Below are 66,520 nucleotides of genomic sequence, written 5' to 3'. Positions count from 1 at the left end.
CGTCAAGGGAGAGCTTGATGGGAAGGACGTGTCCATGTCCATCCTTCCAACCTATTTAAGCCAGGTCTGCTCCTGCTCCTGTAGTGGATGTGGTTGATGTAGTGGAAGACCCATCCTTGGACCATTCATGGTCAGATTCTGAGCAACTGATGGAGCTGTAGGTATCTGTGTTCACTGCTGGGGAGTTGGACCAAATGGCCTCTAACCTTCCAACTCAAATGATTCTGTGGTTCCATGATTCGAGCAGGGTGAGACACGGGACACCTCTGTGCGGGTTGAGATACCAGGGATCCCTGCACCAGCACGTAGACAACAGATCTCCCTTCTGGGACTGTTTTTCCTCCTCTTCATCTGCTGGGGTTTCTGGAAGAGGATAACTCTATGCTCTTGGTGCTTCCTGTGAAGATCTGGAAGGTCTTCAAGCTTCTCAGGTGGTGCTGCCTGGGACTTGGCCCTGTCACATCTTGCATAGATCATCAAAATGGTAATGGGTTACGGCTCCCCACAGAAGGACCTCAGCAAAGCAACCCTACGTTCAGTTCATTTGCCACTGCTGCCATTGGGGAATTTCATCTCGGTCCTGCAACATGTCCAGAGAAGGGCAATGGAGCTGGGAAGGGTATGGAGCACAAGTCTATAGGGAGTGGCTGAAGGAATTGGGATGGTTCAGTTTGGAGAAGAGGAGGCCACAACTAGAAAGGAGGTGGTAGAGAGGTGGAGGTCGGCCTCTTCACCCACATGACAGTGACAGGATGAGGGGTAATGGCGTCAGGTTGCACATGAGGAGGTTCAAGTTGGGTATTAGGAATGAATGAGTGGCAATGCCCATGGAGGTGCTGGGGTCACCGTCCCTGGAGGTGTTCCAGAGCCCTAGAGATGTGGCACTGAGGGATGTGGGCAGCAGGCCTGGTGGGGTGGGTTGGGGTGGACTTGGGGATCTCAGAGATCTTTTCCAGTCTTAATGATTCTATGATTCCATGGATGGGCAGAGAAGCCCTAGAGATAAGGGTAGGTGAGGAGCAAAAGCAGGAAGGCCCTGGTGATACAGGAGGGGGGTGAGTATCATAAAAGGGCCATATCCTGCAGATCTCACTCTTCTTTTTAATCCTTGGGCTGTGAGACAGCAACCAAGCCAATGCTCACAGCAGGTCTTAACTGAAGGACTTGGCCATGTCACAGCAATATGGGGGCCGACAATTATTCATGGGAACCAGGAGAGCTTCGCATTGCCCTGATTTAACCAATCCCTGATGTTTCACATTGTCTTCCCATAGCTTTAGTCCTCTAGGGAATCACCTGTCCCTCTGCTCCCCTGTGTGGAGCTGTAGAGCCATGAGGGGCGGCAAGGCCATGAGGGGCTGCATGGCCATGAGGGGTTGCAGGGCCATGAGAGTCTGTAGGGCCATGAGGGGCTACAGAGCCATGAGAGTCTGCAAGGCCACGAGGGTCTCTGTAGGGCCATGAGGGGCTGTAGGGCCATGAGGAGCTGTATGGCCATGAGGGGCTGTAGGGCCATGAGGAGCTGTATGGCCATGAGGGGCTGTAGGGCCATGAGGAGCTGTATGGCCATGAGGGGCTGTAGGGCCATGAGGGGCTATATGGCCATGAGGAGCTGTAGGGCCATGGAGGGTTGTAGGGCCATGAGGTGCTGTATGACCATGAGGGGCTGTATGGCCATGAGGAGTTGCAGGGCCATGAGGGGCTGTATGGCCATGAGGGGCTGTATGGCCATGAGGGGCTACAGGGCCATGAGGGTCTCTGCAGGGCCATGAGGGTCTCTGTAGGGCCATGAGAGGCTGTAGGGCCATGAGGGTCTGTAGGGCCATGAAGGGCTGCAGGGCCATGAGGGGCTGCAGGGCCATGAGGGGCTTTATGGCCATGAGAGTCTGCAAGGCCATGAGAGTATGTAGGGCCATGAGGGGCTGTATGGCCATGAGGGGCTGCAAACCTCCCCCATCCTCCTCTGCTCTGGGCCCAACAAACACAGGGCGCTCATCTCTCCTCACACCCCTTGCCCTGCAGACCTTTCCCTATCTCCGCAGCCCTCCTTTGGACGCTCCATAACAGCTCTGCGTCCTTCTGGGATGGCAGCACCCAACCATTCCGCAGAACGGAGCGGAGCAGGAGGTGGAAGAGCCCTGCAGACAGACAGGGCTTCACCTGCAGGATGAGGGGCACAGGATGGAGGGGCACAGCCAACCCTTTGGGGATGTACTGCTGGTCCAGCAACCGGTTTTCACCCCGCAGCTGATTTTCTGGGCAGGCACAGGGAGTATGGAAAAGCAGGGATCACATCAGGCCAAGAGACTGAGAGAGAGAGAGAAAAAAAAAAGAGGGAAAGCAAGAAACATTCCTGGAGGCTCTCTGGCCTCAATCCCTGCAGCCTCCAGAGAGGAGGAGAGAGACAAAACAAAAGGCGTGAAAGAAGAGCGAGCCAAAGGCGAGGAGGTTGGAAGCAGCAGCGCAGGGATGCAGCCGACCAGGCCGGGAGGGCTTGGGGTCGCACCGAAATCGCTGCCCTTTTATGGCCGGGCGAGAAGGGCCGCGGCACAGAGCCTGTCCTACTAAGGGAAAGCGTCTTGTGTTCAGCGTGTGCAATGAGAACACCCACAGAGTGAGTGCAGACCGGCTCCCAAAGGACGGCAGAAATACGGCCGCTGCTTCGCCTTGACCCCAATTCTTCTCTCTGTTGTATTTTTTTTCCCTTGCCTCTAATCGAGGGAAGGAAGAATTGTTTTTTTATGAAGGGTTATTTGAGCAGTTTCGGGTGTCGGATGAGGTTCACGGATGAGGGACGCGGGCAGGTTGAGGTGGCATAGAGGATGGTCAGCACGCAGCCCCAAGCACCGCCATTGCTTGGCCTCCTGTGTCCTTTCCTCCCTAACGGACAAAATCCCACCAAAAACAGCTTTTGCTCTTTGTGGGGAGAGAAGGGAACACGGGCTGCTCCAGCACGCCGCCTTGGAGCTGTCTCAACCTGCCAGAAGCCGTTGTCTGTCCTCGCAAGTTCCTATTTCCCACGTTCCTCCCATAGCCCATAATTTCTCCCCCAGCAAGGAGCTGTTGAATCCAAGATTCACCTCTCAGAGGAGCTTTTAGTGGATTCCAGATTCTGTTTCCCTCGAATTCTGCAATAATTAGGTTTGCTTTTTATATGCAGTGATGCCAACGTGAGGAAGTTTAATTAAAGTCCTTGAACGATGAGAAGAGCTAAATACTAAGGCAAAAATCGCTTGTAGGAGGAAGGGGCAGAGTCCCCTCCACATACTTACAGATATGCTGAAGAATATTTAGCTTGTTTTATCCCAAAAAAGAAATTATGGAATCACTGACTGCTTTGTGCAAGTTCAATGTGGATTGGAGGGCATGGAGGGGATGGGTTGATGGTTAGACCAGATGATCATAGTGGTCTTTTCCTATCTTAATGATTCTATGAGTGCCCTGCTGAAAGCTGAGGGTTTCTCATTGCCTTATTTCTTCATTCTCAGTCTGAAGGTCTGGAGATAGCACTACATTGGGGGGAAAAAGCTCATTTAGAGCATGGATTAACTGCAGGTTTGAAGATCAAGGTCTCTGTGTTGGCTGCATCAAGCGAGCCAAGATAAGCCAAGCTGTTCTCACCGCTTTGCATTGGAAGAGCTATCTCTACTAACAACTGGGCTTGGCAGTCTTAACATTGAGGGGAAAGAAACATTTGGATTCTCCCACTGGGCCTTCCTGCAGCCCTTTTTGGTGGTTAAAAGGCAGGGAGCAAAAGGTAGGGAGCGCTTAATGGTCTCTTTTGGGGATGGAAAGAGTGTGGCTCTCCAGAGCCTGGCACTGGGACAGCATCAGCAGTGCCCCGGTGGGCGAGGAGCCCATCCAGTTGCATAGCTCTCCCAGCGTCACCAAATGCCACCAAGCAATTCCACCAAGACCTCAGCAAATGGTGTTCAAGGTAGCAGCCAAAAAAAACCAAGCCAAGGTGTCTTCCCTTGGTGCTTTTCTCAAGCATGTTCAATGCAGTGTGTAATTGTGATCCCCAAGAGAAGCATGATGGTTTTGGAGAAGCAGAGAGAACAACAAAACTCATACTATAGTGGAATCATCTAGGTTGGAAAAGACCTCCAAGATCACCAAGTCCAACCGTCAGCCTGACCTACTGAGTTCCACCACTGAGCCGCGTCCCCGTGCCAAATGACCTCCTGAGGGGAGGTGGGAAGGCCAGGATCGTTCAGCCTGGAGAGGGGAAGGCTGAGGAGAGCTGGTGAACAAGGTGCCCCAAATCACAGGGACCAGGCATGTAGTGGATACAAGCCTGTGACTAAAATGAGTAGCAAATCAATTTCAAATGAATAAAAAGACGCAGGGAAGGCAGATCTGCATGGAGCAGTTAACTGGACCAGGCTCTCCCAGGCCATAGAACCACATGGGCTGAAAAAGACCTTCCAGATGATACCTAACCATCCACACAGATCCAGCTAGATGCACTTGGATTGCTCCTTATCTCAGCTAGACCTCATCAGGACCTAGCAACAAGCTTCAATCCTTACCCACTCACACATGTGAAGGCTGAATTTCTGCACCTATGGGTGCCTCCTTCAGTGTCACCCAGAAACCTGGCAAGGAGAAGTCACACTCATAGCATGGCATCGCATCCACTTGGTGATGAGCCAGGTGTGAAAGTTGCTTGGTCTTCCCAGCATGGGGCTTGCCATTCAGAGGCACCTTTGCGTACCAAAAGAGAACGTGGTAAGAGGCAGCATTTCGTTAGTCAGGAAGTTATGAATCGATAGCTTGATTGAAATAATTATCAAGATTAAGAACTACAGGAAATACCCAGAGCTGCATTTACAGTCGAGAGCATCTCCAGGGAACAGGGAAAGCTTCACCAAGGCAGAAGCTTTGATGCAGGAAGCAAAGGCTGTAGGATGCTGTATGTCAGCACCAAGTCCCACAGTTCAGACCTCCATCTGCCCTCTGTGCTGGCTGCCTCTGGGAGCTCAGCAGAGACCAAAATAATGGTGAATATGGACTGCTTTTCCTGGGTCAGTCCCCAAGCACGCTCATTTATTTTCTTAGAACAAGCCAGATTCTTACATTTCCCTTAGAGGGAGCCCTGTAGCAGGGAGCTGGAACTGGATGGGCTTTAAGGTCCCTTCCAACCCAAACTATTCCATGATTCCAAGATTCCAATTCTGATGCTATGATTTTGAGAGTAGTTTTTAAGACTGCAAAGGGAATGCTGACACTTGGTGGAGTGGAAAAGCAGGTAGGTGTGAAGTACATTAATTTTAGAGTGCTTTCGCTCCTCTCTGGCTTTTAGGTCCTTGGAATCCATGGGGAAATCTTCCATCCCGTTAGGGCTATACATCAGTAATGGAAAAAACGAGATTAGCAGCAAGAAAACCTTCTGTTCAGTAAACACTCAGATAGAGAGAATACTCAAATACCAGGAAAAGCAGTGAAACTTTCCTTCCTTGCTGAAAGCGATGGCTGTGGGGGAGGTAGCCCTGCAATAAATAAGTCAATAAAATAAAACACTTCTGGAGTGAGGAATAGGAATAATCTGATTTATATTAACGTTAAATAAAAGCACTGGGAACTGCTGAGCTGAAGGAGGAGTTGAGTTTCAATGGGTGATGCCAACGTAGGGGACTGGAACTACGTGATCTCTGAGGTCCCTTCCACCTCAAGCCATTCTGTGACTCTACGATTCTATGATGGTGATGGTGATAGAGGACAGAATGGGATGAAAACCCCAGAACGGCTTACCAAAAACCATGTCCAGATTTGTCATTGGTGAGCATTTTAATCCAGACCATTTAAATCCAGTCTTGGGGAATGACAAGAGACAGCGACATGGAGCTGGAGGCAAGCAGGGCTGCAGGAGGGGACAACGCCTGGAGGAGTTATTTATGCTTCACCATGGAACCAAGGAGATTCACACCCTGGGAGTCCCTGGAGAGCTGTCCCAGGCCTGGTACTGCTCAAAATATTTTGTTAATAATTACTTGCATGAATAGAAAATCTGCTTATTGCAGCTGCAAATGACACCAAGCTGGGAGGGACTTTGAGCACTTTGGAGCATGGGCTGAAACTTCAAAACAAACTTGATGCATTAGAGAAAAAAAATAAACAAATAGGCTGCGATTCATTGGAAACAAAGGAAAAACTTTCTGCTTGTGTAAGAAGGCTGGAGCTGCAGAGCACAAATGCAAACAGCCCTCATCATGCTGCTGCAAAAAGGGCAAACTGCAGGCAGGGATGAAGCAGGGGGAATGGGGTCTGCAGGGACATGGAGCAATGTCTGGGTCTGCTTGGGAGCACGGCCTTGGCTGCACGTGGGGTGGCTCAGGGTCTAAGAAATTGCTGAAACATAAGATTAAAAATAAAAGAAAACCACCAAAGGGATTGAAGGTATTTGGTCAGGAGAAGAGATGGCAGAGGTTTTCACAAATGTTTTCAGGTGGTTAAATGGAAAAGGTTGTTCTCTTCCTTCTCTGACTATGGGAAGAAGTGATAGGCTGCAGGAGCAGCAATGAACTTTAGCATAGATGTCAGAAAACTGCCTTCTTTGCAGTAGGGATGAATGAAGACCATTTGGGATTGGGCACTACAGCTGAACCTCAGCACTGGAGATGTTTACAGACAGGTTGGGTGAAAACACTGAGATTTACAGCCGTAGCACCGGTTCAAATCCCACCAAGCCTCTGGGAATGAGCAGGAAACACCAGGTTTGGGTGGAAGAGAGGCAAGCACCGCTCTGCTCCCCACATCATCTCTCCTCACGAAGCCCATCCCCGAGGGGTTTCTGACTCCTGAAATTGAGCAGTTGTCTGTCACAAGGCAGAGATTTTAGCTACAGAGAAGGCAGAAGTAAGGCCCAAGGTCGGTCATAGAATGGCTTGGGTTACAGGAGACCTTCAAGCCTATGCAGCTCCAACCCATCCCGTCTAGGGCCCCATTCAACCTGGCCTTGAGCACCTCTAGGGATGGAGCAGCAGTGCCAGTGCCAACAGGGAGTCAGGAGGGCACTTCAGAGTGTAGGATGGAGTCAAGCAGACGGGGCCAGGCTCCGATGGTGCCCTCTCCCTTTCCCCAGGACCTTCCAAAGTTGTTCTCGTGGCTTTCACCACTCAGCCCCCAGCTGAGATGAGAACAGGGGAAGAGCTCATCCTCGTCCCTAAGAGCACACACCACGACTTGGGTGGGGAAGCAAGGCCAGGGAACAGCCAGCCCCTTCCTGGCAGCAGTAGAAAATAAAAGGAAGGGATGTGGCAGCCTTAAGGGTGCATGCTTTGGGCCTCTGCTGCGATTGTGAAATGTTTCTCTCCTATAAACGCATCGGTACGTATAGACAGAGATCTGTATCCCTACAGCTCACAGGCCGATGCTGTGCGTGCAGCCCCATCCGCTTCGAGGGCCACGTGGATGTTCACCAGTTCACAGCCGGGTCCCTTTAATTGCTGACACGATTTCTGACTGGCACACAGCTACAGCCGGGTGGAAAACCATTAGCTCCACAGCCGTATATACAAAACTTATTTATGTGGATGTGAGGGAGGGACGGAGCACGCAGAGCTTTATCTTGTCGTGATTTAAATCCCAGGCAGCGTTGGGTTTGGCAATTGCACCAGATGGATTGCAGAGTGCAGCTCAAGGTCATCTAAATACCACGCCGGGCTCCCGCCGCTAAGAGCCAGTGCAAAACACACCAAGCCAGCCACAGACATTTAATACACCGCCGGATACCCGGGGATCTTCAGAAAGAGCACTTGAAACTCTCCTTACCCTCGAGAGCAAGGACACAAATAACCCTTGTTTAAAAGCGATAAAGCAGCAGGAATGCAATCTCTCTGCGTGCAGATAGGGCAGGAGAGCTGCGCTGTAAATGCACGCTTTGTGAGAACTAGTTGTTCATCTGATAGACACCTCATAGCCAGGCAGCTCAACTCTTTTGGTTCTGGAGAAGCTTCCTTCCCTGCTTTCTGTTTCCCCAACCCGGATCTTTTCTTGTAGTCCAGTAATGGCTACCTTGAATACACTGCAAGTCTGAGGGCTTTTTAATACAAAAGCCTCCCCAGGAGGAAGCACAGCAGGCTGTCAGCTCCTCTATTTTTACCAGTGCAGGCAGCGGGAGGGGATGGCCTGACCTCAGCTCAGCCCCACACGCGCAGCAAGCAGCGCTTTGGGAGTGAGAGCAAGTGAGGTTCTGGAGCACCCCTCAACAACAGCAAGGAATCCCATGCCTGTGTCTTCTCAAAAGCGATGCTCATAAGCCTGTGCTTAGGCCAGGGTCCTTGGGTCACGTCAAGGATGGGAGCAAACAACTTCCCCTCATCCTCACCATAGGGAAATCCAGTTTGTAAAGACCAAGAATCAGCCCTTCTGTCAGGGCAACGCCAGCACATCCAACAAAATCCTTCTGGAACAGAAGGTCTGAAAGACTGACAGGTTTGTGTGCTGAGCCATCGCATCTGCTGACTGCAAGCAATGTCACATCTCCAGTGTGCTACGGAAATGATGGGGGAACGTGTGCTGGGAGAGAACGTTTAGCAAAGTGGTAAAACTCAGCACACAGATTTCTGCACAGATCTGCTAAGCGGAGCTCTTCACAACGGAGAGGAACCTTTTATGTATCTTGAGGCAATGCTGAGACCTCACATCACCTGGAAATATCAAAATATTTGTTCCTCCTCCGACTGTTCAGTAAACGTCAAGCAGAGCCTCGTGGAGGAATCGTTCCTATGTAGGTCAGGAGAAGGAAAGGCAACTTGTAGCCTTGCAGCAGACAAGCGGATACCAAAACCAAAGCACTGTTATCATCTTCCCTGTTTCCCTTAAGCAGCAATGGATTTTTCCAGATGTAGAGAAAACAGCATTTTCAGATATGTACAAAAGTTTATTTTTATAAACAGCAACTACTTTTGAATAACAAAATTGCAAAAACAGACCAACATTAGAAAACCAGCTCAGTGGTGCATTTTCTATTTGGAGCACAAGTGAACGGAATTCACTAAGTAAAAATACTGCCCTCCAATTCCCTCACATCCCTCCTCCCCCAACCATCTACCAGATGGAATTTCTTTATAAAGCTTCAATTCAAGATACGAAACAGATATTGGTAACACTGCAGTAATTTTGGACTGACCACATTCCTATTTCTCTTCCCTTCCTCGGCTTTAATGATCAATGAATTCAGAATTGAAACGTGACAGAATCAGATTTTAGGGCAATTTTCTTGGAAGAAATGTTGAGTGGCAAGGCTTATATTTGAATCTTTCGTTACAATGTCAGACCAGTAGTGCTATTTTCTGTGTAAGGAAGTAACAAAGGATGTCAAACTATGGAACTGCAACAAACAACATCATGAGCAAGGGATTATTTGTTTCTGACTCTGAAACGGCTGCTGCTCCGTTAGAAAGAAATCTGCTAACATAATTATCCGAGAAACGCAATTTAACATTAAATACATTTATGAGAACCTTACAAACTACTGGTTTGGGAGGATTACGTGCACAGTCTTTCATGGAGTTACAAGAGCAGGAAGTGTCTGAGCACAGAGCTTTGGGTCCTCCTGGAAAGGTGGGAAAGAGGAGAGACACAACCAGGCTCAGGAACCTGCGTACAGATATTCCTCAGCTGCTCACATGCAGCACATCCATCAGTCCTCAGACTTCCCTTCTGCTTTCACGTACCAAAGGCTAAAACTTGGGGTTCTCAACCAAAAATCCCGTATGAAATGATTACTTTTGATTTTCAAAGACGTTGAGTCTTGATTAAAATCATTTTCAATCTTTGAGAACATTGAAGAAAACTAAAGCATCTCAAGGGATTACAGAAAGTCAGTAATGAAAGTTATTATAATACAACTGTACTCGTTAGCTCTGCTAAAGCTACATTAGTCTGTTTCTTCACTACAGACCCCATTTTTCAGGGTGTATTTTCTATTAAAAAAACCTGCTTCTTAGTATATAACTTTCTAGACACTGAGAACCATTACAAATGGTTTTATATCAGCTCAATCAGAATATTGCAAAAATTTATGCTCTTCAGCTTTATATTGTTTTCTTGTGAACCATTTAACTGCAACATGAAGTCATTTTTGGTATTGAAGGTTATTTTGAAAGTATTTTTCATGCTTTTTTCAGGCATACGAGCATTTCTGAAATCACACCACTCTGACAAGAGGTAATTCAGTACCTGCACACCGATATTCCTATGGCAAAGGGGACACATCTACAGACAGCTTATAAAGGAACCCTTATGGCTCCTTGAAAACCATCGTCAGTTAAGACTTTAAGAAGTGTCCTGATCAAATCTGTGATATCCTCAACTAACTGTTCACACCACTGGGCTTCAGAACGTGTTGAAGTATGCCTAGCACTGCAAGATGAGTTGAAATGGGACTGCTTCAAAACGCTTCTTTAGCCTCTGAAGAACACCTCTGTTTATCACCGAATTGGCTTTTAAATGCAAAAGTGTGGCCAGGTTGGATGGTAGGATCAAAACTCACTCATCACACTCTTGCTCACAATTCTCTTGTGTGTAATCTCACCCTTCTGAGCGCATTTCTGCAGTATCACAGTACAGAAAGGATTAAGACAGAGTGGCAGTCTTTCTTTTCATCACCTACCTGTTGTATGTATACCCTCTCATATATTGCAACAGTCAAACAAGACAGAGTGGAACCCATCTTCCAGCATTAAAAAAAGCATGTTAACAAACTAGAAATGGCAGCCTTGGTAAGAAGTCCATCACAGTTTTTGAGTTGCTAGCATATATTTAATAGTAACAGGCAGAGAGCCCTGTTTATAAACATACCTCAGTAGCAACTGCTGCACCGAGACAGCAGTGTCAGCAAACTCACTCACGTGTCTCTCATGGCTTGGAAAATCCGATTCAAGGAAATCAAACTTTTTTCTGTATTGTGAAAGTAGTGTTTGACATAAAAGCAATCGGCTGGGCTTCGGCACATCTCTCCTTGAGGATACAATCAGTCAAGTGAGTTCACTGCTAAACGGTAAAGTTTCGGTTAGCTCAGCAAACACCCTTCAAAACTTCACTTGCAACACCGTTCAAAACAGTTTTTGTTTTTCTTTCTAAATGCAACACTGATAAACTGATTTAATATGGTTTCCATTGCCCAAGAAACGTTTTCAGCTGTATCTGCTGCTCTCACTGGGACTTCGGTTGTTGGAGTAACTGCGATCACTTTCGCTATCAGAGCCATAAGATCTACAAAGAAAAGATTGAAATGCCTCAAAATCGCATTCTGAATTTCCAACTCAAAATTGCGCCGCGTTAAGAAGATTGGCAAGAGATGCACAAGACAAGAGAACATACATTATATCTTATGTCACAACTGGAATACACACTATGGGACACTCCATTAAAATAGTCATTAACTTCACATGATGAGAACCCAGCGAAAGTCAAGTCAAACTCTGTTTGTAGCCATAGCATTTCTTCCTTTCTTCAGTACAGATGAAGGAAGCTGCCGCCCCCAAACAATTTGGTTTTTGTTAACATTAATAGCTGACTAAGCAGCACATTCTAACAAATACAGTTTTATTTCTCAACCGAGATGATCTTCTGTCCCTTTGCTTTATGTACTGCAATTTGAAGTCTGGAGATGAGCCTGAAAAATCAGGCCCCACAGTAACAACAGGAGCGACTGCAGGAGAGAAATAGATTAAAATGTTCTAGCTTATCCAAACCAAGAGTTCCAAGTTCAGCACCTGGCCAAGCACTCAGATTGTTTCAGATAAGCCACAGGACGTGTTCCATTTATACAGTGTTCAAATTAAACAGAACAAACTTTTCTCACAAATCTTCTAGCCTCATGCCTGCAAGGAAAGCTTTGCTAGGGCAGGGCAGGCACAAGCAGTGTTTCTCTGATGTTTCCAGACATCCTAAAACAATAATTTTGAAAGACTGCTTTCACACTCATTAATCTCATTCATTTTCCTTCAAATACATGATGGAAGCCTGGGTGGCAGCAAAGTCCATTATGAGTTAATACAAAGTCATAGAAAAAAAACATGTAAGAGAAAAAAACATGTATGAAAAAAACAAATATGAGAACAGAAAAATGAACATTTATAGTAGCCAGAGATCTGCCTGACTTACTGCTGACTAGTAAGGGAATTACTAAAAGGTATGGGATTAATCACTGCTGCACTCTATTCACTATATAAAGCTCACTTTCCACTCTTGATCGTGGTGCAGTGTGCTCACTTACACTATGGTAATTCCCCTGGTGTGAGTAGGATCATTTATCCTAAACACTGACACAAAAAGCAAGCTGGGTTTACTGGTGAAATACTCTTTCAAAACACATTCTTGGAAGCTGAAGATTAATTCTGGATAGCACTAATTCTTCCACTTCCTTTGCACACTTTTAAATCCACTTTCACAGTCTAGCCAAAAAGCATTCACCATCCAATGGAATTCTTTGCATACTAGGTAGCTTTTAATCCATGACAGGGCACCCAGTTTAAATCCTGAAAGCTAATTCACTGCAGGATTGAAATAAAACACCTAAGGGAAGGATTATAGAAATAAAATAATAAAAAAAAAGTGCTTATTTTGACCATACATGGCCATTTTTGCAATATATTTTATATTCTGGAAAGAAACATTAGCTTTCATTAACTGAACTACATACCTTGTGATTTTTTTTTGCATAAATACAGGGTTAAAGCCATGCAAGTAAATAACATACCTGGATCTTCTGTCATAACTTCTAGATCTTCGATAGCTGTCGCTCCTTTTACTTCTACTTCGACTTCTGCTATAGTAACTATCATAGGTGTATGACCTACTTTAAAGGGAAAAGAAAGCCACTGTTGATTTAGTCACAGGTCTAGAATGCCATTTGTGTTAAACATGTTTTAAAGACATTTATGTACAAAGAAATGAATTGCTGTATAGAAATTATTCTTGATAATTTCAACAAGAACACAAGATAATACTAAGCTTTCATAGAAGTTTGATGTCAGAATTAAATACCTTCAGAAGAAGAAATATAATCTCAAATTTTTGAATCTACAGTCCATGAAGGAAGACAACTTGTTTTCAGAAGTATTAACCAACAAGTAACAGAATTATCCCAATTTATATTTCAAATTTCATTTTTCACCATTACTAACATACACGATTTGGTTATGTTCAAAGTGCCTCATTTACGCTGATTCTGCTTGGGAGGCTGCTATCACGAGAAGTTGAATCCTAAGTACCACAGACAAAGGGGTATTCTTACACTAAGATATTTTTATAGTAAGTACATTTATTTCAAAGTTGTCACAGAACTGCTATCCATACCTGGACCGGCTGTGGTGACCATAAGAACTACTTCTGGATCGGCTTCTACTGTAGGTTCGACTAGAAACAAGCAAACAAAAAACACATGAAGGTAATCAGGAACGAGTGTAGAACAGGGCCCAACAAAGGCAGAGGGGAATACCATTTTCCAGAACTCCTCACCCATACTGCTGGACATTAAAGCAAACTGCTTCTCAATGACAGGAAATTTCAAAATACGACTATTCTAACTTGCACTTTTAAGAGGATGCATCAGATTGTATCACATATGGCCGAGCCCACTTTCAACTTGTTCAGAGTTGGAAGCATCGAGAATTGTGGGCATAATTCACTGCTTTGTTAATATACCTCATTGAATCATATCACATATGAATATCATATCATAATCATATATGAATATTCCCCTATATTCAGCAGTAGTGAGGCCGCACCTCAAGTACTGTGTCCAGTTTTGGGCCCCTCACTGCAAGAAAGATATTGAGGCCCTGGAACGTGTTCAAAGAAGGGCAACAAAGCTGGTGAGGGGTCTGGAACACAGGCCATATGAGGAGAGGCTGAAGGAGCTGGGAATGTTCAGCCTGGAGAAGAGGAGGCTCAGGGGAGACCTCATTGCTCTCTATAACTTCCTGAAGGGAGGTCGTAGTGAGCTGGGGGTCGGCCTCTTCTCTCGTGTCATCAGTGATGGGAGCAGAGGGAATGGCTTCAAGCTACGGCAGGGGAGATTCAGGCTGGACATGAGGAAGTATTACTTTTCAGAAAGGGTGGTCAGGCACTGGAATGGATGCACAGGGAGGTGGTGGAATCACCGAGCCTGGGGGTGTTCAAGGAAAGGCTGAATGTTGTGTTGAGGGACATGGTTTAGTGGGAGCTATTGGGAATAGGTGAACGGTTGGACTGGATGAGCTTTTAGGCCTTTTCCAACCTTGGTGATTCTATGATTCTATGATTCTCAGTCTCCATTAGAGAAGCTTACCTCCGACTCTTATAACTGTGGTAAGAACTACTTCGGCTTCTCGACCGATCTCTGCTGTACCAGCCTCTACTTCTGCTTCTTGTATAGCTTCTTGACCTGCAAACAGCGAACACAACTTGAGATGATCACAAAATGGAACATAACAAGTGAAAAGCAGAAGGAAACGAAAAGCAAAAGCGTTTAGAAGTTTACCTTTAAAACTAAATATATATTCCACGCTCTCTAAATTATAAGCACTTTTTAAAAGAAAAAGGAAGAAAAGCACGCCTCAGAATGCTGGAAACTTTCAAGTTATCGCGGTAGGCTGTGAACACACAAACATTTTACCTGTAAGAATACGTAGAGCTTCGGGATCGGCTTCTTGAGTGACTGTACGATTCAGACCGCGTTCGGTGTCTGGATTTAGATTCAGATTTACTTCGAGACCTGCTGAGGCTCCTGGATGGACTGTTGTCATCTCTACTTGGAGACTCCTCCTCGCTGGAGCTTTCTTGGTTCCTTGGCCTTCGATTTAGTCGTGCTGTCTTCCTAACCTCGTCAAACAGAGATCCAGGCCTTACTTTATTTTTAGCTTTTATTTCAATTCTCAAACCTGCTGGCTTAGCCTCCGGTGCTGCAGCCACGTTTTTCACTTCCGTGGCAGTACTAATTGTAGCTGGTTGCAGATTACCAACACCTTGCAAGGGCTTCCATTTATTATCAATTGAATTGCTTTGGGCATTTTCAGCAATTTCACTTTTCAAACTACAGTCTTTAGCATTAGATGCAGGAACGGAGTTATTCTCTTGCCTTCCTGCTTCTTCTTTAATATTAATGAAGTCTGCAATGTTGTTTCCTGGTTTGACAGCATCTTGTTCGGAGGTCTGTAAATCTTTGTTTATACTAGCACCTAAACTCTGAGGTTTATCAGTGAGAATGACAGGAGACAAAGCGTCCACAACCACCTTCCCTGGTGAGTTACGGTCTGGAGTGCAAATCTCCATGTTGTCATCTGTCTGAATTACATCCAACCCATTCTGGTTGCTTTCTTCAGCATGCTCAGTCTCGTTATTGCAAGTAGTCACATTTATTCCTGAGTTTAATATACTGGTTGAAGTGTTAGGATTGATGCTATCGTTATTAAGTTTATTTTGATTTGGTGAGGCATTAGGAGTAGTATTTTTAACTAGCAGGTTTTCATCTGCACAGGGTTTTTCACCATTTCCTGTTTTGTCTTTGACCATTTCATCCTTTTCACAAGCTTCTTGTTTTTTATCCTTCACATCCTTGCTAAGCTGCTTTTCTTTGTCATCCTTGATAAGTGGCTTTTCATTTATATCTTCTTCATCTTCTTCACCAAACTCCAGTGGGGGCTGCCAGTGAAACACTTCTTTTCTTTTCTGAACTTTGTGTTTTTTCTCCTTTTTCCCTTTTGATTTTTCTTTCACTTTTTTGGAATGTGATTTTTTAAGAGCTTTTTTGGATTCGTGTTTGTGTTTTTTTGCCTTTCCTCTGGTATGCGTTGAGTTCGAACGAGAACTCTCAGATTCTGAAGATGGCAACTGTTTGCTTACTTTCCATGCACTATCAGAATCCAGAACGCCTTCTGAGGAATTGGATTTCGTTTTTCTCCTTTTGGTACCACTAAGTTCTGTATCAGATCCTGATGTGGCCTCTCCTTCCTCTTTATCGGACGAGGGTCTGGAATCTCCCCTACCACGATGAGCATCTCCCCGTTCTGAGTTTGACTCAGAGTCCCATTTACTACATGAGTAGGATTTTTGTTTACTTTTTGCACCACCTCTAGGTTGCTCAGAAGATTGCTCTTTGACTGCTTTCTTTTTAGAACGGTCACCATCCCATTCACACTTGGATTTCTCCTCCCCTCTCACAGAACGGAAGGTATTTTTATCCTGTTGCTGAGCATCTCCTTCTAACTGACAATGGCCTTCCTTTTCTTGGGCTCCCTTCACTTTACCAGAACGCTCGCTGTCAGTAGAGAAGTCTGAAGATGATAAACTGTCACTCTCTTTCACTCCTCGAGAAGACTCATCATAGTCCTTCGTATCCTTGTAAGGAAGGGTACTTTCAGAGCTTGTTTCTTGCCTCCCTTTAAGAGAACGCGTGTTCTGATCACCCGATGCAGATTTTCTTTTGCTTCTGTGTCTGTCATCATCACTGAGGGAAAAATAAGACGTTGACTCACTGTATCCTGACCTGTCACTGCGGTATTTCAGTGATGGTGATCTGCCAGAAGAACGAGATTTCGTCCTTGAGCTAGACAGACTTCTAGATCTTGTGTAAGACCTGGAGTACGACCTGCTTCGAGAGGACCTGCTTCTCGATCTCTGCCAACTATCTGAGCTTTTGTCACTGCGGTATTTGGAATAGCCGCTTCGATCGCTGTCAGAACTGCCCTGTTGCTTTTGATACGAAGATGTGTTAGCCTCTTTAACAACTACTAAATTATAATTAGTCTGGGGGGGTATTAAATGGGTTGCTTTAGCTTTCATTTCTTGAATTCGCTCATAAGATGGCTTCCATGGTTTTTGTCCGGGCTTCCACCTTGAAGGTGGAGGACTATCACTTAAGGGTATTACAGGGAGGGTCTCTGGGACAACTGGTGGGATGACGACCTTATCACTTGGTAGTATAACTGCTCTTACAGGGTCAGAAGGCTTGTTCAACTTACTTTCATTTAATCGTGCTGAAATATTTCGTGGAGAATTGGAAACAGTCTTTTGATGCCTAGGATTAGAACTTGATCTTGACCTACTTCGAGAACGCGATGATTTAGAGGCTGACCTTGATCTGGAACTTCTTTGGGAATAAGACCTTGACTTAGACCTAGATCTGGATCTGGACCTGGACCTGTAGTATGACCGACTCTCTCTGCTTGAGAAAGTTGATGAACTCTGGTCTTCCTTATCAGATTTAGACCAGTCTCTTCTGGAAGAATGTCTAGAAGACAACGAGGAGGAACGAGATTTCCTCTCACGATCACAGGACGATTTCTTCTTCCTGAATGAACGTGAGGATTCCACCTCTGATGAAGCTGATGCTTTCTTTTTTTTAGCTTGCTTGTGCTTCTTGAAATGCTTCTGCTTTTTAGACTTCTTTTTATGTTTCACTTTCTTTTTTCTGTGCTTTTTGTGGTGACTGGAGTACCTCACAGTACTCAGATCAGAGTAGCCGTTATGTGACCACGATCTTGATCTCCGTGACGCACTTCTTTCATCCCACCTGCTTGTACATGGGTCACTTAACCTTGAAAAAACAGGCAAGCATCACATTAAGTGAAAATTCTTTTAAAAACTTTGCCTTTCCCCTCCACCTCTGCCCCAAGGCAATTAATGAATGAACTGTAAAAACGCCTGCATTTGCTATCAGAAAACTGCATTTTGAATTGTTCCAATTGCACCAACAGAAAAAAGTTATTCTACGACATGAAGCCTTTTCAGCATGCATTCCTCTGGTGTTACATCTCTGAACCAGAAAGGCTTTAAGAAAGATTCCATTTAAACGCAAAACGTTAGACATGGAGAGATGCCAAATACACAGATATTTTTACAGATGTTATTTAGCTGAAAAAGAACAACACGGAACATCTACATCATCAATTGGTGTTAGAAAAAGAAAAAGACATTGTGTATTTGTATTAAGGCTCTTACTTATCGCCTTTACTCCACTTTTCTCCACTAGGTGGTCTGTATGTTCGTAATCTCTGCATTTCCTCTTTCCAGTGAGGAGGAGTCTCACTGCTCTCATCATCATCAGATTCAGAGCACGACCGTGATCGAGGTGGGGTGTGATATCGCTGCAGAGGCAAAGAAGAGTCACTCAAGAATATAGTTTCCTTTAAAGAAGAATGAACAATGCATAAGTGTATGGTGCCTCATACAGATTTTGCATGCATCTTCGTAACACCAACCAGACAATGCTATTCTCAAACTGTCACAAAGAACACAGATTACGAAGCCCTGACAAAAACATCCACTTTGGGCACCCATACATCCTACATGTGAGACCAGATTACGTAGCTAACTGTATTTTCATTCTCTGAAGGCAGTTCTCAAAGCTTGGGCAGGTGCTGGTTTGTTTTTTTTTAAACATAAAAGGAAGAATTTAGGAAGAAGTCAAATTCCCTTTATGGAGCACCTTTTGGAGCATCGTAATTACTGCAGATAACCAAACAACCGTTTTCCCCCATGATACTAAAGAACAGAGGTTTCACTTCAGTTAGGAGACTCTAAATTTCTTCGAGGCATTAAAATGAGCTCTATTTCAAAAGTCACTGCTGTTCAGCCCTTCAGGAATGGGCATTCAGGTTAATATCTTACAAGCAAAAAATCCTTTTAAAAAGTGTAACGAAGCTTCATGCTCAAAAATGATGCTTAGTCACAACACTTAAATGAGCAGCAAGAGCTTCTCCTGCAGCAGCAGCAAAGCACTGATAACATTGCTAACTCATTATTTTCCATTACCCAGTAGGATGCACACTTAAGTAACTCATATGAGGAAATTAGATGCTCCTCAACTCAATTAACAAAGAAGAAAAACTTCTGGGTTTTACTCGATTATTTTGAACCACTGGTAAAACAGCACGTGGAAAAAAACCAAACAACAGTTTGTCTGCCAATATAAAAAGAGAAAGACATGTATTGATTTACATAGAATTCAGATAACTTCAGGCAGAACTCTCAAGCCTTTTTCTCTTCATGTAAGAAAACAAGGAGCATCTGTCATGGAGACCTGGTGATTCTCTACCCTTTCTTCTGAAGCAATGACTGCTTGAAAATAAAAAAGGTGTTGTTCCCCCTTCAGAACCTAAGAGAATTCAAAACTACAAATGAGCACCTTGAGCAGTTGGCTGTAAAGAGAAAGCTAAATGAACTACTAGAGGCTGCAGAAAACACGTCTGTCTACTGCTAGGCTTAAATTATTTCTGATATTAGTTATTATTTTCGCTCTTACTTTTCCTGAGAGGATGCCAAAATTAGGAAAAACAAGACACAGGCACCTAATTGGCAAAAGCCAATTCTACTCAGTGCTATGTTAGTTTTCCAGAAATCTCTGCTTACATAAATGTTTCAAAACACTGTATTTCAAAGGTTTCTTTAATGGATATCACAAGAGTCAAATACAAATGAAAGTTGTCAGATGTATCAAGGACAACAGCTATCAGATTTAATGTCAAGGCTGGCAAATAAGGGAAGAAGAGGCACTCAGCTGCGGCCCAAACACTCCAGTACCTTGTTTCACCTTACAGCCATCAGCCAATAATTTTGAGGTTTAAAATCCTTGCTTCACAAGGATGCAAAGCTAAAAAGACATTCTTCAAATGCAGTGGCTGTGACAGAAGAAAAATCATGTTCAGGGAAGTCTTGGCTACGACCATCCTTGTGAAAAGTGTCTTCAGCTAGGTAGATTAATCATTAATATATCTATATTTAAGGTCACCCACTGAAGGACCAACTGCACATTTAGGAAAGATGTTTTTATTTTCTCTCCCTTTTCTGTTGACTGAAAAACAACAGTGTTTTGGGCCTGTGATTTAGGTTATTAAAGAAGAGACAAGAAAACTTTTCTTAAGAACAGCAGCACTAATGCAAAAGCCTTGAGGTTACCAGAGCACTGAAGCAGAAAAAAAGTCAAATAATTAACAGTGACAGTCTTCACATAGGAAGGTAGAAAAAAAATGGACCAAGTCTGTATACTTGTAAAAAAAAAGCCTCCTCTACTAGCAATGCAAAAAACTCACTTCTTGCCCATCAGTGTTACCTGTGAAACTACATGGATTTCATCTCAAGTAGCTGAGCAGATGAAATCTGACAAGCTACATTAAGTAGCTTAAAAACAAGAAAAGAAACAAAAGATACACTTCAAATGTCAACAAGCAGAACTAACAGTTGAAGTGGTCCTGCCAAACTTGCTAGCAATACTGCTGCTTCCCAGCACTGTGTGCACAACCATCAGGATGTGCATCAGGAAGGGCTGTTTATGCATCAGACACTGCAGAAGTCTTCTCTTTGGTTCTACTCCAGCCCCAGTGTTTCACAGACACAGTGAGGAAATGCAAGGGGATGAGAGCACAAGCTCACGTCACGGCTCATTGCTTCAGATCTTGTGGCTCAACTAGGATGAATCTTTGCTGAATTAATTTCAGCCTTTGGAAATAAATAATTTTCTTTTGTTTGAAGCTTCCTTATGTTGGAAACCACTCGTGAGTGAGTATGCATTTGTTTTCCCAAACAGTGTTTACGCAAAAAAAGGACATTAATAAGAAGGATGGGGAAGAAGTATTCTAATATGAAGTACTTAACAAACAATATTTCAAACGTCTAAGCTTGAATCTACAGCAGTCAACAACATCACACAGAGCCTTAAAGGAAATTCAAAGTTCAAGGTCAGAGAAAATACTCTGGATGAGAGGAAAGAAAAAAGGAAATCACATACTATTGTGCCTCTTCCTTTAATTTTTCGTCCAGATTTAGACACTGATGGTTTCTGGTCAGTTAGAACTGGAGTAGCATCAAGAAGCTTCCTACATAAATTAATAAAATATGAGCTTACACAAATAAACCCACACGTAACCATTTTAATTTCAACCTAAAACTGGTATTAATCATGCAAAATATCTTTATAATCTACTTTGATAGGGTAGAACTAAGAATTCAGTGAATGGCATTCCAAGAAGTCAGCCACACACAGATCTGCAGAGAAAGGCAAACCAACACATACACTGGTTTCCAGCCTGCTCAGCAGATCTGATTTCTTCTCCTGATAAATAAATGCTAATGACAAACTTGCACAGTACTCTGTTGAAGTGGATTTTCTCAGTAGGCCAGCTTGTGTTTGGTGAACAAATTGTTAAGAGGACACAGAAAGAATAGCTTCAGGATCTTGGCCGTTACACAACAATGCCTCAGCACAGGGAATGGCAGCTCAGACAACCCACAAGTTCTAAAGCTTTGTTTCCTTCCTCAGCAACAAGAGGTAATTCAGCACTCCTTTTTACAGAGGTTGTACAACATCCTTGAAAGAAGCAGCTAAGGCTTTGAAAACACGGGTAGCACTTCAAGAAAAAGCTCACAAAAGATTATATAGTTAACCAAATTTAAAGAAAAAATAAAAAATTCATTACAGTTTTTAGATATGTCCAGGACTGTGCCCACATGAATTCAAAAGTGAAGAAATTTGGGAGAAAAAACCTGCAATTTATCAGGCACACCAAACAGAAAGTTGTTTTCACAAAAACAGTCTCCTCTTCTCTAAATTAGAGACTGCTTCCAAGACTGTTCCACTGATTTTGCACTAAATTTTCTCCCTTTACAGAATCACAGAATTGTAGGGGTTGGAAGGGATCAGATCATTGAGTCCAACCCCCTGCCAAAGCAGGTTCCCTACAGCAGGTTAGTCTAAGAAGCTGAGAAATCACTTCTCCCATTCAAGCTTGCCTTGCAATGACATATTTGCTGTGGTTTTTGTTGCAAAATTTCCTCTTGAATTAGTGAACAATGTATGCAGTGTTTGTAATTGAGTTTAAGGCTATGATATGCACGATCCTTATGGTTCAGTGAAATGAATTCATAAGGTTTCACTGAAAAAAAGAAAAGCAAACATAAAAACAAACCATTCTGAAAGGAAACTACCAACGAAACACTCAAAGTAGGATGCTTAAAGTACCTCACTTGGAAATCCTGATGCTACACCCATTATTTGCTACAAGTTCTGGAAATGCATCGTTAGTGGCAAAGTTCTATGCGTAATTCCCAGCAATAAAGTCAACATAATTAGATAACTCCTTACGTTTCAGGCTCTGCACTGACAACAGGCACATCTCTTCTCAGCAAGAATCTATTTTCAGGCACTGGGGGAATTTCTTCAGGACGTACCACAGGTTTATCCCTCTTTGTGCTGACATCCACTGTTTTTTCTGTTACGTCGCTCTTGTCAGAAAGGCTGCTAAGAGGAAAAAAGGTTATAATTCAGAATCAATTGACAAGCACCACTTTCCAGGGTGAATTCCCAAAATAAGCCCACGTGATGAAACGAGCTACAGATGACTATGAAAACAAAATGCTGTCATTAACTCGTTTTATGCGGAAGGATGGAGCCCAAACTTCCAGAATAAAAGCACCTTCATATTAATTGCATGAGTAGTTCACGAAAAAGGAAAGTTTCTCAAATTTCTCTGAAATCCTTAAATGTAAGAAACTAGTCACCATCTTTGGTTTGAGGTTCGCTTGCTCCTCAGATCCTCCTTCTTCCTCTCTTCCTTCCTCCGTTTTCTTGACTGTTTGGTTTTAGCTCTTCTTTTACGCTTTCTTCTTCTGCTTCTTTCATCTTCAGCTTCACTTTCAGATGATGTTTCTGAGGGGTCTGATCCACTGGAGGTTGAGTCTGAAGCTTCTGAGTCAGAACACACTTTCTTCTTCTTCTCCAAAGCTTAGAAACAGACATTTTAAATGTACAGTGTGTACATGTAGTGTGCATACATAAAGGCACACAACTTTATATATGTAAAAGCACATACTTCTCCAGGAGCTCAGCCTGTAAACCTTTCACAGCGAGGTCTGCTAAAGGACAACTGCATGAATTTGATTGCATCCAGCATAAAGCACTATCAATAAAATATCAATTTTCTAATAAGGATGGTGGTAAAAAAATCCCTTCGTTTGCTATCAAGTGAACTGTAAGACTTGCTATGCACAACTTCTGCCATGCGAGATGCACCACTGAAAAGCCAAAGGTGTGCATTGGAGGTCAGTAAGTGAAGTTAACACTCAGATGCTGGGGAGTTGGACAAGATGACCTTTAAAGGACCCTTCCAACATTAAAATAAGCCTTCAGAAACAGCACAAGATCCCCCATCAAGAAAAGCATCTGATTGGACAACTATCTTTCAAGCTCTGAAAAATAACTGGTAATTACTTTTCGAGTATGTAACATTAACCACAAAGATTAATTAAGAGGAAGCAGACATGCAAGTTCTGAGCCACAAAGACTGAGGTCAAAGAACCTCCTTTCCCTTGCCTTGCTTGCCTCCACCAACCTCTAAATTTTGAAGACTCATTAGAGCCAAATTAAGACTTGATAGATTCACCACAGTGATTTCTAGATGCTGGCATAGTTTTTAGACTCTGAAAACAATGCCAACATTCAATTAACTTCAGCTTATGTATGCTTACCATCTTTTGCTGGTTTTGTAACAAGCACCCCACAGTCAATGACTCGTACATCTGCATAGGGTCTGCTGGCAGTATCAGTTTTCAGATTTTCTATTTGTTCTATTACTTCAAAACCAGAAATAACCAGTCCAAAGACAACGTGCACGCTGCAGAAATAAAACAGTTGGGAAGTACAAGCATTTATATATCGCCGTAATCTTCTTCCAATGAACTTCAGATTTAAAAGTCATTCTCAACCAGAAACATTCAGCTTCACTGGGCTCACCTGGCTCGTAAAAATATTACATTTAAAAACAAGGCTTTTTCAAATTACTTTTACATTGACAGCAAGGCTAAGATTTCATGCAACGTGATCAGGTGTTTTTTGCTTCAACTTGATGCCATCTTACTCTCTTCTAATGGGCACCATAACAGGTCATCAATTCTAACCAAGCCTTCTATTTTTGAGATGCTGAGCATCAGGCAGATGAAACAAAGATGGTCACAAATTGTCACCTTCCCCAGAGATGAAGCATTTATAGGTCTATGCAAACTCAGCACGCACATTCCCACTAACTCTGAAGGCACAGTTACAATTCATGAATCTCTAATTCTGTTCTACCGTACCACATTTCTTTTTCCTCCTTGCAATTACCTGTATCTTGAATTGTGGGCTAAGGGCAGCAACCAGGTTTAAATAAATGAGTATGGAAGGTTTGGGGCCTTCTGAGCTTTCAAGCTTTAGGAAATAAGTTGTCGTTTGGAATTTTTATAGAACTCAAACTAAAATTTTCCATCTTTTTTCGCTACATCATCTTTCATAGAACTAAGAATTTGTTTTCCCATTGATCTCTACTTGCAGCTCAGAAAGCAAATGACATCCCAGGCTCCATCAAAAGAGGGGTGGCCAGCAGGGACAGGGAAATGATTGTCCCTCTCTACTCTGTCCTCTTGAGGCCCCATCTGCAGTACTGTGTCCAGGACTGGGCCCCCAATGCAAGAAAGACAGGGAGCTGTTGGAGAGGGTCCAGAGGAGCCACAAAGATGCTCAGAGGGCTGCAGCACCTCCCTACAAAGACAGGCTGAGGGAGCTGGGCTTGTTCAGCATGGAGAAGAGAAGCTGCGGGGTGACCTGAGTGCAGCCTGCAGTGCCTCAAGGGAGCCTGCAGCCAGGAGGGGAGTCAGCTCTTGGCAAGGGGAGATGGCAGCAGGACGAGGGAAATGGTTTGGAGCTGAGGGAGGGCAGCTGGAGGTTGGATGTGAGGGGAAGTTGTGTGCTGTGAGAGCGGTGAGGGGCTGGAACAGCTGCCCAGAGAGGCTGTGATGCCCCGTCCATGCGTGGAGGTGTTGGAGGCCAGGTTGGATGGGGCCCTGGGCAGCCTGGGCTGCTGTGAAATGGGGAGGTTGGTGGCCCTGCATTGGTGGGGGGTTGGAGCTTTGTGATCCTTGGGGTCCCTTCCAACCCTGGCCATTCAATGATTCTATGCTTCTACTTCCAAAACAACGCGTGAAGACTCATCAGTAATCCCAACTTCATTCATCATTGAAGAAATGGAAATATTCTTACCCATCAAGATGAGGAGCAGGTTTTGTTGTTCTTTTTGACAAACAGCAAGATGGTAAGATGGTAAAATAAAAATCAAGGATTCAGATGAAGTAAGAGAAGAATGGCACGGGGAAAAAAAAAAAGGTGAAGGTAAGACAAAATAGTGAAAAAATTCAGTTACATACATGGAATTAAAAACATCTTACAGCTTATAGACACAGGCCCTTCTTTAATCTTTTAATCAAAACTTGCTTAAAGTTTAACTCGAAAGTTGTACCAAATACCATTTTATGCATGCAACAAAAAATATTAAAGCCTCTTTAAATACACATTTAAATATCACTAACATCTTTAATCACAAAAAAGACAACTTGCAAATAAATATAGGGCAACTAATGAAATTTACATGTTTCTCTCGTTATTACGCTACACGGTCATTTTGGAGTCAGTTTTATTTAAAAAAGAAATGGGAAAACAGAGTTCTCATATGTGATAGATTCTTTGCTTTTGCTTTTTTTTTCCTATTACTTTCCACCTACTTGATTGGCCTCAAGACTCAGGATACAAAGCAGCTCTAGCTTTAAGTGTCAGGAATAAAGTACTTCAGCTGATGAGCTCACAGGCTTCCCAAAAGCAACAGCAGCACAGTGCAAGCAGACATTACGTGGTACCCTGCAGCTTACTTCTGTGATAAATTCAGACTAGCTCCCTACTTTTCAGTTCCCACATTTAGCTGTTTCTAGCCTGAAGTGGAAATGGCACTGCATTACATTTTGTGCACTCTGCTAATAGGCATCGGAGGCAGCTCCGCTAAACTTCCAGGCTGGATTTAAATTGGAATATTCAAGGCTGTGCATCTGTAAAGATATCTTAAGATTCAACTTTTTGATAGTAACACTGCGCCTTGGTACCTCTCTGTACTATTCTCTAAAAAGGAAAACAAATGACTTCATCAGAATCATTTATATCTCAAATTCTTATTGGAAAGTGTTCTCCTCCTCTCTTCCCCAGGCACTGCCTTGTCTTTCTGGCTTCCTTCCACTGTATTACTCTCCCCAGCATAAAAATATCACAGGGCATATATGCTTCTACATTTACAGTAACACAGACCTGGTACAATGAAGTCAGGCTTTCACTGCTATAATAAAACAGGGATCAAGCACGTGGCTGCACTCTGCTTTCAACTGTTAGCTGACAAGATGCTGCAGTGCTGGCATGCATGCAAAAGGTGGAAGTGCCCATCAGAAGTGCTTACACTCTGATTTCTTTAGGCTCCAAACACCAACCAGACCTGCTTCCATAACCCTAATATTACAGAGAACCTCTTTAGCTCATATGCAGGCAAAGAGATGCTATAAGACATTTCATTTCTCAGCAGCAGGGGCATTCCTTGTTTTTCCCTCACTAATTCAGCATCTTGCTGCAAAATGAAACATCCTCCCAGCTGTGGAAGTTCTACCAGCAAAGTTAACTGCATTAATGACCTGCTGTTAAGTGAACACTGTAAGCAGGCATAATTATAAAGCGGAGTTCAAAGCAGTGATAGAAGTGGGTTACTTCAGTGAAAGCAACAGTAAATGAGACTCAGCATTTGGAATCAGCTACAGAAAGCAACAAGTTGAGACACCCCTGATATGAATGCTGGAGCAATGTGCTCCTGCTGTGCTGCAGCAGCACTTGGAGACCAATTGAGCAAACTATTGAACTCATCTTAACTCAACTGTCCTTGATAGACAAGGAAACTTGGTCACTGGCAAAGCCACTTAGCTTTTCATTGTGCTGATAGAAAAGGTGGACAGAATTCTTCTCATTTGCCTGCTCAGGATGGGAAAGCACACAGAAAAGCATTACCCAAGAAGAAACTTTCTAGATGCAAAAGGAGTTTGGCAACTTAGATCACTTCCAAAGGGAAGCAGAATCCAAACTCCTCACTGTTCTATTGAATGTTCTCTCATCTCAAGGCCAGGGTCGTAGCACTGCTATCAGCCTGCAAACATTTGCACTTGATTAGAGCATGTCAAAGCTTTTTGCCTACGTTGCACCTTTCACTTCTTGAACATTTATACCTTGACCATAAAACTTCATCAGGACAAAACCCACTTGCTGCTCTGGCACTACAGAAGCTTAGAGCTATGATCATTTCCTCCCAAGAAATAGTATTTCATTAAAACATTTCTCTACAGAAGCTTGATAATTTGAAACACTGACAAACAGCTACTATTTTCCACGTTATCTGCAGAAGGACAAACATCTCTATTCATCCAAAGTAATGCAAATTGGTTTAAGGTACTGCTGAAGAGAAGAGCATCTTTTTGGTAAAAGCGTGTTATTGCCCACCCCCCCCCAAGAACCTGAGGCCTGACAAAGGACTCAATGCACATAACAATATGATCAGCAAAACAAGAAAGATTAAAAACAGAAAGAGAGAAAGGACACAGCCTTAGAGGAATGAGACATTACCTTTGGAGCGCACGGTGTAACACTGTTTCTGTAAATTTTACACAAAAATGGCAGAAATAAATTGTAATACATTTTCAGACAAAACTGAGTCTATGTTTTATTAAATACAAGTTTAAAATTTAATATTAATCAAGTTGTATGCAGAACAAGGATGCCTAAAAAGAGGGCTCTAAATTTTCTTTAGAATACAAGGCACTTTGAAAACTACAGTCAGTTCTCTTGAACAACACAAAACTGCAGAAATAACTTCCTTGCATGAACTATGAGAAAGACAAACTGTTAGAATCCTCCCAATCCCCTCCAAAAGGCTCAATCCAGCACAAGTGTTAGAACACATGCACAACTTTAAGCAAAATAACTGATTTCAGTGGGTCTGCTGGTGGTTACATCTGTGTTCAAATGCTCCATGGAACCAAGCCCTAATGGTTTGAAAGTGAGACAGGGGAGGTTGAGGTTGGATATGAGGAGGAAGTTTTTCCCCCAGAGGGTGGTGAGGCACTGGCACAGGTTGCCCAAGGAGGCTGTGGATGCCCCATCCCTGCAGGCATTCAAGGCCAGGCTGGATGTGGCTCTGGGCAGCCTGGGCTGCTGGTTGGTGACCTGCACACAGCAGGGGGTTGGAGCTGGATGAGCACTGTGCTCCTTTGCAACCCAGGCCATGATTCTATGCGTGTGCTTCATAGGATGGAGGCCCTTAACTGTTTTGATCGACAAATGAAAGGTGTTGGTAAGCCCACAGCTTTATACAGTCCATAGTTAGCTTACATCTTCCTTGTACTATGAAAGTTGTGTATAAAAAGAGAAAAGCAGCTTTCTCTCAAATACATGAATGGTTACTGGAAGCTTGTACTTAGAAGTGTAGAGGAACAAGAACACTGCAGACACTAAGGGGAAAATACACACCAACTGATGCTGGTGCAATTCTGAAGGGCAGCAATGATTTAAAAACGCATCAGCAATTATCCACACATCTAAGCAGGGAGAAATGGAAATGATCCCTTTGTAACATACTACAAATACAAGCATCCAGTGAATGCCTCTGCATGGGCTGCATTTCCACGTCAGCCTCAATCCAACCCCTGGGACCTGCCTGCGTGCCAAGTGCACAAACAGCACTGTTGCTCAAAAATACTGCAAAATCAGCACCTTCCATTGATTTTGTTCACTTTTGTATCTCTGTAAAGTGCACAGCAATCAGCTGAAAGCTATTTCATCTGCAAGAAAGAAAAAAGGGACGGCTGCTCAGAAAATGCCTGGTGTGGCACACTGGAAACCTTCAGATACGAGGCACCTACGAGAAGTCAGCGACATTCAGAAATCAGTTGTAAAATCCTCATCGTTGATTTCATCTATCATTTAGCATTTCAAAGAGGTTAGTTGGTTTCTATTTGGTAACGAGGCACACCACACGTTTGAAGAATGTTTGAACCAAAAGGTTATTTAGTTTTGAGCAAGGAGAAGGAGCTTGGGAGACAATCACACTGACAGTGATCTCAATATCGAGGTGGGAATCGCACATATCAAAACAGCCTCAAGTTTTAAATAAAGGTCTTTTGAACACAAAGGCAAAAACTCAACACTGCTTGAGCTGGTAAGGAACAAAACCTGGGACTCTATGTTGCAGAAGGAACGTATCCCTCAATTACTGAAGCTAACACACAACTAAACAACAGGGCAGTAATTTAATTACTATCAAAAGCTTCCAAATGACAACTAAGAAGTTGGCTACTTATTGGACTCCCACTGCTTTCCTTATGCTTCTCTACTTCTTTATTCATTCTGCACGTTCACATTTCTGCTCCTGTAGTAAACGCAGCTCAGTTGGTTTTGCATCACTTCAGAGAAGCAAAGGTGAGTATGAGCACTCAGAAAGCCAACAGACTCACCAATTTTATAGTACTTTCTATAATCACTTTAATGAGAGGTGCACTTATTTTGTATTACAGTCTTTCTATCACGTTGGGCAGCACCACAGGCACAAGTGGTGCTCAAAAGAGCCAAGCTACCTTCATCAGATCAGCTCAATGAGGAGCTTGCAAAAACATCACCCAACAGCAACCCAGCTCTGTGCTGACCACCCCAGAACAGGCTTACCATCCCTCCAGCTCTAACTAAATAAATGACATGAAGACATAAGCTGCATTTGTATGAAGCTCTACAGGTACCCCCTCACTCCCATTAATAACAGTAATAAATAATAATAAAACTTTCAGCAACAGTCCAAAATGGGTACTGGACTACAGGGAAAAAGGAAGTGATTCTAGGATGGCTCTTATCAAACTACCCCCATCCAAGAAAGTCCTTATCTGTACATCAACATGGCAATGGGGTAGTTAAAAAAAGAAAGGATAAACATACTATGGTTTTCAGAACACTGTTTAAGTAACTGATGGTTCTGAAAAAACTTAATTCACAGAAAAATAAGCAGTGCTGCTACCTGAAAATAACAAAAGCTTGTTTATCAACAACTGCCTTAAAACTGTTTTCAACACAATCATGCAATAAACACTAGAAAAGATGCTTTTGGTTGCAGAGAATTGAAACTCCAACTCTAACAGCACAAAAGGACACAGCCTGTGCATCCCTCATCATTTCAGCACGATGCATTCTGTCAGAGCAGGGAGTGCTTCTACAGACATGAATGAACAGACCTGGCATATCTGAAGCATGTATCCATGAAAAGCAATCCTGCTGTAGCTAAGCCCTTTCCTTTCAACCCACCTGCTCTCTAAGTAGGAATAGTCAATGAGCATCAAACATAGCACTTCTGATATGGGCTTGTTTAGCCTGGAAAAGAGAAGGCTCTGGAGAGACCTCATGGTGGCCTTCCAGTGCTTGAAGGGAACATATAAACAGGAGGGGGGATGGCTGTGTGTGAGGGTGGATGGTGATAGGACAAGGGGAATGGTTTTAAAGTGAGCCAGGGGAGGTTTAGGTTGGATCTGAGGAGGAAGTTTTTCAGCCAGAGGGTGGTGAGGCACTGGCACAGGTTGCCCAAGGAGGCTGTGGATGCCCCATCCCTGCAGGCATTCAAGGCCAGGCTGGATGTGGCTCTGGGCAGCCTGGGCTGCTGGTTGGTGACCTGCACACAGCAGGGGGTTGGAGCTGGATGAGCACTGTGCTCCTTTTTAATCCAGCCCATTCTATGATATATGTGCTCCCTTTGCTCTAGTTCTGCACCTTGCCTAGCGATGCCTCGCATTCATTCTCCCAGCTCTTCACTCACACTTCCTAACTTTCCTTGCATCACTTGCAGAACTGACCACCACAGAGCACGTTGTAATGACTATCAGTCCCGTGGTGACCAGTTTGCTAATGCAGTCTGTCAAGGAGATTCACTGCCTGATTAGTTCCTACAAAGACAGTTATTCCTGATGACATTTGGTGCAGTAAGCAGGGAAAGTGCATTTGATGAGCAAGTAAAAACATATATTCAATATTCCCTGTATTATTTCAGTCTCAGCTGAACAAAGACTTATAAATTAACTTACTTGCATTCCCTATTTGCTACATTTGGCACATACACATTTGAAGATTTTTTCCTAAATGATAAACTGCTGAATAATTGGGCATTCCTTTGAGTATAACATTTGAATTTCTGTTTAAAGTACACCACTAAAGGAAGTAAGTTATGTTATTAAAGAAAATCTGTAGGAACACGCAGTACATTCCCTAAAGTAACCACACAAATGTCAGCAAGCAAGAATAACTGCTTCAATAGATTACTTTTTCAAGTCTTAAGTCAGAATCTAGATCTGACTAGATATCAGCTTTAACAGCTGTCTCCTACTCTGAATCTTGAAATTCAAACACTATATGCTATGAAGCAGAAACCAAGCTCTACCATTTGAAAAAAAAAAGTATATACCAATACAGACTGCTGGTCTACATTTCACCATCCATCCCTATTTTTCATGGATTAAGTCATTGAAAATGAACCTGACCTCCCCACTGACTGTATGTCTGCACATCTGCCATTGTGGGCACTCTCCTATGGGTGCTGTAATCACTCCCACATAAGGTGCTGCATCGGAGGCCAATGCTGGCATTCAGCTTAAATGTACGAACTTGATTATATTAAAAAAGGCATCTGCAAATGTGTCAGGCAAGGTTTTGGTGGTGGGGAGCTGCTCTCTGTGAGCAGAGCCCAGCAGCTGCTCCATGCAAGATCAGAGCCAGCTCCAGCTGCTCCAAAAGCAACTTGCTGCTGGGCAGAGCTAAGCCATAAGCAATACTGGGTTGTGCTCTGGGAGAACAGGTTTAAGAAATAAAAAAGGCTGTGCAACTGCAGATGGGAGAGAGGAGTGAGAAATAAGAGAGAAGCAGCCCTGGGAGGTGCTCCAGCTCCCTGCAGCCCAGGAAAGGCCTGTGGCAGAACAGGCTATCCCTGTGCTTTCAATATCCCTGTCCCTTTCAGTACCTAAAGGGAGCCTACAGAGGGGATGGGAATCAACTCTTTGAAACGGTTGATACCTGTAGGATGAGTGGAAATGGTTTTAAGTTGAGGGAGGGGAGATTTAGGTTGGACATCAGGGAGAAATTCTTTACCCAGAGAGTGGTGAGGTGCTGGAACAGCTGCCCAGAGAGGTTGTGGATGCCCCGTCCATCCCTGGAGGTGTTCAAGGCCAGGTTGGATGGGGCCCTGGGCAGCCTGGTTTAGCATTAAACGTGGAGGTTGGTGGCCCTGCATGTGGCAGGGGGGTTGGAGATTCATAATCCTTGAGGTCCCTTCTGACCCTGGGCATTCTGTGATTCTGTGCAGCCCATGGGCACCACACAGAGCACGTCTCCATGTGCAGCAGGGGCAGAGAGCAAACATGAATGAGTGGCAGAGGCCAGGTATTATGGACTGACCCTTCTGCTGTGTGCCACGAGGAAGAAGGGGGTGAGTAGGAGGAAGGGGTTCTTTTAGTTGTCACTGCTCTAGTCTACTGACAGTAGTCAATAAACTATGTTCATCTCCCTCATGCAGAATCTGTTTTACCTCTGATGGTTAATTGACAGGTCTTTATCTCAACCCACAAGCTTTTCTTCATGTTTTCTCTCCCTGTTTAGTTGGGGAAGGGCAGTAACAGCACGGTGTGGTGGACTTTTGCTGCCCATCAGCGTGAAGCCACCTCAGCTAGGGACAATCAATGCTCAACTGCCATCCTGAGCCCTGTGCTACCCCCTGCTGGCTTCCAGCTGCTGCTCCAGGAGTGCTGGGTGGCCTGTGCATGGTCCACTGCATCTACATGCCCTGAAGTACACAAGGATACCTCAAACATTTACTGCATGCATTAAAAAGCCCTGGTCAAAAGGTTCACACAAGTCTACAGCACTACAGTGTGCATTAAAGACTTGCACAGCAGCCCCTAAATCTCACTGATCTGGGAATTTACTCTTGCATACGATTCATTTGTGTAACCCTAAGGTAAACTGGTGACATTTGAATGTGCTACAGGACAGCCAAGAGAAAGAATTTTCAAAGGATACAAGTACCTTTTAAAATCATTTCACTTTAATGAAAGCACTCTCAAACACTGTTCACATTTTCCTGTCCTATGTAAATTATAATTTAGCATCAAACACAAGCTTAGGATGTTCCTTTGCATGGTGAGAGACAGGATGTCCATTAAGTACATTAAATTTAATTGAGCAAGTAAGCTGAGCCTACTGCTAGAAGTGAAAGAGGAAGACATCTGAATTAAATGCAGGAGCAAAAAGAAACTTTAGAGCCCTCAAATGATAGCTTCTTGATAGATGTAGCACCATAAAGTTTTCATGTATTTTGTTCAGATAAGCTTAAAAATGGAAAACTGTGACAAGTGAATCAAAAGATGCACCATCAAGTGATAAACAGCAACGCAGTGCTCTGCAGAGTGCTTTTGAAACCACGGGTTCTTTTTCATACAGAGGTTGTTCCTCACATTAGTGTGTGTATATATATATATATACACATATATATATCTTCATTCAGATTTGCTGTAAGGAGGCATATCACCTAAAAGTTGCTTTGAGGCTAACAGAAAAGAAGCTCTCGACGTGATTTTCTCTCTTTGGAAAGTCAGAACAGTAGGAACTGTGAAAGACTCTCTCTTAGGTTTCTTATTAATTTTCCATTTTTAGGGCATTCTTTAGGAAGAGACCTAAGAATGCCTCTTATCTGAACTTCATTGTGTCATACTGAAGCTCTTTTTCAGGCAACAAAAAGAAAAGGAATACTCTTCAGGAGAATTTTCTCCTTTACTGAAGACAGTGAAGCGCCATTCACTCATCCCCCAAGAAAGATGGCAAAGAAAAAGAGCTTTTTCCAGCTAAGCAACTACAGCAGAATTTAATTTTGAAAACACCAGCACTGTTTCTTAATGAAAGTTCTCAGCACCAGCCCAAAGTTATGAACCACATCTTCCCAAATACAAACTGTTAAATACTGGACCCAGAATCTTCAATCAGAAGAGCCTGATTGCCATCACACCTGAGCATCCATCCATGACAGAAACGTGTGCTCTGCAATTGAACAGGATGTGGCTATATGCTGCAATGGATTCATTTTTGTCTGTTTAAGGTTATGTGGGAAAACTTGATTTACAGCACATTATTTTCTACAGCACTGGCACCGTGACAATTAGTGTACACATGTGAACAGGATTATTCAACAGTATAGCAAAAAAAATTATGCCAGGAACAGAAACAACAAAACTAAATGAGGTCCCCCTTTCCAGAATGAAATAACTAATAAAAACCCCCTCGTCTCTCAAAGGAAATCATTTAAAATAGCATATGCAAAAACATACAGGCCATCTCTATCACAGACCTTGCTGCTTCCTACGTACAATGCTCAGCATTGTAATCCACAAGCACTCTGTGAAGATTTGGTTGGTACAACACAAAACCAAAGAATCTGTTTTTGGACACTGAGCACAATAGCAAAGCCATAATTTCAGGGTAAAAAACAAGGAGCAATCCCATAGGACCCACTTCTAACCCAAAGGAACGCCCCATGCGACCCGTGGTAACTTGTTTCCTATTAGAGCTCTGCAGGTATCCACTCAACCCTATTCACAGTAAGGTGGATAACATTGTTAGAGATAATTTAGCAATACCATCTTTCTCATGAACAGCGCTCCTCTGTTTAACAAAAGCTCAACTGTCAGATCACATCTACTCACATGAAAAATTGGGAACCATTGGTATGTTTCCCTCGGTTTGCCATTGACAAAAGGAACGCTCTGTCATGTTTGAGAATAAAGTTTTCATCTGTTTGAAGAAAAAATATGTTTGTCAGATTTTCCCTGACAAGGAACGCCAGTCAGATTTTCTTAGTAACTAATGGCTACTACAAGGAGAAATTCTTCCGCTGCTAAAGAAACTTGAACAGGTTGGAAACAGAACAGAAATCTAATTGAGCCTCTCAAAAGTTACAGCAGAAACACTCATGAGACAGAAAACATTCTTTTATACAGCAAGTTACAGCAATGCCGTGGACATCTCTAATGAAAATGGATGTGAGGTGATCCCAAAACGAGCCCTCATGTACATCACACTGTTATGTATGGGCACCCAGTGAAAGGGCCATTTCCCTGGCATGGAACTGTAAGAGGGCAACCCAGCCATTCCAAGCTGGGTGCCTCAGAACACACGAGAATAAACAAAACCTGACTACCAGAAAGAGGAACTAAGGAATACATCCTTCCTTCAACCTCAATGTAAAAGCAATTAAGACTGAACTTAACGTGCATCTTATATTCCAGGGAATTAAAGAGCACTTCTGGCTGCACGGCATAGTACAAAACCAGATATTGTTCTGAAGCTCCTTTTCAAAGGTAAAAATTACAGCTTGGGCATCAGAGGCTGTTATTTTTAAGGTTATATATCAAAGCACAACACTGCATGTTTAGAACTTACCACCTTTAGTGCACTCTTTAGAAAGAAACCCTAGGAACATCTTATTAACACTTCAATACCACAGTAACTATCTGGTTTCTTGTTGTTGTAGCAAGAAAGAATGTTATGTCCTTAAATAAATACTTCATAAACTCACCATTTTCCTTCCAACAACTGTTTTTAAAAAGAGGTAAATATACATTTAAAAACTCTTTGCAAGGAAAGCAACTTGTGTAGCATATAAACAAACACTTCAAAAGAACACCAAAAATACAAACCTTCAGTAGGGAAGGGGAGAAAAGGGACGTTAACAAAAGAAGAAAAAATTGTTTAGAACTGAAAATTATGCCAGTGTTCTCTCAGAATAAGTCATTAACCCTCAGAAAGGTTAGACACAGAACTCCTCATTTCTCCAAGCAACACAGATATCCATCTACAAACGGATGTATCAGTTGTCTATGTATTTACTAGGGAAGGTACAAGGGAACAGAGTTTGAATTTGTGTTACTGAGCTTTTGTCTCTTACCTTTTCATTTTGCAAAAGACCACATTCTCTATAAACAAAAGAATATGTTGACAGTTTTAGGCAGGAAGATAGGAGTTTATTCATGAATAAAGTTGCCTAACCTCCATGCTGAAAGTCATGTTTAACCAATAATGTTAGCCTTAATTAATTGTCAGTTAAAGTTAAATATTACAAAATAAAACTATCTGAAAGTCATGCATATAAAAATAATTCTCATGCAATATTAGTTTCATGCAAAAGGTGATCTATAAGTAGACCTCTTTTCATTAAGTATCTTGGGAATCAAGACTTCTCAGAACGGAATTGAGAATCTGTGAAGATGTACTTGCTCTTACCTTTAAAATAGCCACCATAAATAGATTCACCTCCTTTTCCATTACCTGTGCATGAAAAAGCACAAATTGAACCTTTTGTTCTGTTTGTAACAAGCGCTGTGCGTAACGCGTGCCAATTTATAACACACCAGGAGACTCCAGCCAGTTCCTAATAGCTAAGCATAAGGTCCTTAATTAAAAGGCAGGACCGTTCGTTATGCAGTTCATTATCTTGTTGACACTCCGAATATTGAAAATGAAGACTGCTTTTGTGCCTCTGAACACGAGAAAGCCTGAAGCGAGGCTCCAAAGGCGAATTTTCCCTGCTGTTTGCTGAAGCAGCAGCAACAGAAAATGCAACAGCAAGCAAAAAAGCCAACAGTAGGCATCACCACCAATCCTGTCCTGCTCAGAGAGACCACCACAATGAGATGAGCAAGCAGTACGTTACCTTTACTTCCACTTGACCATCAGTACAAGGTAGTCATCCACCACACACATTATATTAATTACAGTTTATACACGTTAGATCAGTTTATAAGACCTCAAGATACAGGGTACAAGAAGGAAGATCTTTTGACATGAAAAGCAGCAACATCAGAGTTTGGATTGGAATTCTGCTCTACTGTTATCAACTCCAGCAAGGCTGCTTTCTTCTTTAAGAATTCCTTCTAAAGTATCAACATGTTTGATGATACTGAAACATGTTAGAATTTCAGCAATTAACAAAGAAACAGAAAACCAATGATCATACTTTCAAGGCATTTTAGTTTACATGCTGTATTCTAAAGTGACATTACAACCACAGGGATGATAACATTTGCTCCACAGAACACATTTTACCTTCACTGAAGTCCCCACCCTGAATCATGAAGTTTTTAACCACGCGATGGAATGTAGTGCCTTTGTAACACAACTTCTTCCCAGTTGTTTTGCCAATTCCCTTCTCACCTGCAAGAAGTTTAAACACAGAACAGTCAGCAGATTGTCACTGAAACAAAATCAAGGATCTTACCCCTCCAGTGCTAGAACCCTTTAACTCTAAAAGCAAATACATTCTTGCTTGGTGCCTCTTGGCCTCTCACAAACAGCAGTCAGGCAGGTAAAGTTCAGTCCCAGGCCCTATTAACATTCTGCCAACCTAACCTCAGATATTTTGCACAAGGTACCCAACTGCAGTCTCCTGTTGAGATTATAGGAAGGCGAGCTCCTGACAAAGCTCCAAAAAGCAAATGGCCTTATGTTTACCTGGCAGATGGACTGACTGAAAGACCTGCAAATGCCAGTTTGCAAGTCCAGATGCTTTTACTTAAATGCAAGGAAAATTCTGCTGTCAAGGCAGACAGCATTCTTTCACAGTAGCCAGGTCTGTGTCTGACAACAGTGACAGATTGCAGGACTGCAGCCAGAATTACCCTGCTCTCTTCCACCTGTTTCTGACAAAGACATCCTGCCTTGTCTCACAGAGATTACAGAGAGAGCAGCAGGGGCACAGCCAGAGGCACAGCTTTTGAAACACTGGGATCTGGTCTTAGGGCACAACACCTCGCCCTGAAACAAGTTATGTACATTCTTAAATAAACACAGTCCTTGCATACAACTAGAACAGGATGTCAGCACCAGGAAACGATGCTGTAAGTCTCTGATGGTTCAAAGATTTCTTGTCAAGACCAAAGATAAGGACAGATGTATGCCTGACAAGAACACAAACGTCCATCAGTAAATTTCACTGTGGAACGTGGAAGTGACTCCTGGAAGCAAGCGACTCATTTGGCTGCTGAAATGGCATTAGCAGCTTCAAACTCTAAAAATGCAATGCAGCCCTTCACAAGTCAGTTCTGGTTGCCGGAAGTCCATGCAATCTCATCAGAGCACCTTCATCTCCCACCGAACTGCTGCTCAGCAGGTCCTCTAGGATAATCAAGACAAATGCAACAGCACCACTGGAGTATCTACCCTGAGGGCAGGGAAACAGCAGGTACCAGAGCAGTGCTGGATGCTGCTGTTCCTGGCCATAGTTCTCATCTGTGGCCCTACACAGCAGGCAGCACCCTTGGACAGAGAGCTCACAGTTGAGATGCTGAAGCAATATATGTAACGTCATGGTTTTAGTTGAGAGATTTTTTTTCTCTGTAAAGACTGGTAAGATGGGGAGGCATTGGGAGCGATGGCATTTGTCTGGCTTCCCAATACCCTTCAGCACAAGGAGGATGTAGAGCTCTTTAGTGAGAACTATTGGCTACAGGTCGATGGTTGGACTGGATGATCTTGTAGGTCTTTCCCAACCTTGGTGTTTCTGTGATCCTCTTGGAGCAGGTCCAGAGGAGGGCACTAAGATGATCAGAGGAGATCAATCCTGATACCAACCAATGACTTCCCACACTCCTACATTTCCAGTTCTTTCCCCCATTCCACCTGGGAACAGTGAGTGAACATCTGTGTGATGCTGAGTTGCCTGCAAAGTTAAGCCACAGGTCTTTTGGCATCCAACACAAGGCACGAACAATCAAATCTGTCATCATCAGGAACTGGAGTGCTAAACCAAATTTATAGATGCTACAGCTGTTTAGTTGCTAATTGCTATGCTCCCATGCTTGTCACAAGGCCTGCTTGCTTTACAGTCCAGTGCTCATTAGCAGCTGCTTTTTCTTTTGCTGTTTGCTCTCCTCATTATGATCGTGCTTGGCTATGCCTGGGAACAGCTTGGGCTGGCAAACAGCACCTCACTGCCATTCCTGTGCACTGTACTGAATGGCAACAGCTGGAGTGCCAGAAGGAACTCAAGTCAGAGGGACTGTGACCTGAGGATGAGTCCATACAGGAGCAAGCACACTTTGCAGCATCTGTGATCACAGACAAGAGCATGCCAGAACACCTCAAGGCATCTGTGACCATGGATAAAGCAGACCCAGCAGGTGTCTGGAGGGACCACGGCCAATGGAAAAGCCCAGGCTGGAGCGAGGGGAGTTCACTGCCATCTAAAGCCCTGTGGCCTGGTCCAAAAGGCGAAAAGGTGGAGACTAATGGATGCATCTTTAAACTGTTGCAACCCATGACTTGATTTGCATTTCACAGCAAGTTCTTCTGTTGAAGGAATTGCTGGAGACAAAAGAAGATGAGCCTCGCAGGAAGCAGTGCAAGTGCAGCAGAGACCCAACCTGAAGTGTCTCTGGCATCCAGTAACTCCAGGTCACTTCTGCCCCAAGCAACCACAACAGACAGACAGTGGGTCATGGACTGAGACACAGGTGTAGCCCATACACTGGTGGAATAATATCTGTGTATTAATGAAAGGGAGGTGATTAATGAGGATGCATCACAGAGCACATGACCTGCGCATGAAGCAAGTGGCATGGAATAAGGGGTGGTTACAGTCAAGGTTTTGGCTGGGATAGAGTAAATTTTCTTCATAGATGCTTGTATGATATTGTGCAGTAGAGCAGGGAAAATCTGCATGGTGCAGATAAACTGGCAGTAAGAAATGCACTGAAAGAACCTGTCATGGAGAAGCAGAAAGGCAGAGTTCCTAGGAAGCAACTTGAGCAAACTGAACAGCAGCACAGAATGCACTTGATACAAACAAGAACATCATGTTAGTCATGCAACCAGAGTCTCTAATCTCAGCAATCCCAAATTCAATCTGGAGAGTTGCAGTGGCAGAGATGGCTTCCAGGGGCAAGATGAAAAAAAAAGGACCATTTAATTCTCTTAATCATTGCTTACACCACAATAAGAAATGTGCAAAAATGATAATTAAGAGAGGGAAAAATGCACATCACATACTTACCAGCAATCTTTAAAACATATCTATCAAATCATGGCTGTCCTGTGAGTACATAGTAGCAAATTGCAGGAATGAAACCAGGGTTTGTGGTAGCTTTTATGTCTGTGAGTTTGATCTCAAATTAAACAGAATTCAGGATTCTGGGCTCTCTCTCACTGTTCTACCAACTAAAGACAGAATCTAGCTGGACTTCAATGAAACATGAACAGCCAGCTGTACAGGAGAGTTTAAACAGGTATGCACAAGAAAGCTGTCAGATCTTTGTAACTGTTCTTTCTCCTGCTAAGTACTTGTTTGGTTCACACCTCGTGGTCTCCAGCTAGCTTTAACCTAGCAAAGCCACTGAAAGGAATTAAAAGAGCTACAGAACACGAGGCTCAGACACTACACCAGCCAGCCTACTGGCTAACTTTAAGAGAGCCTTAATTGGTGCAGTTAATTTAAGGTATATTTTTGGAGAATTCAAGGTACACAGGACAAGACCACCAAGACACACAGAATGAGTTCTCTGCGTAAGTCACAGCGATTCCTGCAATAATGTGATCAAAACTGATTTCTAACTTGCAGTTGCAAAACCACCAAGGAGCCCCACACATCAGAAAACCACTGAGTTCTCACCACCCTTACTATTGCAGTCATTAGAAATCTTGTGAAAAAGTGAATTCCTGCTTAAAAGAAAAGAAATGGGGCAAAGGGTGCTGGATTCTATCCAGAATTTTTTTTGCTAGTGCTGTCTTTCATTTCAGAGATCCTTGCCTTCCTTTCTCCCACCACACATTCCCCCTAGGGAACAATGTTCCCTCTCCATCCTTCGCTTTGCTGAATGTAAAGCAGTTTTCTCCTAAGGTGTAACAGACTTCCTTTGATCCCCGTTGTACTGCTATGCACCCCAAACATACTTTTATTGTATAAGAGTAATCAACATTTCACATGGAGCCAAGTGAAGTGTCACCACTGCACCGTGCAGTGACATTAACACCTGATGGCTCTCCTGATGAAGTCCTGCTCATCTTTCCTGTGTGTCACTTAGGTGCTCAATAATTTCTCCATTGTTTTAGCTGTGTCAATTTCCTTTAATGAAGCCCAAATGAGGAACAGATGATCACGTTTTGCCCCAGCAAGCGACAGCCTTGCACTCTGGAATCCTGTAGCTGCTCCACTGCTCTGACCCAGTAACCATTACAGGACTCCAGGTTACTTCCAGTGCTGCTAAATCCTCCTGAGCACGACCAAGTCTCAGCTTTGTCCTCACCAGGAAAACAAACAAGCAAACAAAACCTACAATTTATGCCCGCTTAAAGAAACAGCTGTAAGAAACATTAAAGTTGTTAAATAAAAGCATGCTACTTACCCGAGCACAAGCAAAGGAAGTTTTTGCATGTCTTTGGACATATATCTGAGAAGAGCTGAAACATAATTCGACCAACTGAAAGATTAAAAAAAAATAGAAAGTGTTACAATTCTTCATGATGACAGAAGAAAAATAGCATATGAATAAATCTGCATAACTGCATCTTAGTTCCACGCTGAGTGAAGGACTGTAAATGCAGCGGAACCCTTGGCCTAAAATCCTTTGGCTTCAACAGAAGGTGTAATAGATGACTCAATTAAGGAAAATGACAGACAGGTGGGACAGCATTAGCAATTTCAGGACTAATGCTTCAGTTGCCAAATACCATGAATCAAACACTGCTGCCTCTGTACAGTTTGAGCAGAGCAATCCCCACTCAGCACAGCTACTCCCACACCACTGGCAGTGCTCACACTGCGTGCCTTAGAAACAGATTACAACGCTGAAGAGCTAAGAAAACTACTTTAGAACTGTTTCACATTTCCTATTTCATTTTCTGAGATTTGCATTTTCGGGACTTGTATTTCTACAGTCAAAACAAATACAGTTGGGTGCATGAAATCCTTAATGATAACTTTGTGAATTATGCAGAATATCTCTGTATTGCAAAGCGAGGCATAAATTAAGGGTTAAATGCCACATGGCCAGCCAGCATTGCAGGAAGGCCAGAATCTATTAATGTGCACCACCCTCTAGTGGTACACAACTGGTAAGACTTCAATGTAATTATTGAACTGCTCAGGAATTACTCCTTTCCCTTCCCTTAAAGGAAATTTAAACACATTTTGTTCATTATTTTGGCACCGTGAATTATTCAGAGAGGCTCCTAAGAAATGATATTCAGTTTGAAGGCCTTGTCCCAATAAGCACAATTGTCAGGTTTTTTGGATCACAAAGATGGGGATCAAGGAAAAACAACACAGGGACCACCTGTGTTTTGTATCTCAGCTAAAAAAATCCAAGGTGCCTTCAGCTGTTTAAACGACGAGTTTCTTAACTGCAGTGTGAATACTCTCAGAGGATTTGTGCTACAGCAGGCAGAAAAACCTCAAAGGACACGGGTAGAGACAGCCTTCAAAGAATGAAGAAATGGCAAAGAAGTTGTCAGTTTGCATTATAAGCATGGTGATTCAGAACAGCAGAAATCCCATTGCTCTGCTTGCAAAAGCACTGAACTGAGGGGGACAAAGCGCTCAGAGAGCCAGGCACACCTTTCCTCCACCTTTCCTCCTGCATTCCCTTTGTGAAATAACACACAATGTCTTTCATGGGAAGGAAAACCATCACTATCCTCACTGCACTATGAGCAGAGCTGCTGGTGGACCAAGCTGACAGCTGTGGATCAGCAGGAGGCATTCCCACCTCAGGGCTCCAGAGGGGCCTTTTGCACCTAGGCACCAATGCACAGCAGCCATCCCACGGTGGGCTCCTGTCCTCCATACACAGCACTGCAGGCAGCACTGCAAGCAGCACACATCAGCTGTGACTCCTGGAGGATGAACCTGGCCTTGAACACCTCCAGGGAACCAAGACTTTCAGTGTTTTGTCAGTGAGATCCGTGAATGCATCACGCCTTTCAACTCCTTCAGACTGCAAAGCACACACCTGGCATCAAAAGACTACAGATTCCATTTTAAAAATAAGCCAACCTCCCCATCACGCGAAGTGCTGCTCACCTTCTTACATCCCGTTACATAAAGTGCTGCAGTGTGTTTATAAATACACCAACCACACACTGTGCATCCATCTGCTGGGCTACTACCTGTGTTTTACCTGAAGCTGTCACTGAGAGGTGACATCTGCTGCTGCCAAACAGTGAGCGTACAAGCCAAAGATCAAACACACTGACACCCTGATCAGATACACAAAGTTACTGCTGTTCATCCAACAAATATATTTTTGGTGTGTTAAAAGTCTGCTTAAAATCTACAAACCTCAGCTATGCCTTGAAAACACAAAAGTGCCTCATTTTAAACCTGGAATGAAGCATGAGCTCATGTAACAAAAGTGTAAAAGGCACCTGAGGTGTTACTGACTTCCTTGAATTTCCTCCACTGTCATCACATACAGAAAGCTGCCAGTGATTTCTCCAGATTTGTTCCCCTGGTATAAAGCTTAAGTTACCCAAATGAGGAACAGGTTTGCTGTAAGGCTCAAATCATACCTTAAAACAAAACCAGTAGCTCACAAGAGTAGTTTGAGTGAGCAAGGCCTGCACACACGGCTCTGCTGAGGCCTCAGCTGACATCAGCCAACGGTGGGCCTGCAGAAGGCTGTGCTGCATCCGGACTAAACCACACTGAGCTGTTGGCTCTTCCCAATGACAAAACTCACCTGACACAGCGTGCAAATCCTCCAGCAGCACAAGCAGTTACACTTGTTACTGGTGGTTTATTCTAATGGATCCGCAGACAGATCGTTTCTACACTTTTAGTTCTGTGCTCAGGCTGCTCTCTTCCACTCACAGCTTTGGAGATGCATTCATCCATACCACACTGCAGTGTTCACAGGACTCCCATTTCTCCAGCACAGAGGTTTTGTCTATCCTGATTTCACATTTCTTGCTAATCAGAAATCAACACTTTGATAAAGTACTCTTAGATATTTTTTGCTAGAAATTGGAATAAATGATAAAAAGTATTTCTGTTCCATTAATTAAATACAGTAAATAATGCACATATAAATTCTAAGATGATTTGAAGTTTTATTTCATGAATTGTTATGTATAGCTAACAAGGCTACATCAATTACAGAAACCAGACAGCATAATGAACAAAACTAAGCCAGTTTCAAAGCTCCATTTTCTGAGTACAAGATGAAAACTACTTCTGTTTTGGTTTTGAATCCTTAATTCTTCACCTACAGAAGCAGAAGTTCTAGATTCAATTGAAGTGACAAAGATTCATGGTAGGAACATCCATGCTGTAACTTCACACAGACTCCTGTTAGCAAAGTTTATTAAAATTACTGAATCATCACAGAATGGCCTGGGTTGCAAAGGAGCACAGTGCTCATCCAGCTCCAAGCCCTGCTGTGTGCAGGTCACCAACCAGCAGCCCAGGCTGCCCAGAGCCACATCCAGCCTGGCCTTGAATGCCTGCAGGGATGGGGCATCCACAGCCTCCTTGGGCAACCTGTGCCAGTGCCTCACCACCCTCTGGCTGAAAAACTTCCTCCTCATATCCAACCTAAACCTCCCCTGTCTCACTTCCAAACTATTCCCCCTTGTCCTATCACTACCCATCCTTGCAAACAGCCATCCCTCCTCCTGTTTATATGATCCCTTCAAGTATCACTTATTTCAAATAGTTACCCAGCAATTTCCCCCCGTTTAGATGCTTAACCTGTTTTAGCAACAAACTCTGGAGACAAACACATAACACCTTTTCCAGAGACCAAAGGTCTCAGATTAATCTGCATGGCAATTTAGATACAACTCACTGAAATGAATGCATTTTTATCTTACATTTTTTATGTCTGTATGTAGATTTGTGAATCCTAAGTCTTAAATATGTTAAAGCATTGCTTTAAAGTAGAAGCATGGCTACAGACTTTGGAAATGCAAAAGCTTCCTGCAGAAAAAGACTGAATTTAAAACATCATTTACAAGAATGGAAGTTTCCTCTGAGCTGAACCTATAGAAACCCTGACACATAAATGCTTGGATAGAGCTTCCACATCCTGTCTTGCACTCAAGCAAAGGCTCCCCTTGCCAGCTCTGCTGGTTCACTCCTGGAACCACCCCCTGTTGTGGTGCTCCATCATAGTCATAAAAGCAAACACTGAGCATTGCTCACAACACAAACGTACTGCTTTCAGTGCCACAAAGAAATGCAAGTGAGAAACAACACTATGATTCCTCCTAACAGCAAAGACTCATCCATTCGGTGTTCCATATTCAATAATTTAGTTTCTTCTTGACCTCAAGATAAATATTGGGTATTGTTTCATTCGGCCCATTTCTGTATAATGGGAGGATTTTAATTTTGAGTACCAATTTCCCCCAGAAGCTGCTGATGCTCTACAGCCTTTACACTCCCCAGTAAGAGCTCCCCATACATGATGTCCTCTTGACTCACAAATCACACCCAACTGGATTGCAAATAGGTTTGCAATCAAAACACCAATCTGCTTTCTGTTGCCTACCTGCAAGTTTTTGCCTTCAAAGGACTAAAGACTCAAAGGCCTCCCTGGTTCTACTAATGCAGACAGACTATTATGGTGACCTGTACAGCAGAGACTTCAACACAAGTTCAGATCAGAGAGAGAGCTGTGCTGAAGGAACCTCTCCTGTGCAGAAAGGCTGAGGAAACTGGGCTTGTTGAGCTTGGAGTAGAGAAGGCTGGGGGGAGACCTCGTAGTGGCCTTCCAGTACTTGAAAGGAGCATATAAACAGGAGGGGGAACGGCTGTTTGTGAGGGTGGGTGGTGATGGGACAAGGGGGAATGGTTTTAAAGGGAGACAGGGGAGGTTGAGGTTGGATCTGAGGAGGAAGCTTTTGAGCCAGAGGGTGGTGAGGCACTGGCACAGGTTGCCCAAGGAGGCTGTGGATGCCCCATCCCTGCAGGCATTCGAGGCCAGGCTGGATGTGGCTCTGGGCAGCCTGGGCTGCTGGTTGGTGACCTGCACACAGCAGGGGTTGGAGCTGGATGAGCACTGTGCTCCTTTGCAACCCAGGCCATTCTGTGATTCTATAAACAGACTGATAAAGGGAGGAACACATCTGAAGAAGAAAAACTGAAGTGGAAGGAAAAATGAACAAGGGGGTAAGCATCAACAGAAAACACAAGAAAAGAGATGCGAATAAGGGAAGTTCTGCTGTGAGCAGGAATGAAACAAAGCAAAACTGAGCGTAATGTATCTTCTCATGGACAAAATCAGGAGCAGGGGTGGGGAGAAATGAGAAAACATTGCAGGGCCACATGAACATCACACGTGACACCTCAGCAACACGCTGCTGCTTCAGGTGTTATGACCATTAGAACAGATCCAAGCAAATTTTTTTCATCAGAGTAAAGCCAGAATTATTTACAAGAGGCATCTGCTGCCATCCCCAGATTCTTGGCTTACTGCATGCAGTTTAATTCCGCATACCATCCCTGCCCAAATCCATCGGTGCAGGGACACAAAACAAGGGAGAGCTGCTGCCTGTGTCAAAATAAATGCTCACTCTTGATTTAATCTTCATTTACTTTAGGAAAAAAAAATAAATCACAATGTGTACTCATAAAAAACACTTCAGTGGCAACTTGTTACAAGTAGTCTAAATATCAAATTACACTGAAAAACGCTGATAGAAAGCAGTTTGTGCCTCTTGCTGTGCTGCAAACAAGCCATACAAGTTTTATTCCAACATTCTGTAGCTAAAATTAACCAGCTGAGAAGCACAAAAGCTGTGATGCAGTTTCCTGAAAGCACAACCAGTGCTGCAGTATTCATCCCTGTACTTTGTAACAGATATAATTAACCAGTGAAACTCATTTACACTCTGCAGTCCTTTCCTCACACATACACACACATCACCTTTTGCTGCTGCTTTTCATCTCATCTACCAGCTGCACTCCTGCTTTCAATTGCTACAGGTATCCACACAACCCCTGGGTAAGTGAATCTCTGCTGGGGAAGCTCTGAGCTGGCAGCTGTGTGAGGCAACATTCTTGGACTCCAAGCAATCAACACTTTAAAATGAGTTTAACATGACACAGTTTTGAGTCCTGCAGGTGAGGAGATGTCTCCTGTTGTGTGAGAGGCACATCCTCTTGTTCTCTGCCTTTTCTGTAGATACCAGTTCAGTTTTCTTAGAGCAGACAGAGCAGGGGGCAATGCTTTACCTGCTGGCTAGCAAAAAACACGCAGCACTGTTGTGTTGTCCAGGTCTTTCCTCCTACATTTAATAAACAAGCAGATAGGCTACTTGTAAGTCAAGTCAGATAAGGAAAATGCTGATTTGGAGATTGGTGACAGTTTAAAAGTTAAAATGAGTACTCTCCTGCTGATACCACTGAGATACATCTCTCAGTCAGTGCTTCACATAGTCTGGAAGCACTGCTTCATCATTCACACTTGATGCAGCTTCTGAAGGTCATCTTACAACCAAAAGGGCTGTGTTTAAGCTTTTTAACATAACTCTAAAACCTAAGGCATGACTGCACAGTAAGCTGATATACCACTGCGTGCTAATGACTGTTTAAGCACAATACCCTCAAGTCCTGCACTAATATTTCATACATTGGCATGTTTTCCTGCAAAAATATGTCACCAATCAGTGCAATAAGAACAGCAGGGCTCTGAACCCGAGGTACAGCCATGAGATGCTTTAAAGAGAAAACAGATACCAGCAGCAACAACCAGAGCCCTGCACCTACTCCAGGTAACCTAATCTAAGCACCACCAGGAATGTGAACACCTCTCTGGCAGCACTATCAGATATCAAACCCAAAAAGGTACGAGAGAAAACAAGGTAAGTCTCTTTTACTTATGATGTAGAAGGTGGAGGAAGGGGTAAGGTATTGGGAAATGGAAGCAGAAGCGTGTGTGCAAAGGCAGAGCAGTGGGAAACAGCACAGAGAAGTTCCTCACAGAAGTCAAACCTAAAATCCTTTCCAAAGATTAAAAGCAAATGAGATAAAGCATGAATTCTCTTCATACATCAAATCTCATCAAACTACCTCTCCTAAGCCAGGAACTCACCCACCCTATAGCATTTTTAATTGTCTGATTCCACAGTAAATCTGAAATCAAACCAAGGGAACACACTAAAATCCCTTTTATATTAATATTTCTCTGTTCAAAAATGTATTCTGAGACGGTAGAGCATCACAAATGGCAGACGGACCAACAAAAGATTTACAGATATACCTTATCAGCCACTGGAGTTAGCATTGAAACCCTTTTCAATTTCGGATGAAGTGAAAATGGAAGTCGCAGGGCTTACGGCTGTATTTGAATACAGCTGCAACTTGGAGAGAAACTCTTATTTCAAAGCCTTTCAAAGAGACACCGAAGTAGAGAATGAAAGTGAAAGCGCATCAAAGCTATCAGTTCTCCCCGTGAAAGCAAGCAGCGAGTAAACATCCCACAACTAACACGGCCTGCCTCCAAAAACGGGCAGGTCAGCCGTAGGTAAAAAAGAAAGTGAAGGCAGCAGTAGGGGAGGGGGTCAAGCGTGGGATTACAACAAACTGGCAGCCCCTCCGCTTTCCGTAGGGATAACGCGAGCTGGGAGACGCCGGGCTCCCGTTTCGCAGTGCGGTGACGCCGTTACCTGGCTCGCGGTTGATCTCGATGTCGAAGAAGCACTGCGGTCGGTCCTGCACGCCCATGGCAGCGCGGCCCCGCGGCGCCCGGCTCAGCACCTGCCCGCAGACAAGGAGCAGCGCTCAGCCCCTCGGCGCACCGGGAGGGGGCACTGCTTTTAGAACCTATTTGTTTTTTATACACATGTAGGTTTTTCCCTTTTCTTTCCACTCAAAAGTAGGACAACCACCCCCCCTCCCCCCCCGCCCCCCCCCCCATTCCTTCCCCCCCCCCCCCCCCCCCCCCCCTCCGCCCCCCTCCTCCCTCTCTCTCCCCCTCCTCTTTCTCACCCCTCCCATCCCCACCCCGCTTTGCTCTCACAAGGGACACAACGAGGCCGAACCGCTCGGAAGGGATAAAAGAGTCCAAGACCCCCACACTGAGAAGAACACCGCGTGGGGGAGGGGAACGGAGCCCTCCCAGCTTCCCGCCCGCCCCTCACCCAGCCCTGAGGCAGCCGCACGGCCTTACCTGGCAGCTCGCGCGCTTTGTCCCCGCTCCACGCCGCGCCCCCCGCCCTCTCGCTCTCCCACCCCCCGTGAGGAGGCGCCGCCAGCCCCGAGCGCCATTACCCGGCCGCTGAGTGGCCCGCCCCGCCCCGCCCCTCCAGGCTCCGCCCCCCTGCGCGTGCGCGCCCCGCCCCCCCGCTCCGCCTGCCCGCTCTCCCCCCGGACCCGCTCTTTCCCGCCTTTCCAACGTTCGCGCCACTCTGTCTGTGGGCGCTGCCTCGTGGTGGCGGTCCTCCGCCGCTCCTCTGTGGGGAGAATCAACGGCTGCTCTCCCTCGTGTGCCCCGTGCAGAAATGTCTCCTCTTCTTTAAGAAAATACATATTCTGTGTGTGAGCACAAAACCATGATCGGAGGGCTGGAGTAGCTCTCCTATGAGGAAAGGTTGAGAAAGGTGAGAGTTAACGGGAAAGGTTGACGGCACGGGATTTTTAGCTTGGAGTAGAGAAGGCTGTGAGGAGATCTCATTGTGGCCTTCCAGTGGTTGAAGGAAGCGGATAAACAAGAGGAGGAACGGCTGTTTGTGAGGGTGGATGGTGATAGGACAAGGGGGAATGGTTTTAAAGTGAGACAGGGGAGGTTTAGGATGGATATGAGGAGGAAGTTTTCCCCCAGAGGGTGGTGAGGCACTGGCACAGGTTGCCCAAGGAGGCTGCGGATGCCCCATCCCTGCAGGCATTCAAGGCCAGGCTGGATGTGGCTGTGGGCAGCCTGGGCTGCTGGTTGGTGACCTGCACACAGCAGGGGTTGGAACTGGATGAGCACTGTGCTCCTTTTTAGTCCAGCCCATTCTATGATTCTATGATTCTGTGATTCTGTGAAAACCCAGAAAACTTTGCATGGGGAAGCCTCTTGTTAAATGCTTTCATCACCAAATAAAGACTGCCTTTGGAGACTGCGCTACTGCTTTGAGTTTCCTTTTTGGGTCTAAATAGTGTAAGAAAAGCTGAGGTGTGAATATTGGTTTTAACGTTTTAAATCGGAGTTTTCATTGCTCTCCCGGTATCTCAGGATTGTGGTGAATTTTAAGGACTTGTAATGTTCTGCCATGGCACAAATACTGAGTTCTTACCGGGGCTGGAATTCCCCTGACGAATAAAGAGATATTTTAATAACATTGAGTATTTCAGACCTGAATATTTTTACCTGCAGAGAGCAAATCTGCGTGAGAAAGTGCCTTTGTCCAAATGGTATGTGATGGCAGTAACAAACATGTATACACATAAATATATTAGAATCATAGAATCATAGAGTGGCCTGGGTTGCAAAGGAGCACAGTGCTCATCCAGTTCCAACCCCCTGCTGTGTGCAGGTCATCAATCAGCAGCCCAGGCTGCCCAGAGCCACATCCAGCCTGGCCTTGAATGCCTGCAGGGATGGGGCATCCACAGCCTCCTTGGGCAACCTGTGCCAGTGCCTCACCACCCTCTGGGGGAAGGAGGTCTTAGTTTATTTCTCTGAATTTGGGGTATCAGGCCATCTCAGAGTGAACACAGTACATGCTTATTAAAAACTGAATTGTTAAATTGTTCAGGTGGGAGGTGCCTGCTCTCTTATTAAGTCTATGAATCCTCCTGCTCAGTTTGAGCCTGCATCAATCAGGCCGAGCTGCTTCACACCGAGCACAACCAGCAGTTTACCTCTGCTTCTCATGTAGCCCTTCGGATCCATCACATCTGTGGCATTTGCTCATATCCTTATGGAGATGGCTTTTCTGGAAGACAGAGGAAGGCAGCCCCATCCCAGCACGCACCTCACACACCCTGCGTTCCAGCTTGCATGTACTCCATCAAGGCCACTGCTTGGTGCTAAACATGCCTCATATTACTTCTGTAGCTTTCCCAGCAGTGAGGACACTTATTATAAGCCTTCACCACCCGAGATATAATGCATTCCTCAGTGCTTCTCAGAAGTACAATCCAGAAATCATTGCAGTAATTTTATTTAGCAGCAGCGTCTGTGGTTACATCCTTCTCTGTGCAAAAATTCAGACGTCTTCAATAAGAAATCTGAGAATAAGCAAAGGCAGTAGTGAAATCAAGGGGTATTTTAGAGGATAAAAATGTAACAAAGTGGAATTGTCTTAGATGTAATTGCTCTATAGCTTTTACTGCTTCTGTCCCCGTAGCGTTTGAATATCTCATGAAGTGTTAGCCGTCAGATGCTGTCATTTATTGTCTCTCATGCATAGTTGTGCTCCCTAAGGAAACTTGTCTTTGGAGCTGTGTAGGTCCTTTGGGGATACTTGCATTGTAAACTATCCAAAAAAATGTAGCATAGCCCTGAATTATTTGTCTGTGCCTTTGTAATGTAGAAAGGTATTATTTACCTCCCCTGAAAACTGGACACCGAGAAGCAAAGCTACTGAGAAATTATAGCAGGTCCATAGGAATTCCTTTCCAAACATTTGAAAGCAAGTCTCCTCGGCTTCCTTAATATTGCTGAACAATTAAATTAAGTTCGTATTTTTATGGTTTTGGGTTTTTTTTCCTCCTGAGCTTAAATAAAGTGTTAATTAGTTTCCATTTACCCACAGTCACTTGCTCATCTGTTTTTGGAATATGAGCTGCTTACTAAAGGCAGATGGACAAAGAAATAAGCAAAAGACTCATAAAGGACATGGAAATTTCAAGCCCTGGTTATTTTAATAAGGAAGCAAATTAGAAGGAAGTTTCTGGTCCTCTTGGGAGAAGCTCTTAAGATCATCTCTAGGACTAAAGCTGGTAAATACGCAGCCTGGTGGAAGAAAGACGTACAAAAAAAGAACTAAGTTCTTAAAGTACAGTTGAGGCCAATCTTTTGAAATGTGAGACACTGAGTTACAAATGAAGATCTTTCTGGGACTGTTTTGGAAACATCCTCTGCCAACTGAAACCCATGGCAAAGTCCCCATTGATTTCAGTGACTGTGGATGTAGGCTGTTTGAGGGGGATTACGGCCTGTGCTGCAAGGCAGCGTACGTAGCTATGGGTTAAGAATTGCTTCTGCATGACACTGGTTTTTGATCAGCCATGATTTTGTGAAACATCCACTTTTATAGCCTTAAATTTTCCTGGTTATGTTCCAATCCTATAGAAAAAAGTGCATGCACTCATATAGGCAGACCTAACTTTATTCTACCCCAAATCAACTTCAGGGGCTCCCAGTTATGTTGTGCCCAAGAATTCACATTGACAAATCTTGGCTGGAAGCTGCACTCCTGTCTGGGACAGAGCATGCTTGTCCACAGGAGCTTGAAAAGTAGGAGGGTGCAAGAGCCATTGCTGAGCTGTTCTGCAAGCTCCATGCAAATCAGTAAAACTGTTTAAATTTGGACACAGTCTTCATCATCATCATAGAATCCTAGAATGGCCTGGGTTGCCAAGGACCACAATGATCATCTGGTTCCAACCCCCTGCTGCGTGCAGGTCGCCAACCAGCAGCCCAGGCTGCCCAGAGCCACATCCAGCCTGGCCTTGAATGCCTGCAGGGCTGGGGCATCCACAACGTTTTCCAGAATGTCTTTGACTGTCCTGATATTAGTTCAAATTGGCCAAGGAAGCTCTACCTAACCAGCTAATGTTTAGAGGAAATTTTCAACATGGTTTTTCATTATGTGGGGCATTTCTGTCGAGGCGGTGGTGCTCAAAATACTTCTGTGAGATAAATTCATGACCACCTATTCTCCGTCTCACTCCATAGCTGCTCTGCACAGATTCTCATCTGGTGTGAATGGATGTGAAGTGTTGAGAGAACTGACTCAGAGCCGTTCACAGGGGTCACAAATTGTGAACAGCAAGAGATGCTGGATAAAGGAGCCAGAAATTTCTACGGCTAAATTTAAAAGCTTGAGTTGCTGTAGAAGAACAGATGAGCACTGTAAGTGTTTCCTTCAGTCATTCAGTCATTTCTTTTGGTATTTTTTTCTGAAGTATAAGTACTGCATACTGAAACAACTGAAAACTTGCTTTAATTATGAAATGCCTCGCTGCTGAGCAAACAGGGAGTTGAAAGTGAGAAGCCAACAGGCAGTTATCCATTAAGCAAACTTAAACATTGGAAAAGTGCTTAATTAAAAAACACACATGCCAGCATTTGAGTGAGGAGTGTGGAGTGCTGAAGGGAAGTCAATGGCTTGGGGATAAGTGATAAACTACAAAATCTGTCAGCTTTAGGCTGCCAATCAAAATCCACACCACGTCTGTGATACCTGACATTTGTCTGCACACCAAGATGTCAGTGGTCTGTGTATGGCTGGCAAGAAGCTCCTGTCCTCCTCACAGAATGCTGGGCACTTATGGGGACCCGGAGGAGAGGCAGTTAGTGCTCCTGTTCAGCCAGGACAGAGTAAACTGGGAACTGGAGAGGTGAGGAGAGGAGAGGAGAGGAGAGGAGAGGAGAGGAGAGGAGAGGAGAGGAGAGGAGAGGAGAGGAGAGGAGAGGAGAGAGGAACAGATGGAAATGCATCAGATGTTGGGGTCTTGGAGGGTAGACTACTACTAATGTCTGCCTTTGGTGATACCTGTCGCGTTTGGCACCACCTGTTAACAGCTACTCAGCAAGCCCACAAAGGCTACTTGCAATCTTGTACCCTTTTTGGTTACTCCAGTGCAGGATTGGCCCTGGAAGCTTGCTGTAGAGACTGCTGTGCCTATAGAAACGGAGAGCAGATCTTTTGAAATCACTCTTCCACAGATCATGGGCATTAGGTAAAAATAAAGAAAGGGCACATTTATTGCTATCAGTCCAGTAGCACTGTCATTAATAGCTTCACAGTGATGGGGGCACGGAAAGAAAACAAAACCAAATTCCAGCCACCCATATAGCTCCGAGTCAGCTCCAATAGAGCTCTTCAGTCCCTCACCAACTCCTTGGACACTTATGCAGCTGTCCCATAGCTGAAATCTGTGTCTCAAGCCAAACCTTTGTCCTAGGACTTGCTTTTGGGAAAAGGAGCATTGATTTGAGGACTCACATATCCTCAGACAGCCTATGGGGATGTTTGTAACCTCAGGCATCCAAATGCTCCCTGGGGTTCTGTTTATTTATGCTTCCCTTTCCCTAGGGATTTCCTGTGAGCTATAAATCACTCAATACCTGAACTGTTAACATACTTCCTAAAGGATTATTGAGCTCATTCCCCATCCTGCCCTGAAGCTTTCGGAACGTTTCCATCCCTGGCATGAGTAGGTGGAGCCATCTGCTATCCAGGCAGTAAGCAGAATTTGTTAATGACTGTCACAGTGTGATAGAAATATAAGCAAATCATTAATCTGTTATGTGCTAAATTCTGTAACGAGGCAGGGTATGTCCCTGTGTGTACAGCTTCTCTAGAATCTCAGAATCATCAAGGTTGGGAAGACCAGTCTAGTCTAACCATCAACCCAGGTCTGTGACCGCTCCAGACCTCTACAGGTCAGGGTGACTCAGGGTGACCTCTACACCTTTCTTGACAACCTTCCAGGATGTTGAATCCACCACCTCCCTGGGCAGCCTGTTCCAATATTTCACCTCTCCTTCTGGGATGAAATTTTTCCAGATATCCGACCTGAACCTTCCCTGGAGCAATTTAAGGCCATTCCCTCTCATCTTATCACTACTTGTCTGCAAAAAGAGGCCATCCTCCTTTCAGGCAGTTGTAGAGAGCAATGAGGTCTCCCCTGGGCCTCCTCCAGACTGAGCAATCGCAGCTCCCTCAGCTGCTTCTCATTAGACTTGAATTCCAGATCCTTCACCAGCTTTGTTGCCCTTGTCTGGACGTGCTCCAGTGCCCCACTGTCTTGTATACTAATAAATATATTAAGATATAAATATTACAAAATCTAATATAGTAATAACTTGCTAACCAGCATTACCACCTAAATTCAAGTGTTTGTATTTATTCTCTCATCCCTGACGCCTGTATTTCATGTAAACTGCGATATAGGACGTAGATGGGTATGTTCTCTGCAGGTCATTACAACAGCTTGCTGAGACAAGAAATAAAGGCAGCCAAATGCTGATGGGCAAGTCAGGTTTGGGAGGCTTGAAGATTATGGAGAAAGGGGTCTTCTCTGGCTGCCTGTTCTCTCCATGAAAGAATAAATAGCTTCAGCCTCTCTGGCTGACACAGCATAAATCTCAGCAGTGCCAACATCTTATCCAGAGAACATTCATGAGCAGACGCTGACAAAGAAGCTAAATATGAGGGGATCCAGAAGCTGAAGCACTGCATCAACATCATAGGATTACAGAATATCCCGATTTGGAAGGGGCCCACAGGGAGCACTGAGTCCAAGCCCTGGATCCATACAGGACCGCCCCAAAATCAAACCCTGTGTCTGAGAGTGTTACCCAAATGCTTCATGCCATATTTAACAGGGTCTCCTATAGAATCCTCCCTGCTGTTCCATACCAGTTCCTACCTCTACAATCTGCCTAGCTGCTCATTTGCTCTCTGTCGTCAGTATATGAGTTATCTCTAGTAATTCTACAAAAAATATCTCTATTTCACTCTTCTTTCAGTGCTTTGCACAGGCTGGTGACACTGTTCTCTTAATCCATAACACCAGATGTCTGACACGTGAATTGTGCAGGTCGGAGATTGCATTCGGCCTGATCCAAACCTCAGTGCACTTTTTTTTCTATTTATTTCAGTGGGTTACAGCTCAGGGCTATTGAAAAAAAATTAAGTTTTACTAGTCATCAAATCCATTCTTTATTTGAAAGATGAATCCTGTTTCGTATCAGACTTGATTTACTCATTCAATAACATTTCAATTAAGTCAAAAGCAAAAAAAGGGAGCATTTCACACAGCACACAGTTAACCTGGAGCAGAGGTTAGCCACCCAGTGTCTGCTTTTGCATTGGGGTATTGCACAGAACCCAGTGAGAGGGCCACGCTGCACGGCAGCCACACCAGTGAGTTTTTACCCTCATGGTAAAATGAGGCTGTTTGTGTTACCGTGTTCTCGCTGTCTCCCATCTGTTTCTCTGAGCCCGCTATCTTTTGTAATTTTGAGCTTTTGGAATGGATGACAACAGAAGTCTTTTGGCAGGTACACTGACAACCTGTATCAGTCTTAAGTCAGTAAAAGAAGTGAGGCAATTTAGACTAAAAGCCTATCCTTGTTCAGAAGTGAGACTGAAGGGGAAATCTGAAATAAAAACCAGAACTGAGCAAACAAGAAAAAGGAAGGATGATACACACTGCAGAAGGCTAGCTGACCCTGCGAGGAGCTTGGCATGAAATGTGCCATCTCCAGTATCACTCTGATTCAAACTAATAACAGCTTTTTGAGGAGAAAATGGGACAGCAATTCCTTTCCTCTAGTTGTTTTTCTTTTCTTGTTTCTTTCTCTAACGTTTTCTTTGCCTTTTTACCTTTGTGTTAGAGATGTATAAACTCCATCTCACTGTTCTCAGTGGGCACCATCTGCAAATACTGCTAAGCAGCACAATAGAGAAAATGCTTGAAATGGAGTTAGCTCTGGTACTTCAGTGCTCATTAGTTATAGCTCAGGCAGCTTGGATGTTTGTGCACCCTGATAGCCAGCACTGAGGACTGTAGGAGAGTTTAATAATTCACCTGTGATGCCAGGCAAGCGTGTGCAGCCAGCACTGAACTACCAGGTTCAGGGCTGTGCCTGCGTTGAGGATGGCGGAGCAGAGGCATCAAAGCATCTCCACAGACCAGTCTGCCAAGAGCAATGATTCATCTGCTGTGCTGAGCCAGACGTGCCTTCATGTATTGCTGCTGGGACGCCTTGTCGCTGCCCTCCTGGCGCTGCTGCTCCCAGTGTGTGACTTGTGGCACAGAAGTGCTTCAGCTGGTTCTGGGCAGGGATCAGCAGCTGTGATGCTCTTAGACCCAGCTTGGCCCCAGCTCGAGCTCCATTTGTATGCGTTGCTGATCCTGGTCCAGTAAATCATATTGAAGCTGAGCTGACTCTGCACAAAGACGTCTCAGGTACATCTAAATCCTGAGAGCTGGCAGTGTTTTACAAATAAAGAATTCAAGTCACAGCACAAAGGTAACTGGGGAAATGTAATGGCCCCCACAATCTAAGAGGTCAAACAGATTGATTGAGCACTTTGTTCTGGTGTTAAATCCGTGGAAGTGCAGCTGAGGCTCCTAAGCACAATATCATTAATATCAAGAACAGTGCCAGTAAGGAGAGGTTAGCAGAGCCGTGGCTGGAGCAAGGCATGTAATTCCCAGCAGCTCTGAGCAGGGAAAAGGGAACAACTACCTGCTCCTGGCAGTGGGGAGGAAGGGAGAATCCTGGGAATAAAAGAGGACACAAATTCTGGCATGTGGGCAAGGGCAGAGCTGCTGGGATGAGGGGGGATGGATTCATGCAGGGATCCCCTGCAAGGAGTGGGAGGTTTCTATAGGAGGAAGTGCTAAGGAATGAAGGATTGCCAGGAGTCCTCAATTGGCCATAGTGAGCTTACAGTACAGCTTTAATAAAATATGCAGTCCCTCCTGGCAACAGTGTTAGTAATTGCCATCAAGATTAGTGCTAACGTTGATATAAATAAAGCTATGTGCAATTACGATCAGCTAAGGTCAGGAAGATATTCTTTTCCTGGATTGAACAATTAAGTGCATTGTCTGCATAGGGTTTATCTTCTGAAAGATTCAGCACTGACCACTGCCAGAGACAGGATCCTGCATTGATCTGTTTGGGAGCGACAATTTCTCCTTTCTGCAACAGCTGCAGAATGTGCTGGGAGTTTGGAACGTTTGGCCTCACTTAATTTGATACTAAAAGATCATGGTTGACAGGGCGATATAAAACTGCCAGTGTGATCTACTGAGATTCTTGTTTATGCCTCTGCATAGGAAGAGTTTGTCTTATGAGAAGACAGGAACTTAAAGTAAAAACCTGAATGTAAACATATAAATAAAATGGGTTGGTATTACCTTTAAGCTTTAAATTCTAGCTCTTAGAATATAAATAAAATGGTCTGGTATTTATTCAAGCTCCTACTTGAGATGCAGGCTAGATTTCCATAGGTTTGCTCTAGCGTAGCAGCCTGCTTGCAATTGCAGACATACTGTCAGTGGTGCTGGCACACTCATTTAATGGATTACAGTTGGTGCTATTAGCAAACAGTAATTGCTTGCAATTTAAAATATATTGCAATTGCACTTTTAACACTGACATTTCATGATATCAAGATGGTAATTGTAGCATCTTTCATTTTGATCAGTTTATAATATGGACATGAGGGCAGTTTTCCAAGGAAGACCAAGAGAAATAAAATGCTTCAGGTCCTTCCACCTTGTGTGCTGCTCCCCTTGCAAGGCACATCCAAACTTCCTGCAGTGCAAAAGCAACGAGGCTGCATCTGAAACCACGCAGAGATTTCCAAAATGGAGCCTTCAAGCTTCTGTACATAAAACTTGTTATAACTGGAGGGCATTCACTGGGAGGAGAGAGAGGAAAATACTATTAACCTTGACACCGTTTCACATGGTGGGAATAGGGGGGATGCTGCCAACTCCACCTCCCTGCACAGCTCCAGCTGCAGCATAAGCACAGGCAGAAATCTCCAGCACTAACCTTTGTCACTCACCTTAAGGTTTATGTGAATCCCCACTGCTGGCCTGATTCATCTGAAGTATCCACCAGGAGAGAGGGAAGCACCCCTATAGGAGCATCGGGGAAGTGCCTGAGCTTAAGCAGGAGGAACCTGAACTGCAGAGCTGATGTTTTCTGTACCTACAGCGTGGTGAAGGTCCCCCGATGGATTTGTGTGATCTGTCAGTCACACAGAGATAAACGTGGCTGTTCTGATGGAGGATTATGGATCAAATGGGAAATGTGTCGTGTCGTTCTGCTACACCCGATTAGTTTTAGTCCTGGTGCTCAAATGTGTCCAGCATTTATCTGGAGCTCCCGCCTGGCTTTGTGAGACTAATAATGAAAAACTAAGCGTGTTATAGTCACAGTAATAAAGGAAGCATTAATGGTAAATTAAGGAACTGAAGTTGAGAAAATCCAGCCATGCCACGATTGCTGTCAGCAGCTAAGTCAGTCAGCGTAGATTCAGTGGCTTTAAGGCTACAAAGCTTCATTTCCTCATCACCTCCCTATTGCCCTTAGCATCTTGTATTTCCTAAAACTGTGTTATGCTTTCCTGTGCCAGCAGTTGCACTGAACTCTTTACAACACACCCTATGTGTTGTATGTATGTCCTAGGAACAGCAACATAGAACTGGGGTAGGGAAAAAAAGGCTTCATGACCACAGAATCACAGAATGGCCAGGGTTGGAAGGAACCTCAAGAATCCTGAATCTCCAACCCCCCTGCCACATGCAGGGCCACCAACCTCCCCTTTTCATACTAGACCAGAAACAGTCTATCATGAAATTATCTAATTAATGTTCTGTTTATAGTAGCCATGACGAATTTCTACATCTAGCTGTTATAAGCTCTAGAAACCTGTATGCCTTGGCTTCTGGTCGTGGCTACATTAGAAAATGTTTCTTCTACATTCTGTAAAATTGAGCTTCAGTGTCGCTGCCAGATCTGCAGAGCTGCCCAAACCAGAGCTGCCAACACAGCAGGAACAGACTTTGGATGTAATTTCTGACCCAGGAATTGGAAACGCACAGATCTGGCTAAATATACGAGCCAAGGAAAATCATTGGTGAACTTCATTAGAGAGGATTTAGTTGCAGCTCTGCTGCACGGTCACATTTCCTGCGTGTGCCCTGCTGGCACTGACACGCATGCTGCAGATGAGTCGAATTCTGCTGACAGGCTAAATAGGAGCAAACTGTGTCCCCTCATTCTCGGGTAAAAATAATTCATTTCTTCAGGCAAAACATGTGTTGCTGCCTCTCTCTTGGACCAGCGCTCTCATCCTTTGCTTCTTATTCTCCCCCCTGCCAGAGCAGTGCATCAGTCATCCTTCACTGAAGATGCTCTCTGCTGCAGACAAGACTCCAGCAGTGGATGATGAACTCGGTGCCAGGAGGTGCCTCCTGACGTGTGGCTGCACTGAGCTGCTGCTGACCCATCGCTACACTCTGCCCCTACACACTGCTTTTCTGTTGCCCTCATTATAGGGAAATGAAGGGGAAAACATAAAAATAACGTAAGCAACACTGCTGGGGAACAGAAAGCTCGTAGGAAGAGCAGTGAAAAATCACACACAGCAGAGGAAATCTCCAGAGAGAACGCAAAGATTTAGGGCAGCCAGACAGTAATTGCAGTGTTTGCAAAAGTCAGCGAGCCCGCGCCCTGTTCTTCACAGCAAACACTGTGTTCAGGCGGCACAGCCTGCTTTCTGCACAGCCTGCTTCTGTTCCTGAGGCTCAGGATTATTTTTGCTTTGGTTTTTTTTTTTCTCTCTCTCCCCATTTGATCAGACTTTCCAGACAATTTTCCTGACAATTTCACCTCTCATTTGCAGTTTCACAGACTGTTACGGGCTCTGTTGATACCAGAGGTGCTAAAACGGAGTGGAGCTGGATTAGCCACAACGAGAGCATTGCACTGTTGTGGTATTGTAGCGTCTCGGGTGGATAAGTGTGCTGCAGAAGGCTGGTTTCTAGGACAAACAATATCTGTGAGCACAGACATCAGTTGCTGGGGGCAATGCAATGGGAGGAAGATTGAGAACACAAAATTGAAACCACTTTTGAGTCACTCATCCAACTGTTGTGCAGCTTCCAGCCCTTCTCCAACAGCACTGAACTGCATGGAAAGCACAGCGGCTCCTGGGCTATGGGATTTGTGTAAATGTGGGTACACAGCCATTTTCTGCATCCTTCCATGCTCAGTACTCACAAAGTATCCTCCTGGTTGGCCAGCATTTTTCTGCTGCAGCACTCACACGACGTGTGGGCATTGCTCAGGCAGCAGCCCCCTTGTTCAGGCTGCACAGAGCTCCTAAGTGATGGGGAAGCAAGATTTGGAAGTTTCACTTTGTTCATACTCAGATTTCAGGTTGCACAAGCCATTTTTTGGCAGAGATACAGTAAATCATCAATGCAAAGCATCAGGCTACGTGTATGAAAACAAGAAACCAGCACGATTGCTGTATGCAAGTGATTTTTGTTCCAAGAAGATACATCTCTGCATGGTTTAACCCATCTTGTTCAGTGTGTAGTTCTCAGGTGCATTCCTTCCACGTCTTACTGTGTAAACCTGCTGCAGGGCTGCTCCTCTTCCCTTCAGCGCAGGCGTTACGTGGCTGGCAGGTGACTCAGCTCCCAGTGCACAGCTGCGATACCATCATCTCCAGATGCTCATCCCTGAGTCCTGCTCCAAATAATCCCAGAACTGAATTAAAATCAATGAGACTTTTAAAGCAAAGGAGGCCGGTGTTCTCTTAGACTTACAAGGATGCCTATTTTTGCTCTGCTCTCCTGTTCTTTCCCTATCTCATAACGGGGAAATTTTTACAAATTTCTTTGTAAAAGAAAGCTGTGATATCTCCAGTATTTCATTTGTGCAGAATGATCTTAAAAACATTACAACCTTGCTAAAATTGACAATCATAGTGCTCAAAAGAAGCTATGTGAGCTCTTTTCTTCTCTCTACTTACCAGGCATAGGCTGTCCAATTTTCAAACTGCCTCTCATGTCATAGAATCATAGAATCCTAAAATCATAGAATCACAGAATGACTTGGATTGGAAGGGACCTCAAGGATCATGAAGCTCCAACCCCCTGCTGCAGGCAAGGCTGCCAACCTCCACATTTAATGCTGGACCAGGCTGCCCAGGGCCCCATCCAACCTGGCCCTGAACACCTCCAAGGGTAGGGCATGTAACTGGAGAGGAGAAATCAAATGACTGTCAAAAAGGATCTCCCTGATGAGGAAAACATTGGGATTTAGGTTTTATGGGCTGAAATGGATATGACTTTGGATGCCACATGGGCTGGAGTGAGGGCTTGGCTGGAAGGAGATGCAGCTGGAGGGAAGGCAGTCTCTTCACCCCATAAATACTGCCATCAACACTGAGCTGTGCTGGGACACATTGGTCTAGCAGGGCAGGGTATGGCGCTAAAGGTGGGTCGGTGGTACAGCCTTTCAGTGCAATACACCCAGAGTAACCCGAGGTTAATGTGGTCTGTACTCGAGGCAACATCACTCTGCTCCCAGACTTAATGAAAGCTGTGTTGTTCGTCCAATGCAGCCTCTAATTGCTGGCTGAAATTCTCCCTGTAATTACAACTGGCCACATTTGATACTTGTTCTTAAGTTGTGGTGCTCCATTCCTGTGTGTTCAGCATGCCTGTGCTACCACTGGGGTGCGTTCACGTGGGGAAGATGTTTCTCTAAAGGGCTAATCCTGGAGATCCTGGGGGGAAATGGTTCCTCAAACTGCATTTTGCCTACTGCTAGTGTGGAGAAAATAAGCTCCAGTTTGAATCTTCTTGAAGGCTGGGAGAAAGAAAAGTACCCTGGAAGCAGGTATTGAAGGGTTAACAAATAAACAGAGGCTATGAAATTGAAATTTTCTTTCTGGCTCAAAGATGGAAGGCAAATGTGCTCATCAAGCACAGAGTCTCTTTATCTGGTATCTCACAGTGCCACAGGGGACAGCGAGACGCCTGCAAACCAAGGTCACTGCCTCCCTCTTAACAAAGCACTGCTACGTGTTGGCACAAAAGGAAAAGCTCGTCCTCCTGCACAGCCAGACTGAGTGACACGAGGCAGGCAAGGAAGCATGGAAAAAGGCAGAAGTGCTGGCACCCAAATTCTCAGACATTCAGAGCCAAAAGGATGAGGAAATTATTCAGTCTGACCTCATTTGTGATTGGGTTTTTCCCCAGTGTCACTTAAAGGGAAACAAAGAAATGCAGCAGTCTATAGATAACAGCTAAAATAAATCTCCTCTTTTTTAAGTAGAGAATCAGAGAAGAAAATCAAGCAGGTTTTAGGGCCAGATCCTGCAAATGATCACACTGTACTTAGCCCAGCATACAGAAGGATATGTACAAACCAGTAAATTACACAGAGCCAGACCCCGGTGTGGACACTGGCCTGTGGGTGTCTGTGCCATTCAGTTAGCAATGCTTTTGCATGGCTTTGGCTTTTGCTGATCACATTGGAGAAGGTCAGGGGCCAGCAGCTCCTCCTGGCCAGGGGGAGGAAGGAAGCCACCTCATCCTGGGGGGAAGGACTGGGAGCAGAGTTCAGCGATATAAATAGGAGCAGTGACGTGCTGTATGCCTCAGGTCAGAGGAGAAGCCTGACCTTTATTTACAGGTATAGCTGTAGCCAGTTAGCTTCTCTGTAGGCCAAAAAATTGCCCAGGTTTTTAAAGTGGCTCCTGTTAAAAGCTTTTTAGATGCCACAGCATCACTTGAGAAGGAGGGGGAATGGATCTTTGCAGGAAGAGCTGTCATAACATTTGTACTAGGCTGATTGTCCTGCTGGCTCCCAAGAAATAGCAAATCTCCCCAACATTAAGCAGATGTCACCTTCTGGAAAGTCTGAAGCTACTGTGACTTACAATGAAGAGGGAACAGAAAATGCAAGGCTCTGTGTTGAGGGATACGAAGCTGTACTGGCTCCCTCACAGCTGCACTAAGTATCAGCCAGCTTGAGAGGGTCCTGGCCAAAGTATCCAGTCCTAAACGTTAACAGGCATGACAAGAGGATGTGAAGGACCAGAGGAGGCTTTCAGCAGCATGTTGTGTGCACCACTAAGCTCTGCAACCTCGCCCTTTCCTCTTCAAAAGGGATTTTAGCCACCTGTGCCACGCAATTGTGCAGCTGTAGCCTTGGATCAAGCATCCTGTAATTTTGTTGCCTCTGAGTTTGCCCCCCCCCATGACACTGCTTTTGGTGGGAGGAGCAGGAGGTAAGTGCAGTGACGGCCAGTGACCTCGAAGGGGACAGAAACACTCCTCCATACTGCCCATAATCTGTTTGGAAATACAGTCTGTTGGGAGCATCTTACAGTGGTGCACCCTAAATTGGTTGCCTTTGGCCCCTTCAAGGTGAATCTGGCATGCTGGGGATGGGATGCACACTCAGCTAAGACCTGTGTGTTTCACAATCCATGCCTCTCCAACCCCAAACCTATTTAAGGTGTGGGGATGAACTGCAATGGGAAGGGAGGTGGCTGCCACTGCCACAGACCTGAGTGCACCAACAGGCTCTGCCACCTCCCTGCCTCTCCTAGGGCTTTAGGTACCTGTGCCCAGGATCAGCTCTGACATGTGACAAGTCTTGCCCATTGCCTTCACACGTGAACCATCCAATGCTTGGCATGAGAGCTGTTTCATCACCAGCTCTTGCCCTTGGTCCTTGGCAGTTCTGTGTGTGATAGGGCTGCGTTCTGCTCTGCCTCACTGCTGCTTCCTACAGAAGCAACAGGGCAGATGGAGGGCAGGGAGATACAATACGAGTTAAGGTGTATTCCCAGACTGCTAATTTAAGTTAGAATTAAAGTGATGTGATTCTTTGCCAGTACAGATAAATGCATAATTGATTATTAATTCACTTTACAGAGATGCTGTATCTCTGCTTCATGCGGACTGCGAATGAAGTACAGAATGAAAGTATGTTGATGGGGCAGCATTTAGCAGAAAGCACAGCTGGCACATTGCTTATGCTGTTCAGGTTCTTAGAAGTCAGAGGACGTAGGGCTCCCTGCTGATAAAAATATTCCAAGTTGCAGCTTGACTCAAGGGTGAATGCAATGTGAAACCTCCTCAAAGCCTTCAGGATACAGGCTCAAAGTATTCTCACTGTCCTCCTGCACCTCTCCTTTGGTTGCACCAGTGTGCCCTTGGGGCTCCGCTCTGATCAGGGAACAGACAGAGCTTTTAAAGAGCAGATTTTGGTGCACTATCTCTTTTTTCTTGCTGTGTTCTCTGATCCTCCTCACAGCTGTCCCCACCAAACCCATCCTGTGCCAGGAATGAACGTTAGGGTGCTGGTATACCTCCAGCCACTTGTGTCACTTCTATGTCATGTAGAAGCTGGGCAGAAAGTTAAAAGCAGCACTGAGCTGCCTTGAGAAGTAAGCTGCTGCCTCTGTCATTGAAGGATGAGCTGGACATTGAAGGGAGAGTAAGAGGAAGCACAGAGAATGCAGGCTTGTCTCCCACTGCTGATGGGGTCTAGGCATTCCCATGGATGGACGGAGCTGACTGTCTGATGACAGGTTTCTGAGTAACAAAATCAGTTCAGAGCTACACAAAAAGAAATATAGAAATGCATTTTTGTGGTAAGACTCCAAGTTCTGTCACAACCAATCACTATTTTCCATGAGCCATTCAATCTTAAACCACCAGTATAAAATGCACTGACTGCATGATTACTTAATTAATGTCTTTCAAAGCTGACTCTATGTGCTGTGAACACTTTGCTGCTAGCAATGTAGAAATGAGCTGAGGCTGGAGCTGCAGGATGAACTTATCCAGTGGTAATTATTCTTCCAGGAATAAAAATGATTTGTTATATTGGGAAGGAGCTGTTGTAGGCCATGTAGAAACAATGGAAATCATCTGTATGCAAGTCATGAGAACATCAGAGACGTGCATGAGAAACTCAGGGTAATCCTATCATGTTTAAAAAAACATATGCGAGGAAGTCAGCATGTGTTTACTTGTTTCAGTATAAATACAGAGAAAGAAATGGTGGCTCTTCACACTGAGGGTATCTGAGCCACAGAATTCTGTGACAGTCTGTGGATGCAGAAAGTCCTGCTGAGTAACAAGGGAAATTAGGCAGGACCTGGGGAGGAGCGACCTGCTGAGGATCACCAAGTAGACAGATCACATAGAATCACAGAATCTACAATCATACAATCAATCATAGAATGGCCTGGGTTGCAAAGGAGCACAGTGCTCATCCAGCTCCAACCCCTGCTGTGTGCAGGTCACCAACCAGCAGCCCAGGCTGCCCAGAGCCACATCCAGCCTGGCCTTGAATGCCTGCAGGGATGGGGCATCCACAGCCTCCTTGGGCAACCTGTGCCAGTGCCTCACCACCCTCTGAGTGAAAAACTTCCTCCTCATATCCAACCTAAACCTCCCCTGTCTCACTTTAAAACCATTCCCCTTGTCCTATCACCACCCACCCTCACAAACAGCCGTTCCCCTCCTGTTTATCCGCTCCCTTCAAGTACTGGAAGGCCACCATGAAGTCTCCCCACAGCCTTCTTTGCTCCAAGCTCAACAAGCCCAGTTCCCTCAACCTTTCCTCACAGCAGAGCTGCTCCAGCCCTCTGCTCATCTCAGTGCCTCCTCTGAACCCGCTCCAAGATCTCCATGTCCTTCCTGTGCTGGGAGCTCCAGGCCTGGACGCAGCACTGCAGATGGGGCCTCACCAGAGCTGAGCAGAGGGGGATGATCACCTCCCTGTCCCTGCTGGCCACCCCTTTTTAATGCAGCCCAGAACACAGCTGGCCTTCCAGGCTGCAAAGTGCATCTGGTTCAGGAAATTCCTTGGGATAAAATCAGTGGGCAACTGGAAGGTGGGGGAAGCATCGCTTTGT

At 44.4% G+C, this 66,520-nt stretch overlaps 1 protein-coding gene across 7 annotated transcripts; it reads right to left on the bottom strand.

The window, feature by feature from the left end:
* Positions 1–8,784: 8,784 nt before the first annotated feature.
* Positions 8,785–49,156, bottom strand: NKTR (natural killer cell triggering receptor). 7 transcript variants are annotated; one of them, XM_048951592.1, is made up of 17 exons: positions 49,045–49,156; positions 48,542–48,632; positions 41,278–41,352; positions 36,986–37,093; positions 36,164–36,208; positions 34,588–34,675; positions 24,998–25,027; positions 23,452–23,597; positions 22,486–22,708; positions 22,070–22,222; positions 20,717–20,804; positions 17,932–18,077; positions 14,609–17,527; positions 14,282–14,377; positions 13,309–13,368; positions 12,710–12,805; positions 8,785–11,220 (listed from the first exon to the last, which is right to left on the bottom strand). In XM_048951592.1, exons 2-17 carry the CDS (start codon positions 48,597–48,599, stop codon positions 11,142–11,144), a joined length of 4,410 nt encoding a protein of 1,469 aa, XP_048807549.1. In that variant the 5' UTR covers positions 48,600–48,632; positions 49,045–49,156; the 3' UTR covers positions 8,785–11,141. The 7 variants fall into 7 exon arrangements, with proteins under 7 accessions (XP_048807549.1, XP_048807545.1, XP_048807544.1 ...); XM_048951588.1 differs by having other exon boundaries at positions 8,786–11,220; positions 22,070–22,225; XM_048951587.1 differs by having other exon boundaries at positions 8,786–11,220; positions 12,710–12,808.
* Positions 49,157–66,520: the final 17,364 nt, after the last annotated feature.

The sequence above is a fragment of the Lagopus muta genome, chromosome 7 (assembly GCF_023343835.1).
Source record: "Lagopus muta isolate bLagMut1 chromosome 7, bLagMut1 primary, whole genome shotgun sequence".
In the NCBI taxonomy this organism is placed as follows: Eukaryota; Metazoa; Chordata; class Aves; order Galliformes; family Phasianidae; genus Lagopus; species Lagopus muta.
This window is presented reverse-complemented; position numbering and strand designations above follow the sequence as displayed.

Excerpts from the sequence above, each read along its gene's own strand:
- NKTR (XM_048951586.1), bottom strand. The coding sequence starts at position 48,599 with ATGGGCGTGCAGGACCGACCGCAGTGCTTCTTCGACATCGAGATCAAC. Across the intron at positions 22,226-22,485 it reads CGAACCTCAAACCAAAGATG|CAGCCTTTCTGACAAGAGCG; the intron begins GTGACTAGTTTC and ends TTTTCCTCTTAG. Across the intron at positions 13,369-14,281 it reads CACAGTTATAAGAGTCGGAG|TCGAACCTACAGTAGAAGCC; the intron begins GTAAGCTTCTCT and ends GCTTGTTTCTAG.